Source organism: Mesoplodon mirus (genome assembly GCF_964341445.2).
Source record: "Mesoplodon mirus genome assembly, chromosome: 11".
NCBI classification, from domain to species: domain Eukaryota; kingdom Metazoa; phylum Chordata; class Mammalia; order Artiodactyla; family Ziphiidae; genus Mesoplodon; species Mesoplodon mirus.
Window position 1 is genome coordinate 39493616 of NC_138987.1, and position 60948 is coordinate 39554563.

Consider the following 60948-nt stretch of genomic DNA (forward strand, 5'->3'; position numbering starts at 1 on the left):
GAACACCCCACCTCAAAATATGCTGCTTTGGAACACTGATTACTTTGAGCTGAATGTACTTGAGAAACAGAAGATGCAGGAGGGACTCTCTGCCCTCCCCCTTTCTACCTAAAAGCAGGTCATAAATTTCCCAAGAGAAAGGTGCCTTCCCTGCACCAGGAAGAGAACATTCTTATCACCAGAGACTGGGGGGCAATGCTGAAAGGGATCCATACAAACTGCTAGAATTACCCCAATTAGGACTTCCCTGGTGGTCCAGCGGTTAAGACTCCTCGATCCCAATGCAGGGGGCCCGGGGTTCAATCCCTGGTCAGGGAATTAGATCCCACAGGTGGTAACAAAGACCTGGAGCAGCCAAATAGATAATAAATAAATAAATAAATAAATAACCCCTGATTTTCTATTAGTTTTCCCCACGTATTTCCTTGTCACTGTCCTACAACTTACTGCCCAGGCCCCAGCCCCTTCATCCTGTCACATCCCCACAAAGTGTCTTCTTTATGTAAAAAGGTATATGTATATAAGCTTTGGGACCCAATTGCTTCTTTGGGTCTTCATTTTTCTTCTGGAGGCTCGCATGTTGTACACCTGAAGTTACTAAATAAATTTATATGCTTTTCTCCCGGTAACCTGTCTTATGTCAGTTAATTCTCGGCCACAGAACCTAAGAGGGTAGCAGGAAGTTTTCCTGCCCTACACAGGGAAACTGAAGCGGGAGCAGGCGGTGAGAGGAGGCCCCCCACCCCACGGAAAGTCCTATTGCTACCCCTATACGAGAATAATTGGTTCTGTCCAATGCAGGGTAGACATCAATGGAACCCTTTGGAGTCCAGAAATAGACCTAAGTATAAAGGTGGCATTTCAAACTGAGGAGGAGGAATGATGAATAGTCAATAAGGAGGCTGGGGGAGACTGCTGAGAGCCCCCCCTCCGCCGCCTGTCCCAGGACCTAAAATTCCACCACCACAGCCCCTCACTCTGGGTTAAGGTGCAGTCACTCTAGTCATTGTCAACACCACTCTCACAACAGGGCTAGCTTATCCTGTACTCTGTTCCAGGGTGGGGTGGGGTGGGGTGTCTTGGCACAGGAGTGGGTCTTGAGTGAGTGGGGAGTTGAAGGGCCTGGTCTGGAAGGTGGGCACCACCCGGGGATTCTGGGAAGCTGGAGAATACCACCCCAGCCCTGCAACTAACCTGAGCAGCAAGAGGGATTGGGGAGGGGGGTTGGCAAGGCCTGGGGAGCACCATCTGGTGATGACCCAGGCGAGGCGAGGTGGGCAGAAGGGTGGACTACACTTACAGAAAGGGCTGTGTGTCTACGTGTGTGCGCGCGCATGCACAGGTAAGGTGTGCGAGCGAGTGTCGTGCGTGTCAGTGTGTGCACAAGTGAGTGCATGTGTGGGGTGGGCCGTGCGTCAAGCGTGTGCACCCGGCGCGTGCCACCCAGAGGAGGGGGAGTCCGGGGCGAAAGGCCGGGTCGGTGCTGATTCGGATCTGCCCTCCCGCCCGCTCCTTCTCGTCGCCCGGGTATTCATCGAGGAGGCGCACCCTCTGACTCACAGACCTATCGATACAGTCGGTCCTCCCAGACCACGAGGACCCTGGGGAGAGGTGGGGGGAGGCTCTCAGAGGCGCCTGGGGTCGAGGATCAGACGCGGGGGCGCGCCGAGCCGGGGAACGTACCTGCTGGGAGGCTCCGGCCCCCAGGGGGCGCCCTCGGGCCAGGAAAAGGCTCCCTGCGCCCGCTCCAGGTCCTGCTGTCCCTTCAGCCACGTAGCCGGCCCTGGGAGGCGGGTGTGCGAGTCCGCGGGGGCTTACCCACCACGCCCCGCGTCTCCGCTGCTCCAGATATTCCAGCTCATTCGGCGTCTGTCCATCGGAGCCCTGCGGACCCCTCGGTGGGGAGGAGAGGGCGCTGTACCCGAGGGCTGTGGGGCTCCGGGGAAACCCGAGGCAGGAGCAGAAACTCTGGCCAGGGGCGGGGTGCACGGCCAAGGAAGGCTGCCTGGGGAGGCCTGGGAGGACGAGGAGTTTAATGCTTGGAGGAAGTGTTTCAGGCAGAGGGCACAGCTTGAACAAGCTCCCGGAGGTGGGAGAGCTGGGGATGCTGGGAGCGCCGAAAACCCAGGGTGGGAGAGGCCGGCCGGGGCTCTGGTGAGGGGTCGGGGGTCCGCCTGCCGAGACCTGCGTCCCCAACCCCGTGACTGTGGTCGAGGGCGCCCGCAGACTCCCCGGGGGGCGGCGGGTGTCCCCTGGAGCCTCCAGGCCCTCCGTCTGGGTCCCCCGCGCAGCCTCAAGTCGGCAGCACCGAGCCTCCAGCGCTCACGATAATCCTCCCTGTCTCCGTCTCCAACTCCTTCCCTCGCCTTCGTTTCTCCGGTTTATTCCCCCGCTGCACTCAGCATTTCTAGCCCTGCCCCCCAGTTCTCCTGCGCCCCAGGGGCTCCAGAGGTTGTTGGATGAAGCGCTTGAATGGAGCCCGAGTTGGCGTCCGCGGGGCGGGCCGTGTGGAGGGCTCAACGCTAGGCGTCCCCACCTGGCGGGTTCAATGAGGTCGCGCAGGTCAGGGCTGAGGACAGAGCCTGGCAAAAGAACGTGCTTAATCCACGTGAGCGCTTCTTAACAGCAGTCTCCCCCAAACCTCTCATAAGTGCCAGTCAACTCCCCCTCCAACTTCCACACTCTGGAACTTTCTTCCATCCCTTTCCACTACCCTCCCTTCAAAACAAACTACTTCCTTTCACTAATAATCGAGAAACACACCCAGCCCCCCCCTTTCTTTCTTCAACCCATTAAGAACTCTTAATAATCTCCCCTCAGGGTAATTTCTGCTTCGTTGAGGAAGTTCCGGCTACATACCACCTTAAACCCAAAGGAAACAATAATGGTGCAATTCAGGCAGAGCGCCAGGGCCCTCTGATCCAGCCAGCTGAGGGTGAGGTCCTGTGGGTCTCCAAGTCCAGCCCCCCTGTCTCCATTCACCTGGGCAGGCACAGGTGCTGAGCCCAGTGGGAGAGGGGGAGGGACGTTCCTGAGCCAACATTTTCCAGGGGACTTCCTGCAGCACCTGAACAGGTAAGACCTGAACGGGTGAGGCCACGGGCAGATTTGGCTGGAAGATACAAGCTACTGCAGGACCTACACCATCTCAGGCCACCTGTCCTCTTGGCCATTGATGACGAGGGCTACCTGTGCCCTCTGTGAAATCCTGCTGTGTTAGTGCAGAATTCCAAAGAGGGGGATATTACTGAGGGCAGAGGGGGAGCCTGGGCCAGAGCATTTAGGCCTGCCTTTGACACTGACTTTGACCTTGAGCTTGTTACTTATCTCTCTGAGCCTCAGTTTCCTCATCTGTAAAATAAGAATAATTGTACCCATTCTGTCTCTGCAACCTTTTTAATGCCTCTGAACTTCAATTTTCTCACCTATAAAATGGGGTTAATTATAGCCTTTCCTGTCTATTTTACAGTTTTGCAATGAATTCCATTCATCTATTCATCAGATGATGATGACGATGATAACGAAAGGAGAGTGCTTGCTATATGCCTGACACCGTGCAATACACCTTAAATCATCCATTCCTTCCGACCACTCTGGGAGGTAGATGTCTGTATTACCACCATTCCACAGATGAGGAAACTGAGGCCACCTACTCAGCATCACACAGCTGCATGTGATTCAGGCCCAGGCAGTCTGGCCCTAGGCTGGACACAGTCCACTGCACCAGGGACTGGTGCATGGTAGTCCACGATATACAGTAGTTGAATGAGTGACACTGCAAAAGTGCCCTGTGAAGAGAGGGTCTGGCCCAAGTCAGAGTGGGGTCTGGGGGTGTCCACACCCCACCCTGCTCATTGACACAGATGAGCTTTGCAGGTTTGTGCACTGTAACATGCAAAGGATGGGATTTGCCATGTAGTCTGTTTTCATTCCTATCTGAGATCGGGGACTCTGGTGGGTCCCCTGGGTAGTCACAGGGCAGGGTCTTTGGGAGACAGCTTGGGACTCCCTGGTGTGGTTGAAAGAGCATGAGTTTTATTCCCAGAGAGACAGGAGTTCAAATCTTGATGACCTCTCTGAGCCTCAATAACCTCATCTCTAAAATGGGAATGTTTATGACAACTTAGTAAGGTGGGTGTGTGACTTAAACAAGAAAACGTGGGTGAGAAAACTTGCATAGTGAACTGGACCTGTGGCAGCCTGACTTGCCCACTTCCTACATGCCCACTGGCTCCCTGGAGGAACCTCAGAGCGACCAGCCCCTGAGCCCTCTGTGTCCCCTGTTTGACATCACTGACTATTTTCTCTGGGAAACAATATTATGGCAGTTGAAGCAGAAAAAATTAACTTTGCCTGGGAAAAACTACCTTCTGGTAACTTTTGGTCATCTCAGCTCCCCAAGTGTCCTGCTTATTGCTTCGGTCACTCGCTCTGCTTAATTAAACTGTTCACAGAAGCAGACTATTTGCAGGTAAAGAACTTGCTGAAACTGACACAGGACCTGTGGCAGGACAGAGGCATCAGAATGCATTCGTTCAAATAATAATGCAGACAAGCAGCATGCCAGGCTCTGTCCTCGGCACAAAGACAGCCAAGATTTTTTTGAAAACGTTCATCCTGACAACCTCATTCCTAAAGAAATGGAATACATAATAGTTTATATGTTCGAAGCCAACAAATTCTGGCTCTTTTGTATTTCCTCTTAATTCTGCTTAAAACCTGACCAGCTTCTTTTTGGCTCCTAATTTCTCTTGTATTTTATCACAGGCAGCTGGCAGAGGGTACCTGGCATTTTCAACATTCTGCCTGGTAGTCACTTTAACCAGACCTACATGGTCACTGGACACTTTTTCTATCTTTCACATCACCACAGCCACCGGTTTTGCTAAGCATTGTGGTATAAAGACTAAAATTTAGGCCCAGTATTATGTACAGCCTTGACTTCTGGTGAAATTGAGAGAACCTTAAATGGCCTGACAGCAAGTCCCCTGCACAGGAACTCTGCTCCTGTGGATAAGGTCCCCTAGCTAAACAACCCACCTTGTCCCACGGACCTGGTACAATTCCTGCTTATCCCTGTGAAGCAGGTTTCAGCCCCCTGGCAGCCCGAGGAATTATACAAACAAACCCCATCCCATCCGCCCATGGGAACCAGAGGCACCTCACCCTCTTGATACTACAGAGCCTGGCTTCCCCGCCCCTGGTTGTTCACACTGCTCCTGAGGGCAAGTTAGGTGTGGGTCTGCATGGTGTGCAGTGGCCTCTTTCCCTGGGCTGTGAATATATATGATGCATAAAAAGATTGCTGTCTCATCTGTCCAGTGTTGGGTGTTGTGTTTTCAGCCATTCCCACCACCTTCAGGTGGGGGATCCCTCTCTCACCAAAGAGGTGAATAGGAGGGGATTAAAACAAGCGTCTGGGGGCTTCCCTGGTGGTGCAGTGGTTGAGAGTCTGCCTGCTGATGCAGGGGACACGGGTTCGAGCCCTGGTCTGGGAGGATACCACGTGCCATGGAGCAACTGGGCCCGTGAGCCACAACTACTGAGCCTGTGCGTCTGGAGCCTGGGCTCCGCAACAAGAGAGGCCACGATAGTGAGAGGCCCGCGCACCGCGATGAAGAGTGGCCCCCGCTTGCCGCAACTGGAGAAAGCCCTCGCACAGAAACGAAGACCCAACACAGCCCAAAATAAATAAATAAATAAATTAATTAATTAATTAATTAAAATGAATATCTGCTTGAAAAAATTTTAATTAAATTAAAATTTAAAAAAAAACAAGCGTCTGCTTTTATCCAACTTCGGCTACATAACTGGGGTCCTATTTTCTTCAGCATCCAATAGCACTCTCCTCACTGTTCTTTAAGCTTTCACAGTTTCCTCTAGGCCCTTCCTGCCATCTGGTTCCCAAACTAATGCCACACGTTTAAAGTTTTAATTTAATTAAATTAATTAATTTATTTATTAATTATTTTTGGCTGCATTGGGTCTTCATTGCTGTGCACGGGCTTTCTCTAGTTGTGGCGAGCAGGGGCTGCTCTGTATTGAGGTGCGCGGGCTTCTCATTTCAGTGGCTTCTCTTGTTGCGGAGCATGGGCTCTAGGTGCACGGGCTTCAGTAGTTGTGGCACTCAGGCTCAGTAGTTGTGGCTCTAGGGCTCTAGAGCGCAGGCTCAGTAGTTGTGGCGCATGGGCTTAGTTGCTCCAGGGCATGTGGGATCTTCCCGGACCAGAGATCGAACCCATGTTCCCTGCATTGGCAGGCGGATTCTTAACTACTACGCCACCAGGGAAGTCCCTAAAGTTTTTATTTCAATAGCATCCTGCTTCTACATATCAAATTGCCTTCTGATCATCTATCACTGCATAAAAAACCACCCCCAAATTTAGTAGCTTAAAACAACAGTCATTTCTTTGCTCACAGTTTGCAATTTCACAGGCTCAGCAGGATCATCTCTCAGCTCCACATGGCATCAGCTGGGATAGCTGACTACCTGGAAGATTCACTTCCCAGATGGCTCACTCACAAGGGTGGGATCTCAGTGGAGACTGTGGGTGAGCTGGGAGCCTAGTTGCCTTCCATGTGGGCCTATCCATGCAGCTGCTTGGGCTTCCTCACAGCATGGCATTTGGGTTCCAAGAGGGAGGAAGTGAAAGCTGCCTGTTTTCTTAAAGGTCAGGCCCAGAGTGGCCATCACTTCCACTGGGTCCTAGTCCCAACCCAGACTCAAGGGGTTACATGTAAGCTCCACATCTTGATGGAGGAGGGGCATATGTGTACAGAGAGGGTAGGGATTGTTTGGAGTCATCTTTGGAGACTAACTGCCACATCCCTGATTTTACATATGAGGAAACTGAGACTCAGAAATGGGACTAGAGGCTCAGGGGGTGGAATAATAATAGAACTAGCATTTATCAAGCTTTTCCTATGTGCCCAGTATGGTGCTGGGTACTCCCACATGCAATCTCACAACAGTCAAGTAAGGCAGGAACAATGATTATCCCCATTTTACAGATGTGGAAACTGAGTCACAAACAGGCAGGTAAATTCCCCAAAGCCATTTGGCTTGTAGGAAGAGGGCCCAGAATCAAACCTGAGCAGTCTGCCTCCAGAGCCCACCCTCTGAACTAGCAGCAAAGTCCACTAGTCATTACATTTTTTCTTGAGATGCAATTTTGACATTAACAACAAAGTGGAACTGTGCCCAAGATGCTAGCGAGTTCCAAATAAAACAAAATGTGACATTCATTATGTTTCAGCACAACTCATTCTGGAAATTTGTGCCATAGAATGACTTGCATTTTCCCCTAGGAGCCCTCTGTGGCAGGCATGGCCAGTTCCTCCCCAATACCCATTTCTCTATTTTATGTAGCAGTAGACATTTTAGCTGGGCACCTGGCTTCCCAAATAACAACTGCTTTTTTTTTTTTTTCCCAGCTCCCCTTGAGAACAGAAGTGATGGGAATGATCTCTGGGTCAGGTCTGCTGTCTGACTATGGGTGCAATGGCCGGAGCTGGAGCAACTGCTTTGGACCATGAGATGAAAGCTGAGTGTGGAGGGACAGACAGGGCAGCAGAAGCCTGAGGTGTTTGAATGACTTTGGGGAGCAGCTAAATCCTTGAGCCCTGACCCCCCCCACCTCTGGCCTCTTACCTAAGAGAGAAATAAAATTCTACCTTCTTTAAGTCATTGTTAATTTCAGTGTTTGTTTCCACATCTCAAATTGTATGGTAATTTATAGACAATCCAAATGGAAGGGAAAGTGCTTATCCAGGGATGTAACAGCTGGGCCAGTAGGTCTACAGTTCCTCCCAGTCCTGAAATTCTGTGGCTTTGTGATGGGAAAGGGTTGGGCTGGTCTGAGGGCTTCCAGCAGTTTCTTGGCTCTGGATTGGATGCTGATCTCTTTTTCTTCGTGTGAATATTTTCCCTCAACCTCAGTTCTGAACTTCTATAATCGAACTGGGGGTGGGACTGCATTTAAAACCCAAATGGAAAGTAAGAAGCTGATTGCAGATGAATTTTCCTTTCAGTCTCTCTGGGAAGTTGGGACAGTTTATGATCATTTTGCAATGGCCAGAAATCCATTTTGTGAAATGCTGCTTTTTGTTTTTTTCTCTACCAAAACATCACAAAGTCATCGGGGGTTTTATGAACTCTGATTTTCTTAAAAAAAGCTTTTTTATCCAGCGTGGTTAGGATGTGGAGTTTCCTGGTGAAGAAATATTCAGGTTTATTTGGCTTCTCTGAGGTTTTTGGGCATGTAGAGACTTTCTTGGGACAGAGAACAGAATGGGGAGGGACAGGGAACAGAATGGGGAGGCTCAGGGCTTAGGGGAGATGACATCAGAAGTGAGAGGGGAGGTGGGGTTACCAGGGGATGGAGACTGGAGCCCTAGCCATGGCGAGGCTCAGGCAGTGGCAGAAATGGAGGAGAGGGTGACAGGTCAGCATCGGCTGAGGACAGAGGTCTGAGGGCAGGGAAGCCAGGTAGCTGTTTCCAGGGGCATAGTCCCCATGCTGGCCTCTTTCTGATGGGGTGCCCCTATCCAGGCGGACTCACCTGGCATGGCTTGTCAGGAGTCAGACTGGCCAAACATGGAGGAAGTGGAAATTGGTTAAAGACCAATGTAAAAAATGACATTGACTACAAATGAATTATGCTGACTTAGAAGGTGCTTCCAGATCTTGCAAAGTGGGGTCAATATACACCCTTCCTCAAAGGGTGAGTGTGAGGATTAAATGAGTTAACATGTATAAAGTGCTTGGCTGAGAATAAGGGCTGGGAAATGAATCATCACCATCATCATTGTCATCATCATCACCCCTCCTCCATTTAAATAGAAAATTATTCACTGGAGTCAGCTGTGTTCTTTCAAACCAAGAAAGATTTTGTTATAAGAGAGTTCCATGCTGCTATTAAAACAGTGGATTGGGCTTCCCTGGTGGCGCGGTGGTTGAGAGTCCGCCTGCCGATGCAGGGGACACGGGTTCGTGCCCTGGTCCGGGAAGGTCCCACATGCCACGGAGCGGCTGGGCCCGTGAGCCATGGCCGCTGAGCCTGCGCGTCCGGAGCCTGTGCTCCGCAACGGGAGAGGCCGCAACAGTGAGAGGCCCGCGTACCGCAAAAAAACAAAAACAAAAAACAGTGGATTGCTAAAGGCAAATAAGGAGGTGCTTTGATTTCCCTGAAATTTGAGGAAATTTAGGTTCAGGATTTCTATCTTTTAAGCACAAACTTGACACACATCTTTTGCATGGCTTTCAAGTTTAGCCACTGACTTTGCCATAGTGCTTCCTGAACTTGCCTCACATTTCTCATCTCCTTTTTATTATGATTTACAAAAATTACTTGTGGGGACTTCCCTGGCTGTCCAGTGGTTAAGAATCTGTGCTTCCATTGCAGGGGGCGTGGGTTCCATCCCTGGTCGGGGAACTAAGATCTTGCATGCCGCGTGGCGTGGCCCCCCCCAAAAAAAGACAAAGCAAAAACAAAAAATTGGTTGTGGTAAAATATACATAACATAAAATGTATCCTTTCAACCATTTAAGTTTTTATTTATTTGTTTTTGGCTTCACTGTGTCTTTGTTGCTGCACGCGGGCTTTCTCTAGTTGCAGTGAGCGGGGGCTACTCTTCGTTGCGGTGCGCGGGCTTCTCATTGCGGTGGCTTCTCTTGTTGCGGAGCATGGGCTCTAGGTGCGCAGGCTTCAGTAGTTGCGGCGCGTGGGCTCAGTAGTTGTGGCTCGTGGGCTCTAGAGCGCAGGCTCAGTAGTCGTGGCGCATGGGCTTAGTTGCTCCGCGGCATGTGGGATCTTCCCGGACCTGAGCTCGAACCTGTGTCCCCTGCGTTGGCAGGCAGATTCTCAACCACTGCGCCACCAGGGAAGTCCCTCAACCATTTTTAAGTGTAAAGTTCAGTAGTGTTCAGTACATTCACATTATTTTGGCTCATCAGCATTTTCTTTTTTCTTTTTAATTAATTTATTTCGTTTTTTATAGAACTTTAGTTGCGGCATGCAGGATGTTTAGTTGCGGCATGCGGGATGTTTAGTTGCAGCATGTGGGATCTAGTTCCCTGACCAGGGATCGAAGCCGGGCACCCTGCATTGGCAGCGCAGAGCCTTAGCCACTGGACCACCAGGGACGTCCCCATTATTTTCACTTTGAATATTACCTTGCAGGATCTTGGTGGTAAAATGATCTCGCTCTCAGCCTTCACTATTCAATCCTTGTTGTTTCCTCCCAGATTCCAGTAAAATGAACTCTTCCTGAAAATTTCAGCTGGGAGTGGGGTGGGGGTCACACCTCGTGACTTTAGACCAAGCTGGGGTCAAAGCTGCTGCTCCCCCTGCCCTTCCTCTGCCACAGGCCCTGCTCAGCAGCATTGGAGAGCACAGCTGGGCACACTTCAGCCACAGCCCAGCAAGGGATCCTCCAGGGCAGAGTGAGCCTTTATTAAGCTATTGTCTCTAAGGTACTTCGCCACCCAGAAACAGCTGGTCCAAGAATATGGGGCGTGACCTACTGAAGACTCAATGTATGTCCCTAGTTGGCAGGCAACACCTGAAAAATGGGGTCCTCACTTAGAGGATAAAGCGTATGTGTTGAATCAGAGGCCAGCATATCCCGTAACAGAACACACAGTGAGGAATCACGACTACACCCAGTAATCACTCATGGTTTTGTTTCCTGTTCCTGAAATTTGCAAGGGGAAATGTTTCCAACAGCGGACAGAACAATGGTTCCACTGAATTGGAAGCTGGGACTGCCAGGGGGCCATGTTAGGCTCCTTATCCATGGGACCAAAATAAATAACTAAAATAAATATATACATAATATATAAAATATAAATTATATATTTAAAATAATATTATTATTATCACCATAACGTTTGCCCAGTGGTTTTTTTTAGTATATTCACAGAATTAGGCAACCATCATCACTAATTTTAGAACATTTTCATCATTCCAAAAAGAACTGCCATTCCTATCAGCAGTCACTCCCATTCCCCCCTCCCTCAGCCCCTGGCAGCCACTAATCTATTTTCTGTCTCTATGGATTTGCCTATTCTGGACATTCCATATAAATGGAATCATACGATATGTGGCTTTTTCTGTCTGGCTTCTTTCACTCAGCATGTTTTCAAGGTTCATCCATGTTGTAGCACGTGTCAGTACCTCATTCCCTTTTATTGCTGAATAATATTCCATTGTATGGATATAGCCATTCATCAGCTGATGGATATTTGGGTTGTTAATGCCTTTGGCTATAATAATAGTACTGCTATGAACATTCACGTACATGTTTTTATGTGGATATGTGTTTTCAGCTCTCTTGGGTATATAGCTGGGAAGGGAATTTCTGGGTCATGTGGTAACTCTGATTATAGCCATCTTAGTGGGTGTGAAGTGGTATCTCACTGTGGCTTTGGTTCCATTACCCTAGTGATTAATGACGTTGAACATCTTTTAATGTGCTTTTTGGTCATTGTATATCTTCCCTGGAGAAATGCCTTTCAAATCCATTGTCCACTTTAAAATTTTGTTGTTGTAAGAATTCTTTATATATTCCAGGTATAAGTCCCTTATCAGATATATGATTGATAAATAATTGATTCCATTCTGTGGGCTCTCTTTTCACTTTCTTGATGGTGTCCTTTGAAACATTAAAAAAAACACTTAATTTTTTTGTTTGTTTATTTTTTTTGGCTGCACTGTGCAGCTTGCGGGATTTTAGTTCCCTGACCAGAGGTTGAACCCCGGCCCTTGGCAGTGAAAGCGTGGAGCCCTAACCACTGGACTGCCAGGGAATTCCCCCCAAATTTTAATTTTAATGAAGTCCAATTTAACTATTTTTTTCTTTAGTTATTTGTGCTTTTGGTGTCATTTGAGAAACCATTGCTTAATCCAAAATTGTAACAATTAAATCCTGTTTTCTTCTAAGTTTTACGGTTTTAGCTCTTACATTAAGATCTTTGATACATTTTGAATTGGTTTTCATATGTGGTGTGAGGAGGGGGGTCCAACTTCATTCTTTTGCATGTGGATATCCAGTTTTCTAGTACCATATGTTGAAAAAAACTATTTTTTCCCCATTGAATCGTCTTAGACAAAAATCAGTTGACCATAAGTGTAAGGGTTTATTTCTGGGCTCTTCAGGCAGCAGTGGCACTTAGTTCCAGTTTCAGATTTTTTCCCACACTCTGCATCCCACCCTCTCAGAGACTCTGGCACCAGATGACTGGCACCCCATCCTCAGAGGCCTGGGGCTGGCTCAGTGGGATCCTTTCTCCAAGCTCCTGAGACAGCAACACCAGGGGAGCAGCATTTGCCTGGGCTGTAGAAACTGGCTCATCCAAGGTCATTTCTTCTTCCAGAGACAGCCTGTATCCAGAGACTGATCAATGTGAACTGTGAGGATCCAGCTTCTTGCCCCAGCTCAGGACAACTCTGCAAGGCCATCTCAGCTGCAGAGCTACCATGGGGTTGCCTGAGCCTTGTAATGGGACTGCATCACAGTTCAACTCCTCCTTTGCAGCTAAGTTGTCCTCTAAGTTCTTATAAATGAAATGACATAGAACTATCACATGCCCTGGGGGGTTATTCTCAATCGACCTAAGCCAATCCTGGTCATTCCACTGCCTTTTCTAGTAATTGGAGCAGGAATGGACACATGATGCTATTCTGGCCAAGGAGAGTTAGGGGAAGTCAGTTGGAGAAGGGGGCTTCTGAGAAAGTTTTCATAGACACAAGGGAGGAACATTCTCTTTTCTGCCTTTTTGCATTAGTGCCTAAGGGTGTGATGCTGTAGTACTGGCAGCCATCTTGAGGCCATGAGGGGACCAGCCTGAGACTAAAAGTCAACACACTGGACCCCTGAAGACATGAATATGTCGGTGAGCTACTGAATTAATCAACCCTAGAGGTACCCTATCACCAGACTCCTTGTTGCTTGTGGCAGGCACTGTTAATGGTCCTCTAGTGTCCATTCTTCCTGTCATCCTTTTAGTAATAGAACCTACTGAGTTTTAGCTGGACATTTGCTGCCCCCCCCGCAGTTGCAGACTACACTTCCCAGCATCCTTGGCAGCTGAGTGTGGCCATGTGACTAAGTCCAGGCCAATGGGATGTGAGCAGAACATCCCATTGCAAATTCTGGATCATCTCCTTAAAGATGTTTGCCTTGGGCACTCTCTTCCCCTGTTCTCACTCGCTGAAAAATAGCAACAGTTGGAGCCCTTTGGAAGCCCCATCTTGGAGATGACAGAGTGGTCCCATTGGCCTTGGAGCACTCACCTTGGGGCTGTGATGTGAGAGAGAAACAGTCTTCTACCTTATTTAAGTGACTTTATTTTGGGGTCTTTTTGTTAATAGCAGCTTCCCAAGTACCTTAGCCAATATATCATGTGGGATAATAAAGGCCCTCCTGATTTCAGCCACCGGAGTTGTTCCTAGCAGCCAGGACCTCCTCTCTGCTCTTTCTCTCCTTGGAAGTTGATGGGGGCTGGGGCTGTGTTCTGATTTTCACTGACGGTGGACTATGTGGCTACAAGGAATGTCTTCCTGTTTGAGGGTGTCTCCTCCCCCTGCCCCACTGAGTTCAGTCTCACCCACCACCTTGTTTCCCTCCTGCTGCTCCTTCTGGCCCAGGGAGGTGGATGCCCTCCCCACACCCCACCGCAGAGCCTACATCACACTTGAGTCCACGGTCGGTTGTTGAGCCCCGAAGCCGTGTCCAGTCCTGACCCCTCCACCTCACAGCAAACTTCCCAGCATGCCTTGCACTGGCTGGTCCACTTTAGGACAAACAGACATTTAGGAACAAGTAAACCATGAAACCAGACTTCCATGAATATGGTCCTAAGTTATACCTCATCCTCGTTCTCAGATAGAGGACATTCCAATTGAACATATAAACAAGAAGTTGAATATTGATACAGCAGCAAGGGGGAATTATTCCCTTACCCCAGAGCTGCTGGAAAAGCTACTTCCTTGCTTGCCTGTGCCTGGCCAGTCGGGAAGGTTCATTAAATAATTTGATAGCAAACCTGCCTTGGGCCCCTGCTGCGCCACTTGCTGCCCCCCAATAAAGGAATGGGTCCTCATCTTCTTCCCCAACCTCCAGACAAAAACATCTGTAAACACATCTGCCAGAAACAAATAACATGGTTCCTAGGATCTGATTACTGTCCCCAGGGCAGCCTTCCCCCAGAGCCCGCCCCTCCCTTCCTTCTCCTTTCCGAGAACTTAAGAACAAATGCCCAACAAATGTTCCGGCTCCTACTCCAAAGGTGGGGGTGGGGCGTGGGGTGGGCTGCCCGAGGCTGCCAGGCATCAGGCCGACTGAGAACTTGGGATGGGGCAGAAGGAAGCACAGGGTCTCTGGTCCAGGCAGAGGGGCCCAGGGAGGGCTGTGGGCTCCAGTCCGTGGGCGTTGCACAAAGGAGGTGATGAGGAGTCCAAGCTCCCACCCCAGGCTGGCACTAGAGCCCTCTCTAGCCCCCCAGCCAGCCTCCTTCCTGCCCTGAGCTCTTCCCTCAGGACAGCCAAGGCCTGGGTTCAAATCACAGCACTGGCTGAGCCTGTTTCCCCACGTAGAAACGGAGGTGTGTTGTATATAACGTGCCCCATGCCAGGCGCTGTGCTGGCTCACGTGATCGTCACAAGCAGGCTACGAGTGGGTACCGTCCATCTCCTCTTTGTAAAAGAGGCCACAGGTAAAGCTCTGGCCAGGGCCAGGAAGTAGGGAAGGGTGATCTTTGGGCCCCCCTGCCCTGCCCTGGGCATTAGGACGGTTCCTCCCAGCCCAGAGGAGGTACCAGAACACAGCACCAGGACAGGCGAGGCTGGGGGCCTCCAGGCTAGGGGGTGAGGGCAGCAGGGGGCACCGTCTGGCCTCACAGCCTGGAGATGAATCAGCCTTTCTCCTGTTACCGCGGCTCTGCCTGCACCCACCCTCGAGGCCTCTATTCCCCAGGATGCTGCTGTTATTTCTGGCTGGTGGATCCTGCCTGGTGTAGAGCTTGCTGCATTAAGAGGCTGGGTGTGGGGCAGCCTTAGTGAGGGGAGGGCTCAGCGAGGTACAGACCACAACCATCCTGGCCAATGCATGGAGGGTCCTTACTAGAATGTGAAAGAGAAAAAAGTCAACCCCAAATCTCTGTGTCCCCTCTCTGTCCCTCCCTGCCCACCTTCTCAGAGACAAGGATGCCAGGAACATGTGAGAGTTCTCCCATCCTTGGGGGGCCCTGCCTGGCATGGTGTGAGGAGACTAGGGATAAGGCTGCCGCCCTGACCACCATGCCAGGATGGGATCCTCTGAGAAGGCCTGTAAACCTGCACTCCTGCAGAGCTGGCTGCAGCTGCTCTGGCCTGGCCTGATTCTCTGGGTTAGAAGGTGTCCAGGGTGGCCGAGGGCCCAAGGATCCCTAACTGATGCTCCCAGAGAGAGGGGTACACAGCCGGTCCCTCTGGGCCCTCAGCTCTGCATGGACTGATGGGAACTTCTTGAGGCCTCTGCAAAGCCACATGGATGTCCCCCTGCCATGAGCCTGAGCCCAACCTCAGGAAAGACCCTAACAGAGGCTTGACATGGCTCTGCCCTTCAAGATCTTTGGAGGGACGGGCCAAGACTCCAGTCATGGAGGATGCCTGAAAGCTGTGGAGCTGGAGGGGGCAGTCAGGGAAGGCTTCCTAGAGGGGACATCGGCCTTATGAGAAAGAACAGGAGTTTGTTGGTGAAGGTGCTTGGGAAGGCACTGCAGGCAAGCAGCAAAGGCATAGAGAATACCAACACATGGCCATTAGGGTGGGGAGGGGAGTCAAGAATGTGGTTTAATGCCAATGGAAGGCAATGTTCAAGGCTGGAGAGGGAGGCTGGGCCAGATTATAGAGGGCCTTGAATGCTGGGCCCAGGAGTTAGGCTTTGTTCCCTAGGCAACAGGGAGCCATGGAAGAGTTTAGGGTGAGGGAGTGACATGTCTGTTTCATCTCTGTACGTGACCACTTAGTAGGCACTCATGTTTAGCCAAGTGACTAAACAATGTTTCGGGACTTCCCTGGTGGTGCAGTGGTTAAGAATCCGCCTGCCAATGCAGGGGACATGGGTTTGAGCTCTGGTCTGGGAAGATCCCACATGCCATGGAGCAACTAAGCCCGTGCGCCACAACTACTGAGCCTGTGCTCTAGAGCCCTCGAGCCACAACTACTGTGCCTGCGTGCTGCAACTACTGAAGCCCACGCACCTAGAGCCCGTGCTCCGCAACAAGAGAAGCTACCGCAGTGAGAAGCCTGTGCACCGCAAAGAAAAGTAGCCCCCGCTTGCTGCAACTAGAGAAAGCCCGAGCACAGCAACGAAGACCCAATGCAGCCAAAAATAAATAAAATTTTTAAAAAAACAACAAACAAACAAAAACAATGTTTCACACTAAGAGGTCATCCCACTTGCTCGAGTATATATATATATATATATATATATATAGAGAGAGAGAGAGAGAGAGAGAGAGAGAGAGAGAGAGAGAGAGAGATTGTTTGTATTATTAAAGTAAAATCTACTCATTCTAAAAAAATTTTAAAAGATAGGTGAGGTGATGTTGTGGTTGGAGAAATAACTGACACAGTATTCATGGTTTTCATCAAAACCATTACCTGCTCTTGAATAGCCCTAGAGCCATGGATCTCACCTCCCTACCAGGCTGCCCAAGACCTTTTAAAAATAATTAATTAATTAATTATATTATATTATTTTTTTGGCTGTGTTGGGTCTTCGTTGTGGTGTGCGGGCTTCTCACTGTCATGGCTTCTCTTGTTGCGGAGCATAGGCTCTAGGCACGCAAGCTTCAGTAGTCGTGGCGCACGGGCTCAGTAGTTGTGTCTCGCGGTCTCTAGAGCGCAGGCTCAGTAGTTGTGGCACACGGGCTTAGTTGCTCCGCGGCATGTGGGATCTTCCTGACCCAGGGCTTGAACCCATGTCCCCTGCGTTGGCAAGCGGATTCTTAACCACTGCTCCACCAGGGCAGTCCTGCCCGAGACCACCTGCTGGCAGAATCCAGAGGCCTCTAAACACCTCCTGCCCGGCTGCCAAAGAGCAGCCTGCTGAGCCCCAGAGTTCCTGACAGCATCCCCCATCCTAGCTTCCTACGGGGAGGGGTTTTCCAGCCCCGCGGAACGCCCAGCTCTCACAGGCAGCTTCCGTCCTCAACATAAACCAGCTGGGGCCTCACCCTGCAAGGAGCAGATTTTCCTCTGCCTGTCCCTGGGGCTGCCAGCATGGTACTTCTGTCTCTCCTAGGTTCTCAGCCAGACAGCCAGGGTGAGGCAGGAGAGATCCCAGAGGCCTCACACCACCCCCCAGGGGGAGGTGTTTAGAGGCCTCTGGATTCTGCCAGCAGAAGCTGCCAGCAAAGCTTCATGGCCTTGTGCATCGTGGGGCCCTCCCTGGGCCTCCTCTAAGCTTGGAGGTACGTGCCCCCAGTCTGGTGGTGGACTCCTTATTTGGCTCCGTTTAGAACAGATTCAGGCTCATTATGGGGTGGGGGTGGGCATGGGGCCTGACTAAAGCTGTCTGTGAGCCTTGAAAAGTGAGGCGGGAAGCAGGCTTCTCCCATTCCCCACCGCAGTCGCTCTCCTGCACCGCGGCTGTGAGCCTGCCCAGTGGCCAGGTCCCCAGGCCCCCCGACCTAGGCAGGCTGTGTGACCTCATGCACATCCCCACCACCACCACCGCCAGCCCCAGCTGCCTCCTCGGCTGCAGGGTGGGGCTAACAGTGCGAATGAATGTATATCATCAAGCAAAAAGCACTAGATGTTGGTGAGTCACCTTTATTTTATTTATTATTCTAACTTTTATTGTGTTTATTGCGGGTAGGGGAGGGGGTGTTTCCTTTAAAATGCTCTTCCTGAGCCACAAGAACTCGAGGGCCCCTGCCCGTGAGTGGGCAGCTGGCACATGTCACTCCTGCAACATTTCTGGAAAGAAGGATGAGGTGAGCAGGCAGGCCCTCCCCCAGAGAGCTCCCCAGGCCAGCTCTGCCGGCCTCGGCCCCCCCGGAAAAGAAACCCAAACCCCAGAAGCACCACCCCGCCCCCTTGGGCTCATGAAGCTGGGTGTGCATCCCAGCTACCCTACAAGCGGCCTCCTCTCCGTTCTTCCCAGCCCCTTTCCTTGGGCTTCTCTGTGCTCCCCTCGTGGGCACTTCAGCCCCAGCCGGCCTGCTTCCCGCGCGGCCTTGGAAGATGCTTTCATACTTGCCGGGCTCGCCTGTTGTCTGCAAGACCCAGGATGCTCACCCAGTGCACTCCAGCTGATTCTGGCTGGGCACCCTTCCCCCACCACTGGTCGCCTCTACCCTGTGACAGTGCACTGGCCTAGGCAGTAGAGGCGACCAGTCCCACCAGCCTCCCGCTAGCTTGAAGGGAGCAGGTCCCGGGGCCCGCAGCACGCCTTCCATACGTAACAGCTCTTGGGCCGACAGTTCCCCGCCCTCCCCACTGCCTGCCCCAGATCCCGCGCTGCAGCAGCTCCAGTCTCCCCAGGAAGGGTGGCCGAGCCCTTTCCTTCAGGACGCCAGGCGCAGGGAGGGAGCCAGGCAGGCAGGCCCCTCACAAGTAAAGCTTCATGGCCTTGTGCGTCGTGGGGCAGTAGCGGGCGTGGAGCTGGGCCAGCAGTGCCCTGGACGTGGCCTTGAAGCGTGTGCCCTGGCTCTTCTTGTTCCACACGTGGACAGCGTAGGTGGCATTGAGCAGCCGGGACAGCTCCTCGGGGCTGACGTCTTCGAAGTACTTCTTCCAGTTCTGCCAGGGGATGGGGTAGAACGCCTCGTAGGGCAGGGTGGTGACGCCGCGGCAGGCGTGGCTCTCGCCCAGGCTGCGGATGGAGCACCACTTCTTGAAGACCCGCGTGAGCAGCTGCGGGCCCTGGTGGCCCCAGATCCAGCCGTTGTAGTGGGCCACGAAGTCACGCATGCACAGCGCCATGAACTCGTGGTGGCGCTCGAAGGCCAGGAAGGCGCCGTTGAGGACATAGCGGGACTGGGTGCCCAGTGCGTTGGTCAGGTTCCCCAGGTTCTTGAGGACGATGAAGTCCGTGTCCAGGTAGATGCCCCCAAACTTCCACATGAGCGCAATCCTGGAGGCATCGGAGAGCACGGGCAGCACGTAGGGCTCCCACCGCCGCTGCAGGGCCGTGTACCAGGCTGCCAGGGGCGTGTCCCGAAACAGCTCCTCTAGGTCCAGTGGGAGCATCTGGACGTTGGGGAAGCAGCCCAGAAGCGAGAGGCCCAGGTGCCGGGGCAGGGAGGCGTTCCCGCCGGGCAGCCCCTTCATCAGGACAGCCACCCGGGACTCAGGCTGGGCCCTGGCTGCTGACTCCACGGAGCACATGAACAGGAAGTTGGGGTCCGTCCGGTCAGAAGTCTCCAGGAAGAAGATGTTGCCGGGAGGTGGGGTGCCGGAGGGTGGTGTGTGGGGGACCAAGCGCGGGCAGGGTATGTCAGCAGGCAGGTTAGAGAACTGTCCTTGGCCCCCGGGCTCACCCACGATGTGCCAGTACACCATGATGGAGACCAAAAACGTGAACTTGAAGCCGATGATGAACAGGGTGCAGACCCACTGCCTCTGGGCACCCCGGAGCAGCCGCAGCAGGCAGTCGGGGGGCCTGGACGTCATCTCCCCAGATGATATCAGGAGTCTCCAGCAGAAACTGGCTGGTCTGTAAGAGACGAGCACCGCATTCGGGCAGGCTGCTGGCATCCCTGACCCAAGAAAGACACTTCCTTCAAACACCAGCCACAGCCGACGCCGGCTTCCAGAGCCCACAGGCCTGCCAGGTGGTCAGAGCCCCACCTCCGTCCTCATCTGTAAAATGGGGGCAGCAGGCCATGGACTGAGGTCTGAGCAGGGTCCCTTTCACTCTGTGACATACCTGTGAGCTCCCCAAGGGCTGGGCCAGCACCACCTACGACGTGCGGCCAACATGGGCCCAGGGCAGGGTCTGGCCTCTCTGCCTGGCAAGGCCTGTCCCATTTGAACTACCAGGCTGGTAGCCTATGATCTGAGGCCCAGTGCATGCACCTCTCGGTCCCATTCAGTTCCACCAGCCGGGCCTGGAGCTGGTCCAAGAGGAAGAACTGCCAGCAGCCACAGGGACTTTTAGCAGGAGGCTTGGGGCTCTGGGGGGCCTGGGTGCTGGCAGCCAAGCTCGCTCAGGAACAGGCTGGATGGACTCTAGGCACGTGGGCATGCTGGCCGGGTCCCGAAGGCCTTGGGCAAGACATGATGGGGTCTCCTGGGCCCCTGGCTTCCCCAGCCCCTGCCTAGAGGGAAAGGGACAGGGAGGTTGTGCTATATATAGTCTGTGACTTGACTAGTACTGTTGCCCTTGGACTCTCATTCTCTCCTGATGCCCAGGCTGCTGCTGGCCAGCAGCAGGAACATTCTTGGGTGCCCTGCAGGAGGTTGGGAGGAACAAGAGAGGCTTGCGGTGGGACTGTGTGAATGCCTGGGACATGAAGGGCCCCTGGTCTGCGTGAGCCAGCAGCAAGACAGTAATGCTGGAGCAAGGGTTATATTCATTCATTCAGTAAATACTGACTGTCCACCATGCACATGTCAGGCAACCTTCTCAGCATTTCACACATATTAACTCATTAAACACTCGCAGCCACCCTGTGGTGAGGAAACTGAGGCACGGAAGTTCGGTAACTCATGCAGACTCCTCTGGCCAGCAAGTGGCAGGGTGGGGTTTGAACCCAGGCCACCTGGCTCCAAAGTCTGTGTTCTCTCCACTGCGCTATCCTGCCTGGCAGACAGAGCTTGCAACTGCGTGAATGTGCCTGGCGCTTGGGGACTTGGTACACACTGACCTGGACAGTGCTATTTTTTTTTTTTTTTTTTTTTTTTTTTGCGGTACGCGGGCCTCTCACTGCTGTGGCCTCTCCCGTTGCGGAGCACAGGCTCCGGACGCACAGGCTCAGTGGCCATGACTCACGGGCCCAGCCTCTCCACGGCGTGTGGGATCCTCCCGGACCGGGGCATGAACCCGTGTCCCCTGCATCGGCAGGTGGACTCTCAACCACTGCGCCACCAGGGAAGCCCAGTGCTCACTATTAAGAGAGCCCTGGCCACCCTTTACTGTAACCCCAGGGGACAGCTGCATAGTTTCCCCTTTAGAGGCCAGGAAGCTTGGGTGCAAAGCGGTGGGGGACTGGGTGCAGCCTGGGGGCCAACGGGGGCCGGAGTCAACCCCTCCCAGGACAGAGGTGTCTTGTGGCCCGAGGGGGGTGCCAGGAGCCTGTGACTTGCTCCCCAAGGCTGAGGCAGGGAACCGTGACCACGTCATGGGCTGGAAACTGACCAGTCTGGCAGGCCTCCTGGAGACACGCTCTGGCTCAGCAGCCAACCTCCTCTGCCAACAAGAACTCGGTCCTTCCACATGCTCTCCATGCCCGCAAATCCATCTGCAAAAGATGGAGAGAGACAAAGTGAGGCCGGGCAGGCTGGGCCTGGGGCTCCTTTGTTCATTGATTCCTCCACTCTCTGGGCCCCTCGGCCCCTTAGGGAACATGCTTGTGAGAAGAGAAGAGTTAGGTGCAGCCCTGCCCTGGAGGAGCGCTCAGCCTAAGGGGAGACCATTTGGAGAGAGACAAGGACAATAAACTAGATGATGGCTGAATGGAGCAAAGGGGCCAGCAGAGCGGGAGAAGGTGGCTTCCTGGGGGAGGTGACACCTGACGAGAAGGGAATTAGCCAGATGGGCCTCCATGAGCGCTGTGGGGGCCTGCACACCTCTCTCCCCAGGACCCGGCTCAGTGCCTGGGACACAGCAGCCACACAGCAAACGGACTCGCTGTCTGATTCACTCACTCAGCAGCCAGAGGGCCGCTTTAAAAACACAAGTCTGGGGCTTCCCTGGTGGTGCAGTGGTTGAGAGTCCGCCTGCTGATGCAGGGGACACAGGTTCGTGCCCCGGGCCGGGAGGATCCCACATGCCGCGGAGCGGCTGGGCCCGTGAGCCATGGCCGCTGAGCCTGCGCGGAGACTGTGCTCCACAACGGGAGAGGCCGCAGCGGTGAGAGGCCCGTGTACGGCAAAAAGAAAACAAACAAAAAACCCCACAAGTGCGGCCAGGTTGCTCCTCTGCTCAGACCCTGAGTGATGTGGAAGGCCCAGCCCACGAGGTGCTGCGTGTCCCCATACCCTGACCTCACACCCACTTCTCTCCCCATCACCGCCTGGCCTCCTTGCTCTTTCTCAAACCCATCCCCCCAAGCTGCTGTCCTAGGGCCTCCACACCTGCCGTTCCCTCTGCTTGGAACACTCTTCCTGCAGGTGTTCACATGGCTCATTCCTTCACCTCCCTTTGGTCTTCACTCAAGAATCATCTTCCCACGGGCCCTCCCCAGCCCCTCCAAGACTCCAGCTCCCCCACCACTTCATAGCCTCCCCCTTTAGTTTATTCTCCCTGGTACTTATGCTAACATACTGTACGTTTTTGTACTTGTTTGTTTGGGTTATTTATTTAGAACATAACCTTATGAGGACAGGTATTTTTTTGTGTTTGGTGTGTTTTGTTTAGCTTCCAGTATAGTGCCTGGGTCTTGGTATGTAGTAAATAAATACTGAGTGAGTGAGTGTCTCAGCGTGTGGACCAAGTGAGTGAGCGGATCTACGAGTGATCAGTGAATTAATGAATGAAAAAATGAATGAGTTAGCGAATCAGCGAGTCATGAAATGAGCCAGTGAGCATGTGAGTGAGGAAACTGCGGGTCACAGGGAGGGTGAGCTGCCTGGGATCCCCCAGCCGGGGTCGTGAGTGGCAGAGCCATGATGTAAACCAAGAACCTTGTGTTCCCCTGGCCCTGGTCCTCCCCTGCAGGGAGAGAGGCTATTTTGGTCCTGAGTATTTTTAATCCACTATGAACCACACCGATGAGCGCACAGACAGGCAGATGGAGCGAGGCCATGGTTGCTTGGGGGCCCGCAGCGCAGGAGTGACCTGGCTCTGCCACGGTGTGGGCAGTAGGAGGCTGTCAGGGAGGCGGGAGCCCTGGCCGACCGTGGTTGAGGGGGACAGACGCCAGCAGCACCGTATTTGGTGCTGGAGCCCAAGACCCGGGAATAGAAACTGTGTATGGGGCTAAGTTGGCCGCAGCCCAATACCCGTGTGACCTCAGGCCCAAAGCATTCTCCAGGTCCCCTAGATGGGCCTCCCAGCTGCAGCCCGAGTCCTGGCCTTTGTCAGTCGAGCCTGGCGTGTTCCTGCCACCTCCTGTCTCCCTGCCTACCGCTTGTAGCCCTGCACTGGGGAGGTATTCCCAGCTAGCACAGAACTGTGGTCACATCTCTGCTCTAAGCCCTTCTGTGGTTTGTCATCAAGATCCCCTGTGATCCATCTCAGGTTGGAAGCAAGGGCATGGCTGGTGGAGACAAAGGGCTAAAGGTGTGACCAGAGCCCTGTTGACATGGCCCTCGGCACCAGCTCTGTGGATCCCACTTTGGGAGCACTGGCCTCGGGGGCCAGGCTCAGGTGCCTAGAAAAGGCTCCCGTACTGGGCACTCATCACCCCTTCATGGCTTGCACCCACCTCTGCCCCACAGCAGGGGCGCTCCACCCCTGACCCTAGGTGGGCTCCTGTGTCCAGCCCAGGGCAGGAGAAAAGGTTGTAAGTCACGTGTAACTGGGGTTCCCAGGGGAGATGGGGAGGCTGTCTGCTGGTTTTGCTTGCCCAGCATCCAGTCCCACTTCTTTTTTGATGTGGACCATTTTTTTTTTTTTTTTTTTTTTGTTTTGTTTTTTTGTTTTTGCGGTATGCGGGCCTCTCACTGCTGTGGCCTCCCCCGTTGCGGAGCACAGGCTCCGGACGCGCAGGCCCAGCGGCCATGGCTCACGGGCCCAGCCGCTCCGCGGCATATGGGATCCTCCCAGACCGGGGCACGAACCCGTATCCCCTGCATCGGCAGGCGGACTCTCAACCACTGCGCCACCAGGGAGGCCCGATGTGGACCATTTTTAAAGTCTTTACTGAATTTGTTACAATGTTGCTTCTGTTTCATGTTTCGGTTTTTTGGCCGGGAGGCATGTGGGATCTTAGCTCCCCGACCGGGGATCGAACCCGCACCCCCTGCCTTGGAAGGCAAAGTCTTAACCACTGGACCGCCTGGGAAGTCCTCATTCCCACTTCTGATAACAGCACCCCAATTTCCTTTGGGGAACCACCCCTGCCCCACAGATTCCACTCCCAACTCTGGGGTGGCTCCGTGATTCAGGTCTGGCTACTGCCTGTGTCGTGTTCCTCCAGCCACAGTGACTGGCCCCACCCTCTACCTTCAGAGATTAGAAGGTGCCATGGATGCTGGTGACCTGCTCACCGGGAGAGGACATGCACAGACCCAAGCAAACACAAGACAGAAGCCCTCTGGCAGGTACTGCGTTTAGGAGCCACGAACTATCCCAAACTAGAGACAACCTGCCCAACCTCTCATGCTAGAGGGGGTGAAATGGAGGCTCAGATACACTCAAACCCACACAGAATCACAGCCGAGGCAGGACTAGAACTCAGCTCTCACACCAGCACCCAAGCGACTAAATATCAGGGTTGTGAATTCTCCAGTGTTTTCCTCCCATGGGCCCTGGGGGCTGGGAACCAGCTCTGGATGTGGCCTCCGGGGATGCAGGCAACTGCCTGTCCTCTACTTCTGGGACAGGTCACTTAATGCCAGGGGCCTCAGTTTCCTCACCCGTGGAAGGGGAGCGCAGTGACTGCCCTAGGTACTGCGTGCATTTCTACCTGCACTTGGACCTTGCTGGTTCTGCTGTTGGTTGCGGGGCGGGGGGCAGTTTGGAAACCAAAGTCTGTGGGCAGATATGCATTGGAAGGGCAGAGGAGGCACTGCCGGAGGGTCCTTCTCTTCCTGGAGACCCACAGGATGGAGGAGATAGCAGCTGATGGGACCCTGTCCCTGAAATGGAGGGCCGACCCCAACCTGAGAGGAAAGGAGAGCCTCAAAGCAGATGATCACAGCTTCTGAAGATTTCTCCAATCAGCAATCATGCCCTAACCCCACTCCGTCTCGTCCTCTCTTCCTGCTTTCTGTCCTGGTCTCTCTCTCGGTCTCTCCCACCTCTTCCTCTCCCTGCTGCCCCTCCAGGTCTGTCTGTCTGTCTGTCTGTCCATCTCTCCCTCCATCTCTCTCCCTCTCAGCCAACCCTGGGATGCCTTTTTTTGGTCCCTGATCCCACGACCCCACACCGGGGGCAGGGTTGCAATGGAAAGACACAGAGAGAGACAGGGGCCAGAGACCAGGTTGACAGGACCGAAAGGACCTGGAGGGGCAGCTGCCTCTCCCCTCGCCCCAAATAAGCTGCTCCCCGAGCGAGGGACATGAAGGCCCCAGCTGGCACCTGTGCCCCATGCCAAGCAGAAGAAAGAGGATTAATTATGAACTGGGAGGTGTGGGGCTGGGGACCCAGGGGGGATGCAGGGGGTGACAGAGGAGACAGGGCCGTCTGCTGCATCCTTCTGCTTGATGAAGAAGCATCTCATGGGGTCAGGAGGCCCCGGCCCGGCTTTAGCTGGGGTCAGTGTGTTTCTCAGTTCAGCCTGACCACCAGTGAGGGGTGCAGCTATTATTCCAGCTAATCGCAGCCCCCGCTCCCGTTTAACTTTCAGAAAATTTAGGTGACTTGTCCAAGGGACCATAGCTAGTGGCACTGAGGTTGGAGTCTGCTTCCAGGTCTACCCAACCCTGCTGAATTTGCTGTGTGACCTTAGGCAAATCACTTTCCCTTTCTGGGCCTCAGATTCCTTCTGCACAATGAGGAGGGGAGAACAAAGATAACCAAACATTCTAACTGTGGGGACACAGAGCATGTGCTGATCAACTTCCTTGATAAGTTAACATTTTGATAAGATACCCGAGGCTATACACTGAGGTATCCAGGGGAAGGTCACTGGGCCAGGAAATGGAGCATAGAATTCAAACCCAGGTCCCTCCTGACAGCTTCTGTTCTGCCACTAATTGCCTATGTGACCTTGGGCCTGTGCCTGCCCCATATCCTTTTCATCCACAAAGCTGAGGGGGCTTGGACTCTTTGGTCTTAGAACTCAGACCCTCCTGGGTGTGAAAAATCAATACTTAGAGCTTCCAAACCCTACTTGAAGGGTCTGCTGTCCTGTCTACCCCCGCTCTTTCAGGGCATAAATAAATGATTTCTGCTCAAGAATTAAGAGTGACAATTACTGAGGGAAGGGATGTGGGAACAGATGTATATGTATGACTGATTCACTTTGTTAGAAAGCAGAAACTAAAAAAAAAAAAAAAAAAAAAGAGTGATAATTACTAGACATCAGTGATCCTTGTAAAAGTGGCTGTTTTGGGGCTTCCCTGGTGGCGCAGTGGTTGGGAATCCACCTGCCAATGCAGGGGACACGGGTTCGAGCCCTGGTCCAGGAAGATCCCACATGCCGCGGAGCAGCTAAGCCCGTGTGCCACAACTACTGAGCCTGTGCTCTAGAGCCTGAAAGCCACAACTACTGAGCCTGCGTGCCGCAACTACTGAAGCCTGTACACCTAGAGCCTGTGCTCCGCAACAAGAGAAGCCACTGCAATGGGAAGCCCACGCACCGCAGCGAAGAGTAGCCCCTGCTCGTGGCAGCTAGAGAGGGCCCGCGTGCAGCAGCAAGGACCCAGTGCAGCCAAAAATAAAAATAAAATAAAATAAATATTTATATTAAAAAAAAAGTGGCTGTTTTCAGAGTAGAGGTTATAAAATGTTCCACCTCCAAAGCCTGTAAGGTATTCCAAAGCCAGAAATCAAGCAGGCAATTGCTTGCTCTTTGGGGGATATTACAAACAGAAAAATTAGAGAGGCAGAGACCTCTTTTTCCAATAGGAATAAGGCAGATTCTTAGTTCTGAATCTTCCCTCTTCTACTGATGTCAGACAGAGCGACAGGGCAAAGAAAAAATAAAACACAAGCTACAGCATTAGGGAAATCAGGAGCAGGAAAAACCCCTAAACTCCAAGTTACATGTAAGTGTGGCACAAAGCACCTGAGGCCAGCAGATACAGCAGTGAGGGGGGGGGCAGGGGGCACCCAGCAGTGCAATACTGCAGAAATCAACACTTCTAAAAGGAAGATGGGGACTTCCCTGGTGGTCCAGTGGCTAAGAATCCGAGCTCCCAACGCAGGGGGCCTGGGTTCCATCCCTGGTCAGGGAACTAGATCCCACATGCCGCAGCTAAGGATCCCGTGTGCTGCAACCAAGACCCGGCTCAGCCAAATAAGTAGATAAATAAACAAAAGGAAGATGAATAAGATAGGAGCTGGGGGCTCAATGAGCCAGGGGGGGTTCAAGGTTGGAGGCAGTGGCCTCTTTTTTTTAAATAATGGCAGTTTTATTTTATTATTATTTTTGGCCATGCCATGCTGCATGTGGCATCTTAGTTACCAGACCAGGGATTGAACCCATGCCCCCTGCAGTGTAAGTACAGAGTCTTAACCACTGGACCGCCAGGGAAGTCCCCAGCAGTAGCCTCTTGAATCGGGTTGGGTTCTGAGAGGCAACAGAAGAGTGGATGCAGACAAAGGCCATATTTTAAAGGAACAATCCATTCATGTAAAAAGAGAGGAGGGAGTCTTTCAGCAGAGAAATCTAGAGAACAATCCTGGCCTCTCTCCCAATTTCCACCAAAACCTCCTTTTAGTTGCTGGTCCAGGAAAATTCAACTAATTCAAATAGAGAGAAAAAAAAATTGTTAAAGGCATAAACACAACATCCATACAAATATGCTACGTGAGTGAAGAGGGAAAGGAACATTGATGTTCCCTCATGTATAAAGAAGATTCACTATAAAAATACTGCCACAAAACAAATAAAAATTCGAATCCAAAATTGCAGCATGATTTAAAACAGTCAAAACAAAAACCTTGAGAAAGAGTAATTCCAGCTTGAAGAAAGACCAGAAAGCAGAAATACAAGAACTGGAGAAGAAATGGACAGAAAGAGTGATGGCAAGATATGAGGATGTGGACTTCCCTGGTGGCGCAGTGGTTGAGAATCCGCCTGCCAATGCAGGGGACACAGGTTCAAGCCCTGGTCCTGGAAGATCCCACATGCCACAGAGCAACTAAGCCCATGCACCACAATTACTGAGCCCTCGTGCCCCAACTACTGAAGCCCACGTGCCTAGACCCTGCGCTCCACAACAAGAGAAGCCACAACAATGAGAAGCCCATGTGCCACAACGAAGAGTAGCCCCTGCTCACTGCAGCTAGAGAAAACCTGCGCACAGCAACGAAGACCCAGCGCAGCCAAAAAAAATAAATAAGCAAATAAAAATTTTAAAAAAGATATGAGGATGATAGGTGAGAACTGATAGACATGCTACATAAATAGTTGCATGTGTGCAGCAAATTCAAGTTTTGCTTTTTGTAATGTCCTAGAATTTCTTTTCCTTTTAATATTTTCTACCCACAGTTGGTTGAAACTGTGAGTGTGGAACCCACAGATACGGAGGGCTGAGGGTACAGCCAAGCTGTTCTTTAATACAAAGGTTAGAGGGACTTCCCTGGTGGCGCAGTGGTTAAGACTCTGTACTGACATTGCAGGGGGCATGGGTTCGATCCCTGGTCAGGGAACTAGATCCCACATGCATGTCTCAACTAAGAGTTCGCATGCCACAACTAAGGAGCCAGCGAGCCGCAACTAAGGAACCCACCTGCTGCAACTAATACTCAGTGCAACCAACAGCCACTATGGAGAACAGTATGGACGTTCCTTAAAAAACTAAAAATAGGGCTTCCCTGGTGGCGCAGTGGTTGGGGGTCCGCCTGCTGATGCAGGGGACACGGGTTCGTGCCCCGGTCTGGGAAGATCCCACATGCCGCGGAGCGGCTGGGCCCGTGAGCCATGGCCACTGAGCCTGCGCGTCCGGAGCCTGTACTCCGCAATGGGAGAGGCCACGACAGTGGGAGGCCCACATACCGTTAAAAAATAATAATAATAAAAATAAAAATAGAACTACCATACGACCCAGCAATCTCACTACTGGGCATATACCCTGAGAAAACCATAATTCAAAAACAGTCATGTACCACAAGGTTCACTGCAGCACTATTTACAATAGCCAGGACATGGAAGCAACCTAAGTGTCCATCGACAGATGAATGGATAAAGATGTGGCACATATATACAATGGAATATTACTCAGCCATAAAAAGAAACAAAATTGAGTTATTTGTAGTGAGGTGGATGGACCTAGAGTCTGTCATACAGAGTGAAGTAAGTCAGAAAGAAAAATAAATACCGTATGCTGACACATATATATGGAATCTAAAAAAAAAAAAAGGTTCTGATGAACCTAGGGGCAGGACAGGAATAAAGACGCAGACATAGAGAATGGACTTGAGGACACGGGGAGGGAGAAGGGTAAGCTGGGACGAAGTAAGAGAGTAACATTGAAATATATGCACTACCAAAGGTAAAAAAATAGCTAGTGGGAAGCAGCTGCATAGCACAGGGAGATCAGCTTGGTGCTTTGTGACCACCTAGAGGGGTGGGATAAAAAGGGCAGAAGGGAGACACAAGAGGGAGGGAATATGAGGATATATGTATGCATATAGCTGATTCACTTTGTTTTACGGCAGAAACTAACAGAACATTGTAAAGCAATTATACTCCAATAAAGATGTTAAACAAATAGTAAAATAAAATAAAGGTTACACACACATCAAAATATAAGGACTTAGGGGCTTCCCTGGTGGCGCAGTGGTTGGGAGTCTGCCTGCCGATGCAGGGGACACGGGTTCGTGCCCTGGTCCGGGAGGATCACACATGCCGTAGAGCGGTTAGGCCCGTGAGCCACGGCCGCTGAGCCTGCAGGCAATAATGTATTATGAGGAAAACGGAGGAATAAGCACAGCCAACCAAATGGTGACTGGAATAACTTTAGTAACAGGACTGAATATATTTAACTTCAGCTCCCCGCTCCACGCCCCCCTCTAAAAAAGAGATGGTAGGAATGAGGATGACATAATGGAATGACAATGTTCTCTAGTCAGGCAATGTAAAAATGATACAACTAAAGGGTAGGGCAGACAGAAAGAAGGTAGAAAGTAGAACAAGCTCAGTGGTTGCCTTATCTTTAACTGCTAGGGGTAAAAGCTAAAGTAGTAAAAGTTTAAGCAAGTTTTTTTTTTTTTTTTTTTTTTTGCCGTACCGGGCCCTCTCACTGCTGTGGCCTCTCCCGTCGCGGAGCACAGGCTCCGGACGCGCAGGCTCAGCGGCCATGGCTCACGGGACCAGCCGCTCCGCGGCATCTGGGATCTTCCCAGACCGGGGCACGAACCCGTGTCCCCTGCATCGGCAGGCGGACTCTCAACCACTGCGCCACCAGGGAAGCCCAAGTTTAAGCATATTTAAAGTACAAAGGTCATAGTAAGAAGGATAATACTACCTAATTTTACTGCATCAAATAAGATACATCATTATGTCATGTAACACTAAGAAATTAAAATGCTGCCAATTAAGCAACGTTACTTTGCTTTCTTATTATGTAGAATTTTTCTTTTGCAAGAATGTTTTAGTCAGATTTTTTAGCGTTTATTTTTTTCTTTTTTGGCTGCACCGCACAGCATGTGGGATCCTAGTTTCCCGACCAGGGATCAAACCCTCACTCCCTGCATCCCTGCATCAGAAGGGCAGAGTCTTAACTACTAGACCACCAGGGAAGTCCCTTAGTCAGATTTTAAAATCACCTATCACACCTGTGCACTCATAAGAAGGAAAATAAGTGAAATAAATTTAGTAGGGTATTCCTGAAACTTCACCACACGTAAAACCTGAATCTTCTGAATGACTTCAACTCGGTGTCACTTATGTCTGCGTTTTCCTACATGGTACCATCAAGTCCAGTTTACACAATGGACTTGAGCACCTGAGGATTTTGGTAGCCATGGGGGTCCTAGAACCAGTTCCCTGCATGGCTACCAAGGGACAACCATATATTAATCTTTGGCCCACACTTACCATCAAGTGTGGGTGATACAGCACCTCTTAAAAGAGTGCTTCACTCTTGTCTCCAGAATTTTCTTCTGAGCTGTGGACACCTCTTCAGGTTGTCATGTCACTGCATGTGCAGGAAGTGGCAACTATCATGAACACCACCTGACTGAGAGCTTCCAGAGGCACTGGGATGGAAACAATAGATGCCTTACTTACTCAATACAGTGTCAGCTGAAACACGGTAGTGACAAGGGAAAGGAGAGGATGAAGAAACAAGTTACATTTAATGTTGTTCATAGAAGACAAATAATAGATACTATTTAAAGAAAGAAGGAAATAAGAGGTTTTTTTTTTTTTTTTTTTTTTTATCTTTTGGCTGCATCGGGTCTTAGTTGCGGCACGTGGGATCTTTTGTTCCGGCAGTCAGGCTCTTTGCAACGCGCAGGCTTCTCTCTAGTTGTGGCACGTGGGCTCCAGAGAATATGAGCTCCGTAGTTGTGGCACGTGGGCTCTCTAGTTGTGGTGTGCAGGCTCTGTAGTTGCGGGGCATGGGCTTAGTTGCCCCGCGGCATGTGGGATCCCTGACCATGGATTGAACCCACGTCCCCTGCATTGGAAGGCGGATTCTTAACCACTGGACCACCAGGGAAGTCCCTAAGAGTATTATATAAAGGATAAATATAAATGCAGCCACTAGAACAAAAATACAAGCTTTCCTAAATATCAGACAATTTTTTTTTAAATCAAAGAAAACAGACCACACAGTCAAAGAATAAAGAATATAGCCCTCCCACATGCACAAAGACACATATATACATATGCACACAGCACGGGAGAAAAGATAACAGACATCAGTCACATCAATAAATATAAATAGATTTAACTCACTTATCTTTACAAAGAAGAAGATTTTTAGTTTAGATCTCAAGCAAAACCAAACTCTATCCTGTACTTGAGAGACAAACACCAAAAAACGTGATTTAGAAGGTTAAAAGTAAAAGAATGAGCAAAGGTTTAAAGACACATACAAACAAAAACAAAGCTGGGGCCATAATCTTAGTATCTGACAATGGGAGTTAAAGCCAAACATCACTGAACGAGACAAAGAAGGGCCATTTATAATGCTAAGTGGTATAATTCACAATGCACCAAAAAACACTGCAGCAATTTTCAGGAAGAAGAAGCTACAGGGATATCAGAATAACTAGATTGAAACACACTAATAACAGACTTCAATTCACCTCTCTCAGCCCAAGAAACACAAATAAGAATTCAGAAGACCTACAAAATAATCAGAAGGTACTACTCTGTATCCAACTCTCAATTCACTTTCTTTTCAAGAGCTGATGCAACATTTATGAAAATTGAAAACCTTAGCAACACCCATAAACATAAAAAATGCAGACATTTTATAATCACAAGGCAGTATGACTAGAAATTAATTTAAAAGTCAGGAAATTAAAAAAAAACCCTCTCTTGGACAATTCTTGAGTCAAAAGGGAAAATACAAACTGAATTTATAGGATTTCTAGAAAAGAACCATAATCAAAATATCATGAATCTGAATCTATACGATACAGCTGCAGAAATAATCAAAAGAATATTTACAGCCTCCAATACATGTGACAAATAGAACAGGACAGTTTAAAAGAGGGAAAGAAAACACCAGGCTAAAAATGTTAGAAAAAGAACCACAAAATAAACAGAAAAAATAAGGAAAGAAAGATTACAGTAGAAAAAGTTAGGAAGCAGATAAGCAGTAGAACTAAGAAATAGGGCCAAAAACTGGCTCTTCGGAAAAAATTCAATAAAATATATAAATCACCATTAACCTAATTAAGGAAAACAGAAAGTGAAAGGGATGAGGAGAGCACCCAATGCAAACTAAGACATGCCAAATGGGAGAGTAACCAAAGAAGCAGAGGAAAACTTGTTTTAAATCATAAGATAGTACTTTGCAAATAAAATTTAAAACCGGAAAAAAATAATTTCTAGACAAATGTAATAAATCAAGCCTGTTCCTGGAACAGATAGTCTAGACAGGCCAACTTTCACATAAGAAATAGAATTATACAAGATCATTAAGAAACAAAAGCAACAGGGCAAGACATTTTTAGAGAGGAATTTTACAAACTTAAATAACAGAAAATTCCAATGCTTTTAAATGCGTTAAATAGCAAAATATATGAAGGAACACTTAAAAAAAATTTTAAGTATAACATAGACACCAAAACCTCACAAAGATTGCACGGGATACCCTACTGACCGATATTGCTTATGAATATTATTGTAAAAATCCTAAGACAAGCAAATAGAATTCAGCAGCACAGCAAAAGAATGAAACATCAAAACCAAGTGTGGGGTCTTCCCCGGTGGTGCAGTGGTTAAGAATCTGCCTTTCAGTGCAGAGAACATGGGTTCGAGCCCTGGTCTGGGAAGATCCCACATGCCGCGGAGCAACTAAGCCCGTGTGCCACAATTACTGAGTCTGCGCTCTAGAGCCCGCGAGCCACTGCTACTGAGCCCGCGTACTGCAACTACCAAAGCCCATGTGCCTAGAGCCCGTGCTCTGAAACAAGAGAAGCCACCGCAATGAGAAGCCCGCACACCACAACGAAGAGTAGCCCCCGCTCGCCACAACTAGAGAAAGCCGGCACACAGCAATGAAGACCCAACACAGCCAAAAATAAATACAATAAATAAATTTATAAAAACAAAACAAAACCAAGTGGGGTTTATTCTTGGAATGCAAGGGTGGTTCCATATTAGGATATCATTAATATAATTCATCCTATTCCATAGATATAAGGAGAAAAATCATACTGTCATCCCCAGAAATGGTAAAAAAAAATTTGATAAAATTTCCAACACTCTTTCTGGATAAATTAGGAATCAATGGATACTTCCTTAACAAAGTTGTATATATCACCATCAAAGCCAAGAGCCAGCTTCATAGGGGAGTGTGAGTACTCAGCTTCACACATGAGGGAACTCCTATTGAAGACAGGAGAAAAACAAAGGTGCCCAGCACCATCACGGACACTGGAGGTTTTCATCAAAGCAATTTGACAAGAGGAAGAAATTAGAGCTATAAAAACTGAATAGGAAAAAAAAACAAAAAACAAACCTGAAAAGAAAAAGTTGAAACAATTATTATTTTCATATGATACTGCTGTATACCTGGAAAAGTCAAGAGAAACTATTGAAAAACTACTACTAATAAAAGAATACTGTAAGGTGGTAGGAGACGGAGACACACACACACACACACACACACACACACACACACACACAAGCAGACAGAAGCAGAAGATATAATGAAAGAAAAGACTCCCACCTACAGCCACCACGATACTCCGGGTTAAACTTAACAAAAGATGTTCAAAATTTACATGAGCAAAATTGTAAAGCTGCTGACAACACAAAATAAAGTTGAACAAGTGGAAAGTTGCACTATGTTTTTAGATAGAAGATTCAGCTTTATAAAAATGTCGATTTTCTCTAAGCCAATTTATAAATTGCACGTGATTCTGGAATTCAACAAGTTGACTCTAAAGTTCATCTAGAAAAATAAAGAAGCAAGAACCTACAGGAAAACTCTGAGGAGGAGGAACACGTGAGGAAGGACTGGCCTTTTATGAGAGATATTAAAACACAAAGTACCAATAATTAAAACAATCTAGTCTTAGCATATGAACAGACAGGGCAATGAAACAAAAGAAATCACAGAAATACTGGGTTGGCCAAAAAGTTCGGTCAGGTTTTCCATAAGATGTTACAGAAAACCCCGAATGAAATTTTGGCCATCCCAATAATACGGTACTTGCATATCCAGTAAAGGCAGTGTTTCCAATCAGTAAAGCAAAAATGGATTTTTTAATACAGGTGTTGGGCAAGCAGAGAAGCCACTAGGGAAAAAGAACCAGATGAATTCATACCTCAGAATGTGCCCTAGGATAAACCCCAAATATAAAATAATAAATGTTTCAAACAAAACATGGGTGAATTCCTTTATAACCTTAGAGTTGGAAAGGTTTTCTTAATTATGTGTGAAATCCAGAAGCCATAAAAAAAAAAAAAGAATAAACTTGACTCCTTGAAAAAAAAAAAAAAAAACTTCTCAAAACTTTCGCCAAATACCAAGAAAGTCAAAAATACAAATGACAACTTGGGAATGACTTTTGTGTCCCTCAGATCCCAGAAGTCTAATTTTTCTAAGTTATAAAGAGATCCCACAAATCAAGGAGAAAAAAACCCAACAATCCAAAAGAAAATGAGTCAAGGACAGTTCACACACACACACACACACACACACACACACAAAATGATGCTTAAACAGGTAAGCAAGACGGGGGAGCTTTTTGTAAGTAAGAGAAATGCAAGTCAGAACACTCAGCATCTCTCACCTGTCAGATGTGCATGAATTCAAACCTTTGACAACACATTTTTCTGGCAAGGCTGTGAGGAAACAGGCCGCCCCCCTCCCCCGCAGTGTTGGTAGGCAAGCCAAATGGTCCTGCTTCAGGGGCGGAGGGCAAGTGAACAACATCTATCAAAATCCCACATACACGTGGGACTTCCCTGGTGGCGCAGTGGTTAAGAATCCGCCTGCCAATGCAGGGGACACAGGTTCAATCCCTGGTCTGGAAAGATCCCACATGCTGCGGAGCAACTAAGCCCGTGCGCCACAACTACTGAGCCTGTGCTCTAGAGCCCGCGTGCTGCAACTACTGAAGCCCACGTGCCTAGAGCTCGTGCTCCACAACAAAAGAAACCACCGCAATGAGAAGCCCGCGCACCGCAACAAAGAGTAGCCCCCACTCGCCGCAACTAGAGAAAGCCCGCGTGCAGCAACGAAGACCCAACACAGCCAAAGATAAATAAAATTAAAAAAACAAAATTAAACATACACGTACCCTTTCGCCACGCCAACCCAGTCTGTGAAAAATTCTACAGATAAGTGATATTTGTATTGGTCATAGGTTTGTTTGCAACTGCAAATGCTTAGAAACAACCCAAGGTCTTTCTTGAAGGGACTGATTAAATACTCAGTGACACTGATACCATGGAAAACAATGTCTGCTCCCAGAGGGCAGGGACCAAGGCAACTTCTACTCATTAGTTTGGTCCCACATGGCCAGCACAGACCCTAGCACATAATAGGTGCTTAATACATTTTGTTTGTTTGTTGCGGCCTCTCCCATTGCAGAGCATAGGCTCAGCGGCCATGGCTCACGGGCCCAGCCGCTCCGCGGCATGTGGGATCTTCCCGGACCGGGGCACGAACCCATGTCCCCTGCATTGGCAGGTGGACTCTCAACCACTGCGCCACCAGGGAAGCCCCTTAATACATATTTTTTGAAAGAATGAGTAAATAATCCCTAAACTGCCCAGAAAGTCAGGATCAAATGAGATAACCAACCTAGGGGAGTGGCATCTGCAAACTGTAAACCATGAGCGGGTGCAGATTACAACTGTTGGAAAGTGTAATTGGTACGTTCTGCCTCTCCATCTGAGGGTACAAAATAAGGTCAGAGGCTGTGTCCCTTAATATTGAAGTACCTGAGTACTCACCTGCCCCAGGAGAGAAAAGGTGACAGTCCCAGCTCAGCATGGCTAGTAAATGGGGGAGGGGGAGTAGGGTTTGCCTCAGGGATGCCTGCCTCCAAGTCTCGGACCTCCTCTCTTCCCCGAGGCCATCCCTCCCTCCCAGGGTCACTGCTGCTCTGCAGTGAAGCCTGGGCTGAAGGTCAGGCTGCCTGGGGCCAGCTTCTCATGAGCAGGATGGAGTCACTTTCTGCTCAGTTCAGGGAGCTATAAGACACCATGAATCTGGACACTCACACATTTGCTCTCAGGGAAACTGGGCTGGGAGGACTGGGGGCTGGGGTGCCACTTTATGCAGAATGGTTAGGGATGACCTCTCCGAAAAGCTGACATTTGTGCAGAGACGAGAGGAAGCGAGGCACATGCTGTATGGATATCTGGGGAAAGCGTGTCCAGGGAGGAAAATCAGTGAGTGCAAAGGCCCCAGGCATGTGTGCCTGAGGTGCTGCCAGAGTAGCAAGGTGGGAGGATGAGGGCACCAGGAGAGGAGGCCAGAAGGATAAGGGGACACTGGGCCATAGGGGGGCCTTGAGGGAGGACTTGACAGCTTATTGGGAGGGGCTGCCATTGGGAGATTTTGAGGAGGAAAGGGTTATAGTGTGACTCATGCCTTTTTTTTTTTTTTTTTGCGGCACCCTGCGGCTTGTAGGATCCTAGCTCCCTGACCAGGGACTGAACCCAGGCCCTCGGCAGTGAGAGCGTGGAGTCCTAACCACTGGACCGCCAGGGAATTCCCTAGTGTGACTTATGTATTAAAGAAATCTTTGGGCTCCCCTGGTGGCGCAGTGGTTTAGAGTCTGCCTGCCGATGCAGGGGACACGGGTTCGTGCCCCGGTCCGGGAAGATCTCACATGCCGCGGATCGGCTGGGCCCGTGAGCCACGGCCGCTGAGCCTGCGCGTCCGGAGCCTGTGCTCTGCAACGGGAGAGGCCACAGCAGTGAGGGGCCCGCGTACAGCAAAAAAAAAAGAAATCTTTAAGATCTGGCTGCTTTTTAAGACTAAACCCCAGGGGACATGCGGCAACAAGAAAGCAGTTATGGGGCTATTGTGATAATCCAGGGGAGAGGGAGCGTAGACAGGAAAGGAGGGGGAAAGCTTCTCTGAACAGATTCCCCCAGGCTTCTCCCTGTCCCGACAGTGCCGTGGCCACAGCCCAGCTCAGCTCTCCCGGTCTCTCTGTCTCTGTCGTGGGACCCACTACCCCAGCCTCCTCCCTGGCTTCCTGCCTCAGCCCCAAGAAGGTCTACAGACCCCACAATGCTGAGACCTTGTGGGCACTTCCCCTCAGCGCTGCCCCTCTCCAGGCCCACGACCTCCAGACCAGCCAAGCTGGCATCTGCCATTTTGCTCAAACCATCAGGCTCTGGAAATTCCAGGTTTCTGCAACATGCTCTTCCCTCTCCCCAAAATGTCCCTCCACACTCCCCTGCCCAGGAACTTCTGGAGCAGAAGAGGTAGGAAGTTTGCCACTTGCCAAGAACACGCTGCTTGTCAGGCACCCTACCAAGCACCGCTCGTCCTGTGTCTTCATGTCCACCACGGTGGCCCCTTTTACAAACGACAAAACTAAGGTACAGAGGAAAGGGGCTACCCGGCTAGTAAAGGTGGGAGGCAGGATTTGCACCCACCCAGGAGTGTCTGCTCCCCACTCTCAGGCCTTCCTTCCTCGGTCTCTCCTGACCTAGGTGAGTAGAGCCGCCACCTCCAGGAAGCTACCTGGATTTTGGCACAGCTCTCACTGTGGCCCGTGGGCTGGGTCCCCAGTGCTGCACTCACCAGCACACAGTAGGAGTTCGTGGCTACCTTCCAAAGGAGCACTGTGTAAGCAGCACTCACTCCAAACTCTGTGCTTCACCCACAGTCTAGACCACCAGCAGACCTTCAGAGCCCACGGGCAAGTCCTCTGGGGAGGGGCCAGGGTGAATTTGGCCTTGGAGTGAACTGGGATCACAGGAAAGTGGGCAATGAGCCAGATGCAGCCCACCCCACCGGAGACTGTAAATGACATTAAATTATGGAGGGCCTGGCACATAGCAGATGCACCATAAATGTGTGAAGACTGACTGAGTGGTGAGGGATACAGGAGAGCCATCCTGAGACCCTCAATGCCTTTGAAAATGATGGTAAAACCTTGAAAGGAAAACCAACTCCTCTCTATTGCTCAAACTGGGAATTCCAAGTTTCTAAAACATGCTCTTCCCTCTTCCCAAAATGTCCCTCCACCTTCCCCTACCCGGCAACCTCCTAACCATTATAGGTAAGATGAGGGCCATTTGCCAAGAATCCACCACAATTGCTGTCCCGGTTCTCTTCATACCTTTGGGTACTGCCTCTGTATTTCCACAGCACGCATACACAGATACTTCGCCAACAGTGGGATCACAGCCGGTGGGGCTTCCAGTCTTTCTAGAGTGTGTGTGTGTGTGTGTGTGTGTGTGTGTGTGTGTGCGCACGCGCGCACATGGTAGAGGTGCGGGGGAGGTCCAGTCACCACCCTGCAGTGACACCTCCTGCTTTGCTCTTTATCTTGAAGACTTGAGGTGAGGGCACATGACATGTCAGCATTTTGGTAATACCCTTCCTAGTCCTTTTCTGACGCCTCCACTCACACTGAGCAGTGTTTACACAGAGCTGTGGACAGGAGACGCACAAAAAGTGATCCTATTACACCCACCGTTTTACACCTGGTTTTATTTTTCACTTAAAAATATGCGGGGCCCCTGTCTTCTAAAACTAGATGGTGGTGGTAGTTACATAACCAGACCCACTTCTTAAAACTCATCGAACTGTACGCATGCAATGGTATGTAAATTCTACCTGAATAAAACTGTTTGGAAATATATGCTCTGCCTTCCCATCATGTCAGTAAACACAGCTCCATGCCCTAACTTTCCAGGGCTACATTGTATCTCATCATCTGTATCCCATCTTGACTACTTTGACTACTGGAAATGTGGCTTCTGTCTTTTTGCTTTTATAGACAACTCTGCGGTGAGTTTCTTAGCACTTACATATTTGAACACATCCTTAATTACTTCTATAGGACTGGCTCCTAGAAATGAGCTGCTTGGGTCAAAGGAAATGTAATTTAAGGTTTTAGGTACAGATCATTCACTTGTCTCTGGAAGGGTTTTAAAAAGTCCAAGTTCTCTCCCGTGTCAGGGCGTGCCCACCTTCCTATTCTCTCACTGCAGGAAGGGATGGGCGTGGCTGAGTTATCATTTTTTAAAAGCTCCCTGTCAGGCATGGAGTTATGTGGTTTAATAATAACAAGAGTGTATATTTCCTGAGGGCTTGCCATGCACAGCCAAAGTTTAAAGCGGTTTTCCTTCAGTAACTCGTTTAATCCTCCCAATAGCTGCAGGAGGCAGGTCCTCTTACAATCAACTACAGCTTGAGTTGGAAATGAGGCACAGCTGGGATTCAAACACCCTCTGCCAGGTGAAAGGAGCCAAGTTCACCTGGGGCTGCACCACGGCCAGGAGCTCAGATCTTACTGTGGTAATGAAGAGGTCCTTGAGTCTGAGTCTCAGTTCCCGCATCTGTAAAATGGGGCTGACAGCACAGGATCGCTGAGAGGGTTTTAAAAAGATCAGGTAACAAAGCGTCTGGCTCAGTTCATGGAAGCCTGCCCTCAACTCAGGCCCGTGGGAAGAAGCAATTGAAGACTTCAGACAACTGGGAGGGGAGGGGTGCCTCTCTGGCCTCCGCATCTGTATCTGGGACAATGGCTTCTGTGCTTTCAAATCAAGCCTGCTCACAGAATGTAAAGATCTCTTTTCCCGTTTTCTCACGTTCACCCAGCAACTCAGACTTTGCACAGGTGTGACATCCAGAAGGCTGTGTGCTCCTGCTGGACTTGGCTCCCGCTGGGTGAGCGCATGGGCACAGGGGTGGCTGTGCAGGCACCCACAAGGAAGGGAAGGGGAAGGGGCCCTCCTAGCCCTGTGGCCAACCCTGTGGAGCTGGAAGCTCCTGGACTCACTGGGGTCTTTCCAGAGAGAAGACAAACAGAGGTAGACAGGGGAGGAAGGGACGTTCACTCACCAAGCACCAGACAGAGTAAGATGGGTACCGCTTCCCGATATCTACTAGAGATGGAGGCTCGGAGAGGAAAGCGATTCTCAAGGGCATGTGGTTAGTGCAGGGAGAGCCTTCTTTGAACCCAGCCCTGCCATTCATCAGCTGACTGACCCTAAGCAAGGCACTTCCCCTCCCTCTGGGGTTTGTCAGTGGGGGTGATAACACCTGCTACCTCCCAGGGAAGCAGGGAGGACTCAAGGGAATGAGGCGGGCAAACAGCAACAGGGAGCTGGGGACCTTGGGTGCAGAATCCTCTCTCCACTGATGCTTTTTTTACCTCCTTCTCTAGGAAGATCAAAGACGATTCATAAGATGTCCTCCCAGCCCCCTCCCTCACGCCTCCTGTCCTCATCAGCTCAGAAGATCCCTCTGGACCAGTTCCAGACCCCTCCCACCTCCTGCATCCTCTGGGACCTCATTCCACCGACCTGCCCCTCCTTCTCCAGGGGCTGCAGCCACTCCCTCTTCTGGCTCTTTCCCATCAGCTTATAAGTGCAGTCAAGTCTACCTCATTGAAAAGCACATACACAGATAAAGTAAAATAAAAAGTAAAAACGTGCTGCTCAGCAGCAAAAGTAGAAGCCGAATGATAACCTGGGAGAAGATCTTTGCCGCAAAGAGACCAGAAAAGGGGCAAATATCTCATTGATGAACTCAAACAAATGATTAAGAAACACACAAAGATCCTAGATGTTCATACTCTTTGACCCAGTAATTTCATTTCCAGGAAATAACAAGAAATGCACACTCATAGCCCAAGGAAGTAGGCAATGGTACAGTCCCTTTGGAGAGCCTGCTGGCTCTAGGTATAACCATTCTAGAGGTTCATATACAGTGACTACCAAGTAATTCCCTTTCCAGAAAAAAATCTGACAATGTATAAATTTATGTATGAACTCAATGTAACATCTAAAAGAGCCAAATATTTTTAAAAACCCAACAAAACATAAATGTCAAATGAGATCCATTAACTAAATAAGCATACCAGGTGCTCCCGGGTGTTTGTTGAAGGAGAGCACAGATCGATTTCAGAGACCCCAAGGGGCCTCCACAGAGTAGTCAATCACTCAGCATTTGGGGGAGACCAAAAGGGTGTCCTTCTGAGAGAGGGGTGGCTTTTAACCCTCTCAGAGCTAGAGGCTCAGCTGAGTTTGACGAGGAGGTGGGAACTTCTACCCGCAGGTGTCAGATGCGGAAACTGAGGCCAGGGGACTCCCCTAGCACGAAGAGGAGTGGACTCTGCGACTGGACCTCCGAGCCAGAGCCTCTCCCAAGCACACCACTGCTCCCACTGGGACTCAATATTTCCCAGCTGGAGAAGAGGGAGGGAGAGAAGCACGCCCGAAAGAGGGAGTGGTCTGAGGATCCGGATCCCTGAGAGCGAGCGCTTAGGCCCGACTTTCCCCGCTTCCCGGATCCGACCCAGGCCGTACCTCCATCTGGAGAGCACTTCCCCCTTGTCGGCCGTCCAAAGCCTCAACATCCCTAAAGGCCCGGGGGGACGCCTCGCATCCCCCGCAGTCTCCCTCCAGCCGGCCGCTCCCCACCCCTCTCCCCAGCGGCGCCCCCTCCCGGGCCAGGGGCGAGCGCAGCGGGCGGCGAGGCCTCCCGGGGCGATTTCTTGCCCCCAGACAGAGCGGCGCGAGTCGCCCAAGGACGCAGCGCGGGCCGGCGGAGCCCACACTCGGACGCGGGCTTCTCGCCCCCGCGGGCCCTCTCTCCCGCCGAGGGACCCCGGGCCGGGCGGCGCTGCCCGGAGGGCTCCCGGGCGGGGTGCGCCCTCCCTCCGCGGGCCGGGCTCCTGGCCCAGCCGCCGCGCTCAACTTGGGGCGCAGCTGGGATGGAGGCGGCGGCCGGGGGACCAGGGCGCCCAGTCGGTGCGCACACAGGGTCCCTCCGCGACAGGTGGCCCGGGCGGGCGGCGGCCGAGCCCTCCCCACCCCTCCGCAGCCCCTGTCCCTTCCCCTTCCTTCTCGGAGCGCTCCTCCCCACCTGTGCACGGGGAGCCCCCAGGTCAGTATCCCGGAACCCGCCCAGCTGCACCCTCCGCAGAGCCCCTCATACCTCCAGCTCCCGCGGCTCCGGGAGGCAGCCAAATGGACCCAGCGGCCCGGGCGGGCCGGCAGGAGGCCGGCGAGGCGGTGGGAGGGGAGTGCCCCGAGCCCGGCAGGCGGGAGCACCGCCCCTCAGGCCCGGGGCGTGGTCAGCCCCGCCCCGCCCCGCCCCTGAGGGGTCCCGCGCATCTTCACCGCTCCCGGCGCCCGGGGCTGGAGCAACACCGAGCCGCGGGCCAGCAGGTATGGTGCGCTCGCCGTGCCTCCCTGCCGCCTGTTCTATGGGTTTATAATCCCATTTCCCCTATTTAACAGATGAGAAAAACGAGGCTTAGAGCGGTTAAGTAACTCAACGTCAAGCAGCTGAGAAGGGGCAGTATCGGTATTTGAACTCGGGCCTGCCTGACGCTACTGTACCTCCTCGCAGCGTGACCCGTGCTAAACGTTTTGCCTGCATCCCCCAGTGTTTTACCTTCGCCGCTCTGTCCTTTCCCCCCTCACTCTCCTCCTGGTCCACTGCACACTTGCTGTGTTGTCTTCACTTCCTCCTCGCCCGTCCTCTCACTCAGCCGATGACCAGTGCCCAGGCCACTGAGAAAATGCAAACACTCCATCCCAGCCCCGGGAACAGTCTGCCTCTTCGTATGTGCCGTTGAATGAACGACTCAGAAGAAAATTCCCACCAGCTTCCACCACCCATCCGTCCACCTGTTGAGACGGTGCTCAACCTCCCATTCCCTCTGGGGACCAGGCTGAACTGGCCCAGCTGGCCCGGAAGCCCCCTCCACTTGTCCACAAGATCCCACCCTTCAAGCAACACTGATCCAGTGATTCTGCCCTCTCTCCCCTCTCCTCAATCATTCCTGTCAATTCACACGCTGTTACTTCTCCTATCCTAAAACGAAAAGCAGAGAGAAAAACAACAACAAAACACTCTTACGACCCCCCTCTGCCCCCTCCAGCTACGGCTGCCTCATTTTCCCCTTCCCTTTACAGCAAAAGTCCTCCAAGGTTTGTTTCTCCAGGCTGTCTGCAGTCTCTCTCCCCCATTCTCCTTTAAAACCCATCTAATCAGGCTCTTGCCCCTCTCCCCACTAATCCCCCAGATCTGTCATTTGGGGGCCCCAGTGATGTTCACGTTGCTGGGTGCGGTGCTGAGTCTCTGTCCTTGTCTTACTGGTCCCTCCAGCAGTATTTCTCACCGCTGCCCACTTCCTCCCCTCTGATGCACCTTCCTCCCTTGGCTTCCCAGACACCACATTGCCTGGTTCTCCTCCTCCTCCTTGGTGACCCCCCATTCTCTTTTGTAGCAGCCCCCCCAACTTCTAAATGTCACCCCAACTTGTGGCTTTGGAGGCTTCTAGCTGCGGATGACACCAAATGTGGCCTGCAGCCTGGACCTCTCCCTAAACTCACGTATCTAACTGTGTGCTGGAGACCTCCCTTATCTCACGCCATCCAACGTCCTGATCTTCTCCCCCAAAACTGTCCTCCTGCATCTACCCCATCTCAGTTAACGAAAACTCCATGTTCTAGGTACTCAGGCCCTAAACCTGGATTCCTCTCTCTGCCCGCAATCTGCATACCCCACATCCACTCCAAGAGCAAATCCCATCTGCTCCACCTTAAAAATATACCCAGAATCTGACATTTCTCACCCCACCCTCTTGTCCAAGCCAGCAGCCCCTCCACAGGCTGAGTGCAGAGGCCTCTTCTCACTCTATTCCTGCCTCCCCCAAACCCCTGTCCAAACGGCAGCCAGAGAGATGATGGCAGAACTAGGTCCAGATCACATCCCTCCACCCCACCCCCTCCAGTGGGTCCTCATTGAACTCAGAAGCCCCACCTCTGCCCTCTGACCACATCCCCTTCTCCATCAGCCAGACCCTGCCCAGCCACACTGGCCTCCCTGCTGGCTCTCGCCCCCTCCAGGGCCTTTGTTCTTGCCACTCTGCCTGGAACAGCCTTGACTACATACCTGCTCAGCTACTTCTGTCACCTCTTTCAGGTTCAAGCTTCAATGTCAGCTTCTTTGTGAGGCTTCCCTGACCTCCATTTACACCCCGATGCCTTCCCTCCTCGATTTCCCCCCCGTACACCTATCATCATCACCATGTGACCTGCTTCACATTTCCCTTAGGCATTTATTTTATTGCCAGTCCCCTGCCCTAGAATGTGAGCTCCACAGGACAGGGGGTTCCTGCTGACTTGTTCACTGCTGTGACTCCCTCCTGGAACGGTGTCTGGAACAGCAACTGGGCACCCAACAAACATGTGTGGAATGGATAAACCTGTACCCTTTCACCGCTGGTAATATTCACAATACTTTTTCTGTTTATTGGCTTTTTCATTCCAATAAGTATATTTTAAAAGGAAACTTTATATTACTGCCCTGGAGGGAGCACCACTATCACTAGCCTAGAATAGAAGGAAACAGTAAAAATGAGAATAAAGCAATGCTCTAAGGCTCTGGGGATCCCATGGCCTATCTAAGGGCTGAACCCTCTCCTGCTTTCTCCCTGTGAGGAAGTGAGATTCACAAGATATACAGAGGCAGTAAAGACAGGCCAGCACTTAGCAGAGACCTGCCCCTGGACCTAAGCAGAGAACTTAAAAAAAAAGAAAATTCCAGAATTGAGAAGGCAATGGCTTTCTTCTGGGAGCCATCCCTGGGGCTGTGCTCAGATATCCCCGGGGAATCTGCCTCCTTGCAGCTTAATTAATCTCACAACAATCCTGAGATCATGCCATCATCACCCTCATTTTACAGATGAGGAGGCTGAGGCTGAGATGGGAACTGGCCCGAACTCACAGAGCCAATATGTTAAGACGGGCAGAGACTAGAATTTGAGCCCTTGTCAGACTCTGAGGCCAAATCCCTTCTAGTCTGACCTGGCCTGGCTGTTGGGGCAGTTTCGGGGGAGGCGATAATGGGGATGGAAGCACCCAGGTGCCAGCCCTGCTCTGGCCTCAGTTTACTCAACTATAAAGTGCAGCCTGGGAAGCACAGCCTGGCCACCAGGGACTTTTGTTGAACTCTGGGAGAGAAGGGTATCCTCTTTCTTCTGTGTGGGCACTGGGTGTACTCTCTTTGTTCTGGACGGGGAGTGGGGAGTGTGTAGACCAGAGCTTTATGGTGCCTCACCACCACCAGATGAAGGGATGACCAGTCTCAGAACAAAGCCCATCCCCCAGGGAGGCCAAGACACATGCAGCAGAATTTGACATCACTGGAGCCTCTGTGTCCCTCTGGGCTTGATCTGACTGGCCCTCGGCTTCCCCATTATAAAGTTTGGTTTAACCAGATGAGCTGGATTCTTTTTCCCTGTGCAAAGAAGAATCCTAATTGATACAGTTTTCACTATAGCACTTTCTGCTCCACCTATAAGCAAGCTGGAGCCTTCTCCCATTTTAAGGAAAAGGATAAGAAAACAGAAAGCAAAGTCCCCGCTTTCACCCCATTACCTCCAGTTCTCTCCTGCCCTCAACCAGGTTTCTCCAGAGTCACCGCCACTTGTCGCTTCTGATCCTTCTCTTCCTAGGTCCCCTTGCCTGTTGTCATCTGCTTCCTGTCCCCTATTGGGAATGGTGGCTTTTGCCAGTGTCATAGTGACCTGTTTGTGGCCAAATCCCATCAATATAGGATAAACAACAGTATTGTTAAACTTTGTTAACAAAACAACAGACTGAAAGAATTGACTGTAAACTTAAAACCTTAAAAATATCAGTATTTCCAGCTTTGTTTCTGACAAGAGAGGCCCAAAAGCCACAGTAACCTTTGGTCTGCCACCCCCAAGTCTCAGGGACACCCCAGTGCCCAGACTTTGGTTTCTAAGACCTTCTTCACCAAAGGAAAACAGGGTTCCTCGGAACATTAAAAAAAAAAAATTTGGAGTGGGGGAACAGTCCAGAATGTCCTGTTGTGGCCAGGAAGTAAGGCCACTCTCAGAAATACTAGGAAAGCAGGGGAAAGATGATGGAACAATCAAAAGTCTCCCCCAGTGCTAGCCAACCCATAACAATACAGGCATCAAAAGTTGTTAATGGAAATATAGTTAATCTGAATAAATACACTCTGTGAAAAGCCATGGCTATAATGATACTCAAAAGTGAAACGTTACCATAATGCCTTCAGAGAGGGTGGTAGTATAAGAAAGATGGCTGCCATATGACTTGTTTGAATTTTTATGGAACTTATTAAGTTGGGATGTGTTAGTCTGTGTATCTATCTTGTTTCTTTTATTGGTGTTAACTAATTAGAGAGACAAGTTTGCTTTATCTGTGTAATCAGAAAAGAGTAAACTCAGAGCCCTGGGCTGGAGGCCGGGGGGTGGGGGCAGGCAGAAACTGCACCATGAAAGGAAAGGCTGACTTGTGGTGGTCTCACAGGACCACCGGGTTGATGAGGCTCCTTCAGGTACGCAGTGTGGGGTCACCCTCAGCTGTCCAGGAGAAGGAGGGTTCACAGAAAATGTCCACAATGATTAATTAGCCAAGTGTCACCCCAGGAGAGACAGTCAAGCCCTGTGTCCTAGCCAAGGACCAAGGTCAAACATCCAGATGCAGTGACCTCAGCTTATCTTGGGAGATTATCACAAACATGAGAGGGTATCCAAATTCCATCCACAAAGCCCTGGGGAGAAACCACAACAAATACAGCAAAATCCCTAGGAAGAAATAAAAGCCAAGTTGGAAGTGATGCTCACTGTCTTGACATTTTACAAGAGTTTTAAGTATAAATGTTATGACAGTGTTGTTCTCGGATGTAGCCATAAGAAATCTGTAATTGCAGTTTAAATTGACAGGGATTTACTTATTCAAGTTTGTAATCAAGGTTGGAATGCTCAAGAAAAATTGGATTTTTAAGTTTTATTTATGAGGTAGAAGAGCTTTCGGGTCCACATAGTTCTAGGGACTGAGATGTCTTGATAGCAACAGTTCTGTCAGCAAATGCAGCGGGTGGTTTATAGGCTGCCTCTCTGATTCTCCTGGTGGCATCTGACAGTTGACCATGAACTCTCTGTGCCCTTGGCCTCGTGACCCTCTGACTGGTCATCCTCTAGTGGACCCTTCCTTCTCAACCCACCCGTGCCGCACACAGGAGTCCTCAGGCCCTTTGCCAGCCCCCTCTCTCCTTGCCGTGCACATTCCCCATGTGTCTCCTGTACCTGTGGCCTGGCCTCCATTCCACCCTGACCTCCTTCCAAAGCCGAAACCTTGTCCAGCCCGCGGAGGGGTTGCAGGAGTCCAGAGCTACCATCTGCTCAGCCTCCTGAAATGGCAGCATCAACTCTCCTGGGCCCTCATCTCTCCCACTCCCCCACCCAATCAACCACCAAGTCCTGCCAATTTCACCTTCTCACTCTCTTGAACACGCCTTCTCCTTTCTGTCCCCTTACAGCAGCCCTCAGCTAGCCATCAATCCATCACTCGGTACTTTCTGAGAACTCACAATGTTAAGGTCCTAGAAATACAAGGCGGACCAGGGCCTGCCATTTGGAGCCTAAGCCAGCACTTCTCAAGCTTTACTGTGCACACCAGTCCCGGGGGACTGGTTAAAATGCAGATTTTGATGCTACAGGTCTGAGCTGGGGCCTGTGACTCTGCATTTCTAAGAGGCTCCCAGGTGCTGCTGCTGCTGCTGGTGGTCCCAGGCCCACTCTTTGAGTACCAAAGTCCTAGATTACACAAGGGGTTTGAGTCTTGCCAAACAGAATGGGCAGAGGCCATGGAGGGGCCAGGAAGGAGGGGTCTTTTGACCCAAATGATGTTAAGTCCTTCTCCAGGGCCAATGCAATAGACTCTGGTTTCTTTCATCAAATCATTTTCCCTAGGACAGGGCTCTTCTGCTATTCTTGGCTGGATCAGGGAATTTCCCATGATGCCTAGTGAGCCTCTTGCCTCCTGAGCTTGGTAATTAAGATGCGCAAGGCTTTCACCCCGTCTCTGGAGAAAAAAAACAACACTGCCTTCAACCCCTTCCTCTCTCATTGCATCCACCCCCGCCTCTGAAAGGGCTTTTGCCTGGCCGGCCCTGTGCTCCTCCACCAGCAGTTCCTGAATGGTCCCCTGCTTCTAAGATACCTCGTCTAATTTTTCTTTCGGAACTTCCCGAAGCTCCCAGGGCTAAGGATGAGGTCCAGCTCTTTTACATTGCCCTCCAGAGGCCACCTGTCTGGACTTCTCCACTGCCTTCCGGCCCAGGACTCACAGGTTTGCTCCAACCAAGTAGAAACATCCTTTCCCTCTTGCTTCTCTGGTCTCCTCCTGCTGGTCCTCAGCCTAAGAATGTCCTTTCCAACTCCTTGACTGACCCTCTAACTTCTTAACAGGATTGTACAGTGTTTACATTTATTTAATTTCTGTGCAAGCTTAGGAAGAACATATTATTTTCACCATTTTGTAGGTGACAAATCTGAGGCTCAGAGAGGCTTGGTCACTTACCTCAGGTCACAAAACCAAGAAGGCACTGGGTGGAGATTAGAGCTAAGCCTTTCACTCTATCCTTCTGTTGGGTCACCAGAGTTTTGCTTGTATTTGGCATTTCCTTGTGAGCCATACTTTGATGGAGGGATATCCACGGTGTGATGTGAGCCCGGAGGAGGCTCATCCACCTGCTATGAGCTTGAGCTGACTCACGTCAGCTGGAGAGAGCCGATGGTGGCCATCTCTTCCCAACTCATGTTCAGTGACATCACATTGGTAGCATGAAATTGGCTATGCTGGGAGTATTTACGCCATGGAAGTTGACAAATGCTACAAATCAGGGCTTCCTTCCTGCAAAACAAGTGGTTAAACATTAGCCAGCACACCATTGCAGCTCACCCAATTCTGGGAGGTAGAGACAGCCTCCTGGAGAAGATGACTTCTGAGCTGAGCCTGGCAGGATGGGTCGGGGGTGGGCAGGTGGACAAGTGTTGCCTTCACCTGGAACATTCCACCTGTCTGCTTAAGTCTCACAAAAAGTGAGCAAGGCACTTGGTCTATCCTAGAAAGGAAGCAAATGGTTTAGAAGAGAAGAATGCTAGGAGCGCAGAAGGGATTCTAGTTGGAGGACAGAGCAGGTACAAGGGTCACCTGACCTTGTGTTGTCACCTGGGAGAAACAGAGTTTACCCTGCATACACTTGGAGACCAGTGGTGGTTTGCGTGCAAGAGAGGGACACAGTGAACATTTGGGGGGAAGATCTCCCTGCTAGCAGTGGGAAGGAATAGAGGATGGCCGAGAGGGCCCGATGAGGAGGCCACTGAGACAACCCACGGAAGAGATGCCGAGGGCTCTAAGACAGCTGCCGGGGGCCTGGCTGTGGGTGAACCAGCCAGCTGCAAACTCCATGAGACCCTGGCTGACAGGTACTGTGGGGTGGGGAGAGAGGCAAGCGTCTAGTAGGAAGCTTAGATTTCTGGCTTGGGCACCTGGATGCCAGTCACTTGAGACAGGAAACCTGGGCTGTGGGTTAGTTGTGGGGGAAAAGATGGTGAATTCAAGTTACGTATGTGTGATATGCATTTGAGGCACCTGTGCCATCCAGGTGGGCGGTCAAAGGCAGACGGGCATTGGAGCTAGATCTCCAAACACAGATCTGAGCTGGAGATACACAGTTGGAGGTCACTGGCTCAGAGTGATGGACACCTGGACAGAGCTCTGAGGGGCACCAGTGTTCAAAAACCCATCAGGAGACTCGCCAGATGCCCACTATCAGGGTGGTGGGTTTTTTTTCTCTTAAAAATAATGAGAGGGCTTCCCTGGTGGCGCAGTGGGTGAGAGTCCGCCTGCCGATGCAGGGGACACGGGTTCGTTCTCCGGTCTGGGAAGATCCCACATACCGCGGAGCGGCTGGGTCCGTGCGCCATGGCCGCTGAGCCTGCGCATCCGGAGCCTGTGCTCCGCAACGGGAGAGGCCACAGCAGTGAGAAGCCCGCGTACCGCCAAAAAAAAAAAAAAAATGAGAACTTCCAGTTTCCGGTCCAGCACGTAAAGAACTTGAAAGTCATCACTTCCATTCTCCCAACAAGAAAAAAACCTGAACAAACTGAAAATCAATAACTCTTCTCAGATCCCTCAGAGAACTGAGGTCACAGGGCAAATCAGTGGCCTGAAAACTGGAGCGAGAGGTGGACGCAGAGCAGAAGCCCACAGCTAGAGCCAGCACTGGCAGGACACTTATACGGCGGGTGACAATTGCTGGGGACTCCAGCGTAGATTAGCCTGAGAGTTAAAAACATAGGGGGGCTTCCCTGGTGGCGCAGTGGTTGAGAGTCCGCCTGCTGATGCAGGGGACGCGGGTTCGTGCCCCAGTCTGGGAAGATCCCACATGCCGCGGAGCGGCTGGGCCCGTGAGCCATGGCTGCTGAGCCTGCGCATCTGGAGCCTGTGCTCCACAACGGGAGAGGCCACAACAGTGAGAGGCCCGCATAACGCAAAACAAAACAATACTAAACAAAACAAAAAAAACATAAGGGGATCCCAAACTTTCACGCCTTGGGCAGGGAGAGGGGAAACCAATTATTTGGAAATACATCATGAGCATTCTGTTCTCTGTAATGTAAGGGCAATAAAAATTGTTCTCTACCAGCTCAGGGTTTCCAGCTGGGACTGACATAAAAGAGATTAACAGCAGAAAAGCATACGGACTTTATTTAACTATAAGTGGGAGCCCTGACAACAAAAACAAAGACCCAGAGAAGTGACTGAGACCCAAGTGAATTAACAGTTAGGGTTAGCTGGGACTTCCCTGGTGGCCCAGTGGTTAAGAATCCACCTGCCAATGCAGGGGACACAGGTTCGATCCCTGGTCCGGGAAGATCCCACATGCCATGGAGCAACTAAACCCGTGCGCCACAACTACTGAGTTTGTGCTCTAGAGCCCGCGAGTCACAACTACTGAGCCCGTGTGCCACAACTACTGAAGCCCGCGTGCCTAGAGCCCATGCTCCGCAACAAGAGAAGCCGCCGCAACGAGAAGCCCGCGCGCCGCAACGCAGCCAAAACCATAAATAAATTAATAAGTTAATTAAAAAAAACAGTTGGGGTTAGCAGTTGTGGACAAGTAACTAAATTACATGGGAGGTCTATAGGTAAATAAGAGTTATTGAAACAAAGCCTGTTTGTATAGATTTCTCTTGGCCTTACCTCCCTGCCTCTGGTGACAGGAATGTTATTTCCTCCTAGTACAGAGAGGGCACCTTTCACGTGGAAATTTTATCTCCTGCTTTCAGAAAGAAAAGGAAAGTCAGAGTGTGCCCTTCATCCCTATGCTGTTTCTCAAGTGCTTTGAAGTCAAAATAACGTGCCACAGTGGCATGTTTGGGGGGATGTCCTGAATCCCTTCGGTTACAAGGCCAGCCCTTAAGGGAAGGGACTTTCCTAGCGCCTTATCCCACCTGGGAAAGGGAAATTAGTCAATTCCATCCACTCTGGCTTTCTGATCCTACATAGGGAAGAAAAAAAAGGCTAATAAGCTCCTCTGAAATTCACAGCCCGGGGACTCTGGCCCACTGAAAAAAATGAGAGCAGACTTCCCTGGTGGCGCAGTGGTTACCAATCCACCTGCCAATGCAGGGGACACAGGTTCGACCCCTGGTCCGGGAAGATCCCACATGCTGCGGAGCAACTAAGCTCATGTGCCACAACTACTGAAGCCCATGCTCCACAACAAGAGAAGCCACCGCAATAAGAAGCCTGCGTACTGCAAACGAAGAGTAGCCCCCTCTCACCGCAACTAGAGAAAGCCTGCGTGCAGCCCAACACAGCCATGAATAAATAAATAAATAAATAAATATATTGAAAAAGAAAACAATGACAGCAACCATGAAGATTAATTATAAGATTATAGAATGTTTCTCCTTCATAACCTTCCAAAACGGAAAGCACCAGGCCCAGATCGTTTCACTGGTGGATTCTACCAAACATTTGAAGAAGAAATGACACAGAAGCAAAGGAGACACTTTCCTAACATTCTATGAGGTCAGCATTACCCTAATACCAAAACCAGATGAAGACATTATAAGAAAGGGCAACTATACAGTTCATACAGCTCAATATCAAAAAAACCAAACAACCCAATCAAAAAAATGGGCAGAAGACCTAACTAGACATTTCTCCAAAGAAGACATACAAATGGCCAACAGGCACATGAAAAGATGCTCAACATTACTAATTATTAGAGAAATGCAAATCAAAACTACAGTGAGGTACCACCTCACACTGGTCAGGATGGCCATCATTTAAAAGACTACAAATAGGGCTTCCCTGGTGGCGCAGTGGTTGAGAGTCCGCCTGCCGATGCAGGGGATGTGGGTTCGTGCCCCGGTCCGGGAAGATCCCACATGCCGCAGAGCGGCTGGGCCCGTGAGCCATGGTCGCTGAGCCTGCGTGTCTGGAGCCTGTGCTCCGCAACGGGAGAAGCCACAACAGTGAGAGGCCCGTGCACCGCAAAAAAAAAAAAAAAAAAAAAAATCAGTTATTATAATCCATTACATCAATAGACTAAAGAAGAATTATACAATCACATCAGTAGATTCAGAGACAGCATTTCACAAAATCCAACGCCCTCTAGCATAGACAGAAACTTCCTCATTTTTTTTTTTTTTTTTTTGTGGCACCGAGTGACTTGCTGGATCTTAGTTCTCCTTGGCAGTGAAAGCGCAGAGTCCTAACCACTGCACTACCAGGGAATTCCCAGGAACTTCCTCATCTTGATAAAGACCATCTACTATCTGCGAAATTCTCTGTAAACTTAAAACTGCTCCAAAAAAGAAAATCTCTTAATTTAAAAATACTATAAAAAACAAAACAAAAAATATATAGTGATTTACTGGGGTAGGTATTATTTGCATATAGTACAAAATGCAAAAAGGGTGGAGAGGAAAACTGAGTCTCCTTCCCACCCTGATTCCCAGCTACCAAATTTCCCTCTCCAGAGGCAACTGCTATTAGCAGATTCTCTGTATTCTTCTAGAGATATTCTTTGCATATGCAAGCATATCTACCCTTAAAATGCACACACACACACACGGACGCACTGTTCTGCACCTTCCGTTTTCTCTTAACAACGTACCTTGGAGGATTTTCCACAGCACAGCAAGCAGCCAGGTTCTCAACCAGGTTCACTGAGAGATTTGAGATTTAAGGCCTACAGAAAATGATGTGGAGGGCTATTTTCTCAATGGTCCCAATGATGGGACGTAGCTGATATCTTTCTGGTTGCACAGGAAAGAAGCTACTTCATTGTCATAGTTCTATGGACTGGGCAAGACAGCTGACTCTTTTCTCTTGCTGCTTCGTGTCTCTTGCCATGGCTGTGTTATGGTTATTTAAATGGTCCCCTCTTTCTGGACACCCTTTTAATCTTTTTTTTTCCTTTTCTGTTCTTTTTTTCCCCAAGGGGGAGTGGCTGTTACAAACAGTGCTGTAATTAAAATGTTTGTGTCTATTAAATCAGACTGGGTTCACATCCTACCTCAGTTCTGTTCCAGCTGTGTGATCTTAGATATGTTCTGTAATTTCTCTGTGCCTTGATTTATTTTCTTTCATTCTTTCTGGTTTGTTAACATAAACAAGTCCTGTCATTTAATATGTATAGAGCATTGCTTTATCCTATATCCCAAAAGTTCTGACATATGCTTTTACTATTTTCTTCTCTAAATGTTCTGCAGTTTGAATTTTGATTTCCTTTTTTCCCCCAAGTATTGTTTAAAATTTTCTGAGTGATAGGACCTTTGAGGAATTTGTTTATTTTACTGTCTGTTATGGGCTGAATTGTGTTCCCCTGCAAAGTTCATAGGCTGAAGTCCTAACACAGTACCCTCCCACAGTACCTTAGAATGTGACGGCATGTGGAGATAGGGTCTTCAAAATTATTTTTTCTATTTTTTGGCCGCATGGCTCAGCATGCAGGATCTTAGTTCCCCCACCAGGGATGGAACCCGTGCCCCTTGCAGTGGAAGCTCAGTGTCTTAACCACTGGATGGTCAGGGAAGTCCGGAGACAGGGTCCTTAAAGGGGTTATAAAGGATTCTTAACCACTGCACCACCAGGGAAGTCCCTGGATGACCTGCTTTTAGGTAGAAAGGGGAGGGCAGAGAGCCCTTCCTGTATCTTCTGTTCCTCAGGTACCTTCAACTCAGAGTAATCGATGTTCCAGAGCGGTGTATTTGGGGGTAGCATGTTCTGAACCCCTTCAAATCCAAATCTTGGGGAAGGCAGAAATGCCCCAAAACTGGGGCTCAAATGCCACCCCTCCCCGCCCCCGCCAGAAGAAGAGGGCTCTCCCCCCACCCCCCGTCCTGATCTCTCCTAGGGACCAGCTTCTTCCATGGGATCAGAAACGGCTCTGCCAAAGGCTTCCAAGTTCCACCCTGGGGAACGTGACATTCTCATCCTCGGCTCCAGTTTGCAAAATCCCGGATCTGGGTTCTGACTGGTCCTCTCGGCCCACTGCCTGTGGTTTGGACACTCCATGGCTGGTCAGCATGTTCTCTCCCTCTGGGAGGACCCTCCCCTCAGTGGCCATCTGGTGTGGCAGGAAATTGAAAACCTGTGAGGGTCTGGGGCGGGGGACACTCAGATGCGGCTGGGGCCAGAGTGCCCTCAGTCCCGGGCTGCTGACCGACCACTCAGAGGACGGATGCTTCATTTTCGGTTATGTCAGTGCTTCCAGGGAGCTCCACCTGTGCCCACCTGACCTGCCCCCTCTCACCTCCCCTACTAGGGCCCCCAAGGGATTGGAGGGAACATCTGGGGCCCCCTGACTGATATCTACCCCCAGAGACTGGGGTTATAGCCCCTGCTGGGGTGGGGGTAGGCATTTGGAGCCAGGCTCAGGCTCGGCCCTGGGGATGGGCCTGGCGGGAGACCCACCTGGTCTCCCCCTCTTGGAGCCTTTGTTCTTTCTGTCATTTGGTCTTTGTTTGCCCCCAGTTTCCTAGGAAATTTGCCTGAGGGAGATTCCCTCTGGTCTCAGCTAAACCAAGAAGACAACACTCTGGTCTGCGTTCATCCCTCAGGTTTGTCAGGCTGGGGCCTGGGAGCATCCCTGGAGATTGGGTTTGGGAGTGCAGGGGAGTGTGAGAGGGAGGGAGAGAGATGCGGGGGGAAAGAGAGGATGAAAGAGTGATGAAAAGATACAGAGAGAGGACCAGAGATGGGGCAGAGAGGGAAAGGGCCGTGAGGGAGGACGGAGGCCAGGCCCAGAGGGAGGGAGAGGCCTTGGGAGGGAGCCCTAGAGGCCGACCCCCTGCCCCCCCCACATTCCATCCCTAGGGACCTGAGGTCAGTCTCAGCTCCAAGCAGGTTGAGGCCTTTTGCCGCCTGGGCCAGAGGCTGAGAGCCCTGGGGGCCCCCTTTGATCCCAGAGCCTGGAGAGAAGGGAGTTGAGAGCTGCCGCTTGGGCCTTGGGCCTCCCGGGATGGACACGTTTGGGAGCCATGCTTCCAGGGTATCGCCACGAACAGTGGGAACGCTGCTGCTGGACTGAGCCAGGCCACACGCCACATCGGCCATGACCACTCTGGCCCTGGGCACTGGTTACGGGCCTGGGGCTCCCTCAGTGCGACCAGACCCTCAGAGGCTACTGGGGGTAAGGCTGTGGCCACACTCCTACTGGCACAGGTATTTCCAGCAGCAGACCCTCTCATTCATTCAGCAGACCCTCTTGGAACACCCTCGGAGCAGGATCTGTGCTGCCGGCTGGGGACCTGGCCGCCCCGGGAGGCTCACGCCTTAGCGAGGGGGACAGGCCAGTCGACAGGGCAGCACAGTGTGTCCAGGGGCCACAGGAGCCCAGCAGAGGCTTCCACCCCAGCGAGGCACATTGGAGAGGCTTCCTGGTGAGAAAGAAGAGAGGAAAATTTGGCTGGAAAAGGCGTTGCAGGCAGGGAGACAGCCTAAGCAAAGGCCCAGTGGTGGAAGGACATGAGCCCGCTGTGGTCTAACCTGTTTTTATATTTCTAAACATTTGAATCTTGGTTCTATAGTCTAAGTCTGATATCGACTACCTGTAGTCTTCGGTGTGGGGGGAATTATGGCTACTTTCCTCATGTGTTATTTCATCTCTCAGAGCCTGTGTGTGTGTGTGTGTTTTGTAAATTCATATGTTGTTGAACTTAATCTGGAAATCCAGAGAGCTAGAATTGGGGACGTTTCCCTCCAAAGAGGATTTGTACTTGCCCGTGCCAGGAGCCAGCCCCAGGCCTTGTGAGCCAAGGCCACAACCAGGCTCAGAGCAGGGCAAGCACAGCGGAGGGGAACTGAGACAACCCAGCAGCGCTGAGAGGAGGGAACAGAGGAAGGGGTCACATCTCCCTCAGGCCCACGTGGGATGAAAGAAAAACTAAACTCGTTAGAGCCACATAAAGCTGGGATCTTCAAAGGGCACTAAAGTCCCAGGTTAGTGATGATCCAGGAACCTGGCTCCTGGCACGGGCAAGTACAAATCCTCTTTGGAGGGAAACGTCCCCAATTCAAGCTCTCTGGATTTCCAGATTAAGTTCAACAACATATGAATTTACCACACACACACACACACACACACACACACACACACACACACACAGGCTCTGAGAGATGAAATAACACATGAGGAAAGTAGCCATAATTCCCCCCACACCGAAGACTACAGGTAGTCGATATCAGACTTAGACTATAAAACCAAGTTTCAGATGTTTAGAAATATAAAAGATGGGGTAAAAATAGTGAGCAGGGAACAAGAGACCATCCAAAGCGGTCAAACTGATTTAAAATGAAACCAAATAGAACGTGTAGACATTAAAAATACAATTTTAAAAAATTAAATTCTCAACCAAGAGGGGCTTAAACAGTACATTAGACACACAGAAGACTTAGCTGGAGGGTATAGCTGGAAGAGAGATATAAAACATTACTCAGAACACAGCACAGAGAGACCAGGAGACGGAAGTAAGAAGACATAGCCCATCTAACCTGAGTCCCAGAGGGCGGGGGCTGGGGTGTGTGTGTGGGAAAAGAAGAGATAATGGCTGAGAATTTTCCAGAAATGGTGCAACTCATGAATCTACAAATATAGGAATCACAACATATATTAAGCAGAATAAATAAAAATAATCTAAACCTAGGTATGTTTTTGATGCCGAAAGCACAGCTTCTCTGTACACCGGTGCAGAACTGAATCTCGGAGACAGAGTTTTTGGTGAAGTAGAAAAGGATAGCTTTATTGCTTTGCCAGGCAAAGGGGGCCACAGCGGGCTCCTGTCCTTGGAAACTATGTGTCCCAAGCCAGGCGAGTCTGGTGAGGAGTTTTACAGCAACAGTTCAAGGGTGGGGTTGCTGATAACATTAGGGTGTGTGTAGGGCTTCTCTTCCTTTGATCTCACCCCAGGTAATCCTTTTTTTTTAAACCTTAGTTTGGCTGTTCTGCATGCAGGAACTTAGTTCCCCGAAGAGTGACCAGACCTGAGCCCCGGAGTCTTAACCACTTAACCACCAGGTCATCCTCAGGAAGTCTTCTCTGGTCCCTTTAATCTCACCTCAGGTGGTTTCTTGGCTGCTCCTCCCTTAATTGGCAACTGTTTGAATCTGCTCTTTGGAACTCAGGGTAAGTCCTGGAGGCTGGAATCTTGCCTACAAGAAATGGGGGAGCTTCCCTGGTGGCGCAGTGGTTGAGAGTCCACCTGCTGATGCAGGGGACGCGGGTTCGTGCCCCGGTCCGGGAAGATCCCACATGCCGCAGAGCGGCTGGGCCCGTGAGCCATGGCCACTGAGCCTGCGCGTCCAGAGCCTGTGCTCTGCAACGAGAGAGGCCACAGCAGTGAGAGGCCCACGTACCGCAAAAAAAAAAAAAAAAAAAAAAAAAAAGAAATGGGGGACAAAAAAGGCCTCCGTTCCTGGGAGCCCCACAGGGTCCCATTCGATTTCATTTTCACAAAACTGCCAAGTTCAGACACCTCCTCTGAGCTCCCGTGGCCCCTGCACACACCGTACCGCTGCCGCGGTCAAAGTCAGCTTCCCTGGCTTCACAGCTGGGCAGGATGCGGGCTCATAGGCTTTCGGGGACTTGCCACTCTGCTGCTCCCCCAGCCCCTTCCTCTCCTGAGAGCTGCTCCTCCACCCTCCCCAGCCTCGTGGGCCAGGTGGCTGGCCCTCACCACCCCCCGAGCCAGGTTGGGGTGCCCCTGCATCACCGCCCGGTCGCCAGGCCTGGCTGGGCCCGTTCCTGCAGGCTCTCTGTCCTCAGCCTCAGGATGCCTGGGTCAGCCACTGAGCCTGTGTGGTCCTGGCTAAGCCCCTGGCCTTCTCTGGGCCTCAGCTTTTTCCTCTTGAAGATGGAATGAGGATCCCTGCCCCAGCAGCAGGAAAAGCCATGGCCGCGCAGGGTGCAGCTTACCCTGGAGTGAGGTTTGGATTCTTCCGTGGGTGAGGGTCCTGAGCCCTCCTGTGGGGCTTAAAACATCTCCCTTCTTACCCTGTGCTCTCCTGAGTTCTCGTAGGCTGGGGCTTGGCTGTGGGAAGAATGTCTGGCCTGCGTTTCCTTCCAGTGTCCACCGGGCCCCCCCCTCCCTGTGGGACCTTGGGTGAAACACGTCATCTCTCTGAAGCAGAAATAAGCATAATTACTGCTGCACAGCACATTCTCGGTGTGGACGGGAACACCTGCTCACAGCAGGAACTCAGCACGAGGTAGAGCTTGTATTGCTTCTCTGCTTCCTTAGAGTGTGTACCTCGTAGTAATTGTTCTTAACAAGATGGGATCATCTTGTAAAGCTCAGATGCTGCCTGATTGCACCTGAGGGCTGCCCAAGTGTCCCTGCAACTGTTATTTCCAGGTCCCCTGTGTGTGTGGAGGTGGCATCGGGACCAAGCATGATGGTGAGCGTCCTGGGCACCGAAGGTCCTGGCCACCCCCCACCCCCCTTTTTGGGATGACGGGTGTGTCCCCAGCATGTCCCATCTTGCTGGGTGGTTTCTCCAGGTGCCCAACTGCCCCTGTCAAAGGCTAGGCATAGATCCAGCCAGGCCTCTCGTCACCCTGAGTGTAGGCCCATGGTTGGCCAATGACCAATGGCCTCAGCCTGGGCCCAGGTCCTTCATCACTACTGTTGATGAAAAATTAATCAATAGTCGATCTACGACAGAAATGGAAAATTTTATTCGAGCCAACCTGAGGATTATAACCCAGGAGACAGTCCTTCAGAAAGCTCTGAGGACTGTTCTGCCCATGAGAGGTCAAGGCACAGTGATGTAAATGTTTGAGACAAAGGGTTATACGTCAAACGACATGTTATTGACAGTTTACACAATCCAGATCTACGTGTGGAAAGCAAGTCATAGGTCGTTGCGGCCTCTTACAAGATTAAAGAAGGTTATCTCCTAAGGAGTTTTGACCTTTGGTGAGATTAAGAAGGAATGTTTTCTCCTAAGAAGGTCTGATTAATGCAAACACACAATATACAGGAAAGGGGAGGGAGGAGGCCCAAACAGACAAAGAAAAGGTTTATATTTAAACTTTTCTCATCTTGCTGTAATACAGGAACTTCATTTCATCATTATAAACTACAACCCCGTGGGTTCTGCTTTCCCATCAGCCAGAGCTCTGGCTGCCCATCCACTGAGCACCCACTGCGGGGGGGCTGGCTCGGCTCCAGGGCCTTCTGGGCCTCTGTTCACCAAACAAAAGGCAAAATCAAGAACACACACGGGGAGGGAGCGTGGTGACCAGGTCGCTTCGCCCTCCCCGAGCCTTGTGAGGTGGGACCGGAGGAAGAGAAAGGGGACTGCAGCCAGCAAGGGGCCGGCAGCCGGGGCTGAGTTGGGCTTTGGAGCTGGGCCCCAGGACCCCAGGGCTCTGAGAAAGCCAAGAGCCAGGCCTTCTTCTTAACCTTCTTCCTTAGGCAGTGGGCCCAGACACAGCAGGATCAAGGCAAGGTCCCCCACGACCAACATTTCACTATAAAAATTGCTCCCGTGGAGGTGAGGCCTCCCAAAGGGCGAGGCCAGGGTGAGTGGAGAGTGAGGGCCCCGCCAGCTGTGCACGCCCGCTGGCCCCCATCCTGCAGCCCGAGCTCAGAACCCGGTTAGTCTTTGTGGGGGCCTGAGGCTGGGCCCACAGCTCCACGGGGCCCTGGCTGTCTCACAAGTCGGCAGGATTAGGCTGCCCCTGGGTAGGATCTAACTTTCTCTCTCTGACTACCCCGCTTTAAGCTGCTTAGACCTGTTATTTGTAGTAA

The 60948-nt window shown here is 50.8% G+C and overlaps 1 protein-coding gene across 6 annotated transcripts; it reads right to left on the reverse strand.

The window, feature by feature from the left end:
• Positions 1-17812: 17812 nt before the first annotated feature.
• On the reverse strand, positions 17813-42853 carry A4GALT (alpha 1,4-galactosyltransferase (P1PK blood group)). 6 transcript variants are annotated; one of them, XM_082634500.1, is made up of 4 exons: positions 42759-42780; positions 31028-31188; positions 21352-21454; positions 17813-19853 (listed from the first exon to the last, which is right to left on the reverse strand). In XM_082634500.1, the coding sequence occupies exon 4, from the start codon at positions 19746-19748 to the stop codon at positions 18600-18602; it is 1149 nt and encodes a 382-aa protein (XP_082490626.1). In that variant the 5' UTR covers positions 19749-19853; positions 21352-21454; positions 31028-31188; positions 42759-42780; the 3' UTR covers positions 17813-18599. The 6 variants fall into 6 exon arrangements, with proteins under 6 accessions (XP_082490626.1, XP_082490628.1, XP_082490625.1 ...); XM_082634502.1 differs by lacking the exon at positions 31028-31188 and having other exon boundaries at positions 17813-19707; positions 42759-42853; XM_082634499.1 differs by lacking the exon at positions 31028-31188 and having other exon boundaries at positions 42759-42853.
• Between the last annotated feature and the right edge of the window lie 18095 nt (positions 42854-60948).

Bases quoted from the DNA above. Each gene is read 5' to 3' on its own strand.
- A4GALT (XM_082634499.1), bottom strand. From the start codon at position 19,748: ATGCCAGCAGCCTGCCCGAATGCGGTGCTCGTCTCTTACAGACCAGCC.